Consider the following 71,333-nt stretch of genomic DNA (forward strand, 5'->3'; position numbering starts at 1 on the left):
GTTTGTCATTTTGACTTAATACCAATAATACTCAAGCAGATGGTTATAAGTTAATGCTGCTTCCCTAGGATTTAACATATAAACTTGGGCGTTAGGAAAGATGCAGGCTTATTCCTCATTTTATATAAGGGAAGCAATCACTGTAAAAATCCATCTCAGTGAATGTTTTTTCCACACAGGAAGCAAAAAACCTATGCATCAACTTAACTGAAATAATCCAACTTGTCAGTTGAGCTATAATGAATAATGTATCTAGCAGCGTTTTTCCCAGAGTATTAGCCTCTATCCAGCTCCCTGGGTCCATGCTTTTGAAGAACTGCTTCCATCTTAGCTGAGAACAAACTCTAATTTAAGTCATCTTAAGGGAGGTACAATTATTATTTTGAATATCCCTGCCCCATAACAAATCAACTAGTGCAACATTTAAGCTCTATTACAGTTAACTACTTTTTTTTTTTTTTCCTTATTCCCTCCTCAGGGACTTTCTCCTTTCTTTGGCTAGAAGGTTCATATTATGCGTATCTTCAAGGATTTCCCTCTCACTTCCTTCATACACTACCCCAATGACATCTTTACAGTGTGTCCTTCCCTAGCCACCCAATATAAAATTGTCCAGCTTTCTGCCTTGAGAGAGTTGCAAGCTGTAACTCAAGGAGGAAGAATCCAGACTCTCTGAGTTAAAGAGATGGAATGGGGAGGAAAAAAAGAAGGAAAATATCATCTCTAATGAAGCGATAAATCAACCAGTCGAAACTGACCCAGACCTGACACAGATGTTAGAATTAACAAACTAGGACATGAAAACAGTTATTATTATAATTGTCTTCTATATGTATGTTCAAAAGTTAACTAGAGAAATGGAAAATATAAAATATAAAAATGTCCCTAAAGATGAAAACTACAATGTCTGAGATTAAAAAAAAAATACTCTGGATGGTAGTATTAGATCAGAAAAGACTGGTGAATTTGAAGAAAAAACAATAGAAACTCAAAAATGAAACATACAGAAAAAAATGGAATTTTATATATATAAGTTTTTTCTTATTATTTAAATCTTATTATTTAAATGTAGTATGGGATGTATAGTATATGCAAAAGTAAAGCAAATGAAAACATCACAAAGATCATGAGTGAAGAAAAAAACCTATAATATTATGTGGTTCTTATGCTATATGCAGCATATCTATCACTTGAAGGTAGATTGTGATCAGTTAAAGATGTGTATAATAATTCCTAAGGCAACCACTAAAATAACAAAACAAAGAGTTGTAGCTAATAAGCCAACAAAGGAAATAAGATGGTATCATAATAGTAAAATGGGAAGGAGGAGCAAAGACTAGATGGTGTCTTCGTCAGAGTTCTCCAGAGAAACAGAACCAATAGGGTGTGTGTGTGTGTGTGTGTGTGTGGAGAGAGAGAGAGATTTATTAGAAGAAACTGACTCATATGACTATGGAGGTTAATAATTCCAGCAATTTCACTTCTGGGTATTTTTCCAAAGAAAACAAAAATACTAATTTGAAAAGATATATGCACCCCTATGTTCATTGCAGCATTATTTACAATAGGCAAGATATGGAAGTAACCTCAGTGTCCATCGATAGATGAATGGGTCAAGAAGATGTGATATAGATAGATAGATAGATAGATAGTTATAAAATGTTATTCAGCCATAAAAAAAGAATGAAATCTTGCCACTTGAAACAATGTGGATGAACCTAGAGGATATTATGCTAAGTGAAATAAGTCAGATAGAGAAAGACAAATACTGTATGATTTCATTTATATGTGGAATCTAAAAATGCAACAAACTAACAAAATGTAACCAGAGTCACAGATACGGAGAACAAACGGGTAGTTGTCAGAGGGGAGGGAGTGGGAGATGAATGAAACAGATGAAGGAGAATAAGAGGTACAAACTTCCAGTTACAAAATAAATGAGTCATGGGATGAAATGTACAGTGTGGGGAACATAGTCAATAACTATGTAACATCTTAGTATGGTGATAGATGACAGCCAGACTTATGGTGATAAATATATAGAAATATATAGAAATATCCAATCACTATGAAATATATAGAAATATCAAATCACTATGCTAGAAATATCAATATATAGAAATATCAAATCACTATGTGTGTAACAGGAATTCACATAGTGTTGTAGGTCAATTACACTTCAAAAACAAGCAAACAAACAAACTTATAGAAAAAGAGATCAGATTTGAAGTTACCAGAGGCAGGGGGTTGGGGAAGAGGGAATTGGATGAAGGTAGTTAACAGGTACAAACATCCAGTTATAAGATAAATAAGAACTAGGGATGCAACATACAACATGATTAATATAATTAATACTGCTGTATGTTAAACATAAAAGTTGTTAAGAAAGTAAATCCTAAGAGTTCTCATCACAAAGAAAAAAAATTTTTTTCCTTTTATTTTGTATCTATATGATGATGGATGTTCACTAAACTTAGTGTGGTCATAATTTCATGATGTATGTAAGTCAGATCATTACGCTGTACACCTTACACTTATACAGTGATGTATGCCAATTATAACTCAATAAAACTGGAAGAAGAAAAGAAGTTCTAAGATCTGCAGTAGACAAGCTAGAAACCCAGAGGATTAGATGGTATAATTCCAGTGTGAGTCTGAATGCCTAAGAGCTGGGAACTCTATTGATGTAAGTTCCAGTCCAAGCCCAAAGGCAGGAGAAGGCCAGTCTCAAATCAATGACCTAAGATTCCATCTTAAAAACCAAGAATGAAAAGAGAGCAAATGTAAACAGAAGAAAGGAAATAATAAAGATAAAAATGAGAACCAATGAAATCGAAAACAGAAAAACAATAGAGAATGACTTAATAGAACAGTTGATGGCCATTAAAATATTTCCTGAAAGAACAGTCCATGTTTTTGCCTCAGTGAATGATTGAGCAATGGGAGTATATTTATAATTCTGTGGGTTTAGATCAATGATTTGAAATTTTAACTGGACATTAGGATTACTTATCGAGCTTGTTAAAATGCACGTGTCTGGGTCTCACTGGAGATTCTGGTTCAGGTCTTGTTATGCATATTTAAAACCCCGCTGGTGACTCTGATGGACATACCTCCACGCTTAAGAGCTCTTGACTTGTGACATATGATATGAGACTCTGTTTGTCCTTGATTTATTTTCATATTGATATGAAGAGGTGACGACACAGAGTTCTCCTAAAGTAAAGCATTCCTCAGAAGTGAATGTGTGTGTGCGGTGACAAAACATCAGGAGAATGGGAAATGGGAAAAGCCCTAGATCATTCCCTTCCACATCACAACATACCCCCAACCATAGTGCAAGATGCCATCCATGACAGCTCAACATGGCAGCCTGATGTCCTCCAGGTAATTGCTCCAAACAAGATCGAATATAAAACACAACTAAACATGAAAGCAGCTACCTGCATTATAAAACATCAGCAAGGGTCTATAGGTTCTAAAATAATGAGAAAAGGACAAATTTGTCATCAAGAGAAAGATTATCATCAAGAGAAATATTAAACATTACTCCATGGGGAAATTTATTTCTACCTAAAGGAAATTTTGTTCACCTGATGACTAAGATGATAGTTAAAAAATAATGGTGATGACGGTAATAATAATAATTCCTACCATTTATTGAGTGGCTTCTATATGCCAACCTATACTTATTTGTGTGTGTGACTGTGTGTGTGTGTGTGTGTGTGTGTGTGTGTGTAGAAGGAGGGAAAGACTGAATTTGCCTAAGAGTGGTGATTACCTTGTAAGTCTGTGTAAGTAAACAGTCCCAAAAGCTAAGTTTACAAGAATTTTTGATCCTAGACCAACAAATCAATCATGCCAATCACAACAATATTTTAGGTTATTAAAAGTTATTATCCCCTGTTTGAACCCCTTAAAATTTCGTGAACTATCCTGGCTTGTCAGTTGAAGACCCAAATGTGGGGAGTGGTGTTTACATCTTCTGTCCAGCAATCCCAAAGAGGAGCTTCCAAAAGCACTCAAAGAAAGTGAAGTTAAAGTTGCTGGCACTTAAGTAAGCTGCCGGTCTTCACTCTGCAAATCTTCTTGCCCAGATGAGGCAGTGAGGAAGACAGAGAGCCAAACCAGCTGATGTTTTCCTGGGCACACTCCTAAGTGCTAATGCAAGTCCCTGGTAAGTGAGTAAATGCTGAATGTTGTGATTAAATGAAGCATGAAGCATGTTGAAAAGGAGCTGTGTGGGTGTATGTTTGGAAGGGAATTTATAAAAGTTCTCATCAAATTGGCTCTCTGAAGATTTACAGGGAGCAAAGTGGAGAAATACTTTATTCCCTTCACAGAGTTTCAAAGAAGAAAAAAAGTATAAGAGACAGAGGAAATGATCTTTTAAGACATAGTTATTTTAGCACCAACTGAAATTTCCATGTAGACATAATTTGAGAACCCCTCAGGTGACACTTTCATGCAATGAAAAAATACTATGATAGAATTTTTAAAATTTATTAACCCTCAAAGTTTATTTTAACAGCAAACAAAATTCTCCCAATCTCTCTCATGTCAATCAGAGGCATAAATAGGACAGCTTGTCAGCTAGTAGCGATGGGTGTCAAGAACCTCTACATAATGATATCTGAACAATAGATTTCATTTACAAATTTTATATAAACTGTTATTGCTGTTCATTACACATTTTCAATCCCATGCAGTTTATGCAAACATTTTTTCCTTATTCCTGTTTCCTAGTTATATCCTTTATATTGACTGCAATCATGTAATAATGTATATCATGAATAATAAAAATAGAAAACAGGAATAATCAAGAAAAGTCTCTAAGCACATACATATAGATGTGGGTGTGTACATCACAGAATTTATTTGATCAGATTCACATATCTATTTACTCTTACTTTAGACACAATTCTAACAAGCCTAGTGACTTGGCTTCCCTGACTACAGGGTGTTGAAAAGAAGAGATTAAAAGTACAGAGGTAGTGCGAGTTTCCTGGCAGTCCAGTGGTTAGGACTTGGCACTTTCACTGCCGTGGCCCAGGTTGGGGAACTAAGATCCCCGCAAGCCACATGGTGTGGCCAAAAAAACCCCAAAAAACCCCCCAAAACAGATATCAACCACAGCAGGTTTCCTGTGTACATAGTTTTAAAAAAAAAAATACAGAAGTAGCATAATTTCCTCAAAGTTCATCCATGTTGTAAAATAAGACAGAATTTCCTTCTTTTTTAAGGTTGAATAATATCCCCCTGTAGGTATATACCACGTTCTTTTTATTCATTCATCCACTAATGGGCATTTAGGTTGCTTCCACCTCTTGCTTGTTGTGAATAATGCTGCAATAAACATGGGAGTGCAAATACCTCTTTGAGATCCTACTGTAAATTCTTTTGGATAAATACTCAAAAGTGGGATTGCTGGATAATATAGTTTTAAGAACAAATACAGCATGATCACTTATATGAGGATCTAAAGTAGTCAAACTCAAAAAAGCAGAAAGTACAATGGTGGTTGCCAGGGGCTGGGGGAGGGGAAAGTGAGTGCTGTTCAATGGATATAGACTGTCAATCATGCGCGATGAAAAGCTCTAGAGATTTTCTGTACAACAATGCACATAGTTAACAATACTGCGCTGTACACTGAAAATATTGTTAAGAGGGTAATTTCATGTTATGTGTTTTTTACCACAATAAAAAAAGTACGGAAGAAAACTAGAGATACCAGGGATAAAAGCAAGAAGTGATTGCAAGAGCCACTTGGGAAGACAACTTGGCAGTTTCTTACAAAACTAAAGATAGTCTTACCATACGATCCAGCATTCACGCTTTTTGGTATTTACCCAAATGAGTTAAAACTTATGTCCACACAAAAGCCTGCACACGGATGTTTATAGCAGCTTTATTCACAAATGCTGAAACTTAGAAGCAGCCAAGATATTCCTCAGTAGGTGAATGGATACATCCAGATAATGGAATATTACTCAGCGCTAAAAAGAAATGAGCTATCGAGCCATGAAAAGACATGGAGGACATTTAAATGCATATTACAGAGTGAAATAAGCCCTTCTTAAAGAAAAATACATACTGAATGATTCCAAATATATGGCATTCTGGAAAAGGCAAAGCTATGGAGACAGGAAAAAGATTAGCAGTGGTCAGGGGCTAGAGGGGAAGGAGGGGTGAGTAGGCAGAGCACAGATGATTAAAACTATTCTGTACAATACTCAAATGGTGGATAGGTGTCATTATACATTTGTCAAAACCCATAGAATGTACAACAGCAAGAGTGAACCCTAATGTAAACTATGGGCTTTAGCTGATACTGATGTGTTAAGGTAGGTTCATCGATTTTAACAAATGGACCTCTCTGGTGAGGGATGTGAATAGTGCTGGAGGTTGGGCACATGTGGGGACAGAAGGTATATAAGAACTAACTCTGTGATTTCTGCTCAATTTTGCTGTGAACCTAAAACTTCTCTAAAAAATAAAGTTTATGAATTAAAAAAAGAGGTGATTGCAGGCCACCAGCCAGCAAGGGAAAGGGAAAGTCAAATATATATATATATATATATATATATATATATATATATATATATATGTAAATATAAATATGTATATATGAAAATAAAGAATTCATTAAAAAATTAAAATCTAGAGGGTCAAGATAACCAGCTCTGCATATGGTGACAGCACTGGGGGGCATCAGTGTTTTCTATCACAATGTAATAATGAATAATCAATATTCATAATTATCATCTTAGTCAATACACAAATATTTATTAAGCTTTTTCCAGGTGACAAATATTGAAGGGAAAGGAGACGTGGTTTATGATGATGTTGGTCATAGATGCTTACGTAACTCTGGGCTTTTCTTCTGGTAGGAGTAGAAAAATTAAGATGTGCAGTGAAGTCATGCACAAAAAGGTAGAAAATTTCAGTGCCATAAGTTAGGTGTATATGGAGCTTGGGAGCTCAGCCTGAGACAGAGACAGTCTGTCTCAAGTGTGGGAAGTTGAAAGGTAATTAAGATTGAAATTAAGTGTACTATAGTAATTATGAGCATAGCTTCTGGAGTTCTACTTCCTGGGTTCAAATCCCAGCTCCACTACTTACTAGTTGTATGCCTTTGGGCAAGTTATTAAAGATTAAATGAGTGAAAACAGGCAAAGTGTTGAGAACAGTGCAAGAAAGGTTTGCTGTCAGAACTTAAATAGGAGGGGAATGAGGGGTAATGAGTCCAAAAGATGTGTACAAAATGAGCAATGTGATCCACGTGGTCAGGCAATAATAAACAACTGCAGTGTATATGTGCATGTCAGTAAGCTAAAAATAAGTCTAACAGTACAGGGGAAAGCTCACAAACTGAATGGTTAGAAACCAAATAGCAGTTGAGAGAATGTTCTTACAGACAAACACATGGGTTCAAACACCAGGTGTGGCCGAGCCATCTTAAGACACTGAAACTCTCTAAATCTCATTTTCCCAGAAGCAAAATGGAGATACAAATATAATGCCTATGTTAAAGAATTGTTGTGAAAAATAAATGAGATATGGCCTGTAACACACACTGCTTGACAAAATTATTAAGAATTTTCTGGCTAACTAAAGGAAGAAAACTTCTTTGATTGCAACCACTTTATCAAAAAGACTTTTGAACTATATTTATCTGCTTTCAAGTCTTCATAGACTTGTAACCCTCATGGCTTGTTGTCTAGCTAGAAGATGACTTTTGTCAAAGAGATGGTCTTTCTCTGCCTCTTCATATGCTGCCCTGCTTTCTGGAACACTTATCCTCTGTCCTCCAAGATCAGCTAAATATCACCTGTATGTATCATTCCATTCTCACCATCACACTCCAATACAGAGAACCACTAATTCCTCAGTCACTTCAGTTCCCATAGTTCCTTATACTGACCACTATTATACTGACTATTATAGCACACATCTCTTCGTACCTTAGTTAATCTCTTGTGCCCTTGCCGATCCCCTCTGTGTAATTCTTAAATACAGAGACTGTGCTTTGCTCATCATCTTTGTACACCTCACACCTTCACCTAGCCTGCCTCATTGTAAACATTCCAAAATGTTTACTACACCCTCAACATGTTGTTTTGGAATGTTTACACAGAGGGGATCGACAAAATAGACATTTCTCCAAAGAAGGCATACAGATGGTCAAGAGGCACATGAAAAGATGCTCAACATCACTAATTATTAGAGAAATACAAATCAAAACTACAGTGAGGTATCAGCTCACACCAGTCAGAATGGCCATCATGAAAAAACCTACAAACAATAAATGCTGGCGAGGGTGTGGAGAAAAGGGAACCCTCTCGCACTGTTGGAGGGAATGTAAATTGATACAGCCACTGTGGAGAACAGTATGGAGGTTCCTTAAAAAACTAAAAATAGAACTACCATATGACCCAGCAATCCCACTACTGGGCATGTACCCTGAGAAAACGATAATTCAAAAAGACACATGCACCCCAATATTCACTGCAGCACTATTTATAATAGCCAGGACATGGAAGCAATCTGAATGTCCATTGACAGATGAATGGATAAAGAAGATGTGGTACAGACATACAGTGGAATATTACTCAGCCATAAAAAGGAACAAAACTGGGTCATTTGTAGAGACATGGATGGACCTAGAGACTGTCATACAGAGTGAAGTAAGTCAAAAAGAGAAAAACAAATATCGTATATTAACGCCTATATGTGGAATCTAGAAAAATGGTACAGATGAACCTATTTGCAAAGCAGAAATAGAGACATAGAACGTAGAGAACAAATGTATAGACACCAAGGGGGGAAAGGAAGGGTGGGATGAATTGGGAGATTGGGATTGACATATATACATTACTATGTATAAAATAGATAACTAATGAGAACCTCCTGTACAGCACAGGGAACTCTACTCAGTGCTCTGTGGTGACCTAAATGGGAAGGAAATCCAAAAAAAGGGGGATATATGTATACATATAGCTGATTCACTTTGCTGTACAGCAGAAACTAACACAACATTGTAAAGCAACTATACCCCAATTTAAAAAAAAACCATAGTAACAGTAATTGGAACTGAACGTTTAATGCCAGTGTCTTTATTTCTACTTCACCCAATCTGTGAACCTTCATCACTGACATCTACATATTGTATGTATATTAGAAATACATGGTCAGAATAAAAACTTCAAGGCCTGGATTGGTTAAGTTTCATTTAAAGGGTTTTACTCTGATTCATTTTTCTGATTCATCAAATGCGCAAAACTGGAAGTTAGCATTTGTTGTCCAACAGCGTCTTTAATTTAGAATGCTTAGACCCCTGAGTTAACTATTAGCATGATGTCATGGAGGAAACATTTCTGGAAAGTAATATTACTCATTCTCATCACCGATCTGCATTTAAGGGTTGAAATCTGAAGCTCGTTATTATGTATGTGGGCAATCACCTTGGGAAGTATTGACTTTGCACTGTCCTCATTCATTCTCAAATAATTCTTTTTTCCTAAAGAAACTTATCAGGGTTTAGAGGGACCTTTACATTAAAAACCTAAGATCACATTAGTGACAAATTCCAGTGTGCATGCGCATGCCTGTGGGGTGTGTATGTGTGTGTGTGTGTGTAGGGGGAGGACTTTCCCCTCAACACCAGCAACAATTCTCCAGACACCAACAGGGTGTCCTGCAATTCAACTCAATTCTGACACTATCTATCTGGAGACAGCATCAGATTGCACAGGTCAAGGACAAGACTGTTTATCCTCCACCCACCACTTCAAACACCAGCCAGCTGCAAGCCCAGGTTGTTACCTGTACTTCTAACCAACTGCCTATAAATTGAGGTTCCAATGACCCCCTTTTCAGGTTGGATTAATTTGCTAGGGCAGCACTCAGAGCTCAGAGGAACATTTTACTTACTAAATCACGGGTTTATTATAAAAGGATGTAGCTCAGGAACAGCCAAATGGAAGAGATGCATAGGGCAAGCTTGCCACTCTCCCCAAATCTCCACGTGGTCACCAAACCGAAGCTCTCCAAACCCTGTCCTTTTGGGGGATTTTTATGGAGCCTTCATTACACAGTCATGATTGATTGAATGATTGGCAACTGGCAAGGGATTCAACCTCTAGCCCATCTCCCCTACCCAGAGGTTGAGGGGTGGGACTGAAAGGACCAACCATCTAATCACAGCTTGGCTCCACTGGCAACCAGCCCCCATCCTTAGGTGTTTTCCCAAAGTCACTCATTAACGTAACAAAAGGCACCTTTATTGCTCTTACCACTTAGGAAATTCCAAGGGTTTTAGGAGTACTGTACCAGAAATGGGGAAAAAGACCAAATACATATTTCTTAGTATAAATGACAATATCACAGGTCACAACTATCATTTTAATGAGAGTCCAGTTAAATTAAGTGCCTAAGTCTTTTTTAACGTCAGCTCTCCTGGTATCTTACTGGCATTTTTTATTCTTTTGAAACTAAAATATAACTTATTAAAAAGACTATAATATATCCTTACTAAATTTTCTTTGTTTCTAGTTGTTATTCTAAACTATAAAGATCTTTTTTAAATCATTGTTTTGCAAGCTCAGTACCCTACCAAAAAAAGGGGTAACATAAATCCAACAGGAGGTGAATTATTTGTTAAACAATGGTACACCAACATCATGGAAATGCAATACTTCTCTTTAGCTTTAGATGAGTTGTACGGTATAACAGACTCTGCCCAATTAATATTTTGGGTATGTATTGTCTCAAAAGAGTTACCAATTACCAAAAAAATATTGGAAATTCACAGCCTAAAAATTTGAACTGATGGCATAGATATTCTCAAATCTTTTATATCTGTCAAAGAAAAATTTCTACCAGATATGAAAAAATTAGTTTTTTGCCACAGCAAATGGTGCTCTGGTTGCTTTAGATCAAAATCTATATTTATTGGAATTTAAACAAGATACTCATGCTTTCCTCATTACTTCATTCCAATGTGTGATACATATTGAAAATATTTTTGCTCACCTTTCAGAAAGAGTCTCTATGAAAAGTGTCATGCATACAGTTATTAAAATTGTTATATGTATAAAATATATATATTGCATATATATATGTGCAAATGCTAGAATTCATGACCAATTCATGGACTTCCTGAAAGAAATAATAAACAGTGAGTTTAATTATCTTGTGTTCTTTGCCAATGTTCATTGGCTGAATTGTGGAAGATTCTTACAAGTATTTATTGTATTGTTAACTCCAATTCAAGACTTTATTGAAACAAAAGAAATGCCTTTCAAATATCCAATAATCAAAGAAAAAACTGAGGAGTTTGATTTATGTTTCCTCACTGGTATCACACTGCATATGAACGAGCTAAATTTTCAAATTCCAAGGAAAGAAAAAGCTTATTGTAACCTAGCTAGACAGGTAAGATAACTTATGTTAACATCAAAACTTATAAGTTTTGTAACACTTATTTTTACACATTTTTCTAACATGAATCAACATAAAAAAGATTTTAATTGTAATTGACAATATTATATAAATTGGCTGCAAACACTACAGGAAAATTTGAACGATGCTTTCTTAACGTCGATAAATTTAAAATTGCTTTTCAACTTCAACAGTATGCCTTTGAAATTGATGTTAATAATACTGAGTTGGCACAAAAGTTAGTCAATTTATTAAACTTGAAAGACATATTTTTGAAAATTATATGTTTTTGCTTCAGAAGTTAGATCAAGTATTCTAAAACAGATAAAACAATTTTGTCAATGTGAATATAAATATTAAAGGAAAATGATTTTTTGGCACTTGATCTAAGTATTGAAAACTTTCAAATTTAGTTGGAACAATCTGGATATGTGAGTCTGTGTTTACTTTTTCAGTAGTAAATTTTATGAAATTTAAGTAGGGATCAAATAGAGCACTTGCGTTGAGATGTGCTGTAAGTATAAAACATACATCATATGTTAAAGGCTAAATTTAAAAAACTCATTAATAATTTTATGCTAATTACACATTGAAATAATACATGACTAAAATAAATATCACCTGCTCTTTTACTTTGTAATGAGGCTGCTAGAAAACTTAAGGTGAGAATTACATATGTGGATAGCATTATATTTCTGTTGGGCTATGCTGATATTGAAGATAACTTGAACAGCAAGAATGATCAACATTCTAATTAACATGTATAGAATGCTGCATTTAACAACTGTGGAACACACATATTTTCATGTGCACATGGAATATTTACCAAAATTGATCACATGCTGGGCCCTAAAGCTAGTATCAATAATTTTCAAAGAATTTAAATTATCAAAAGTATGTTCTAAAGCTTATGAGTACATTTGCCATACATTTATAATAATGAAAACAGACAGGAGAAATACAAATATCCAATGTTAATATAATACTCAAAGAAACAAAAATATCCCAGATGTACATATTATGCAGTCATTAAAATGGAAAGTATGAAGAACAAAAGCTACATGTGAGAAATAAATGTTGCATAAAAACGTAGAACTCAAAACAATATACATACCCACACACATGTAAAAGGTATGTATTTTAAAAATAAACATATACAAAAGGAACTTAGAGGGTATTTTAGACACTATTTTCAGTAAAATTGTTAAAGACTATATTTTAACATTTTTTAAACATGTTTTTTATTATCTTGGAAGAGTGAGATCTTACCTAATGGTATTTCTGAAGTAAAAAAAAAAAAAAAGTAAAGAATTGAAAGACACTATACCATGATGAATAGCACTATAATTTGAACTTTACAATTAGATTTTTTTAAGGCTCAACATAATTGCTAATTTACACAGGTGAGATTTCTGAAATAATCATTCAGTATTTACTCACAAAAAACCAGAATTTTTAACACTGGAATCTAATAATGGGATTTGCTTTATAAGAAATCCATTAATAAAGTAACTGTTATGATTCATAAATTGATAAAATATATTTTCTTTAATTTCTGGGCCAATTGGTGGAGAGTTGAAAGGGATTTTCTCTTTTTCTTCTTTTTTTATTTCTTTATTTCTTTTTTAGAAAATAAAATAGGAGCTACTTTTAGAAAAAAAGAAAATGAACCATTCCGGTTCATTTGGGTTCATTACATGCAGAAATAGGATAGGAAACAAGCCATTTTAGAAACTGACACTTTCCTTTATATTTGCACGTTCAGTACTTGTTTCACAAAGACCAAGAATGTGTGAATATTGTCCACCAGTTGGCTGATTTAGAAGAGCTGTACTCTACAAAGTCCCTAGTAGCCTAGACTTTTAATTGGACGCTAAAAAAATAACGCTTGCAGTAATCAGGAAGTTCAATATTATAAGTAAAAAGGATAATAAGCAAGGAGCCATCAAAAAGCTATATTTATTTAAAGAGCAAAGATTAAATTGGCTTACTACGGAGAGTAGAGTGAATTACAGTAAACTTCCGCAGATCACCCGGCTCCCATTGATGCATTGGAAGAGACTTTGAAGCAACAACCAAAGAACACTTTTCTTTTCTCCCTCTAACTTCAGAATGATGAAAATTACAGATTGCTCTATCTTCTAAATTTCCCTCTGTCTGACCTTGCTTTTTTATCAATATTTTTCCTAGCCTTATTTTTTAATTTATATTTTTATTTTGTTGTCTTCTTCCTTTAAGCTACCTCAAAACCTTTGTGAAATAGCATGATCAGTAGTGAAGAAAAAATTCAAAATAAATAGGTCAAATTATTAAATATGCCTACTTGATTGTCAAGATCCTGTAACATAACTTATTAATGCTGCTTCTCACTAAACTATTCTTCATTTTCTCTCTTCTTAACTTGTAATTTACAGTACAAGTTAATGAATATGGTGATCTTCACCATAATGGTTGACGCCTCCTCTTGAATTCATTCATTCATTTTTATTCACAAATGTAGGAGGCTTAGTCGAAAGCCATAAAGAGTACCGTCCTGGCCACTGGCCTCCTGTACTGGGAGGGTACCAACGCTATGACCTCTGGGCTCTATGTATCCCTTATTCATTCTTCACTGCTCTTGGGGTCTGAGCATTAGGTGAGGAGGGGAGAGTCAGGCTGGACCTCACTGAATAAGCAGTCATCACATGTAGACTGGTGGGATTGGACACCTTATACAGCAGAGTTAACAAAGAGGAGAACGAAGGTATGCTTACAGCACATCACAGGATCAACTGAACCAGATTTCCAGTGAAATAACAGAAAAAAAAATCAAAGTGGAGACAAGACTCGTTGTTGACTTTGAATCAGAAGATAATGCCTGGAAATTAGTATTCTAATAAAGAATAGGGGAATGTCATATGAGTGCCTGAATAATTTTTAGATATCCCTGACTTGCACAACACCATCAAGAAAGTGATAAATAATAATAGTGTTTCTATTTATAAGATGGCAAGATTCGTGCTGCCTGGCATGATAAAAAGGTCTAAAGGGCAATTCTGAACATCTCTCTGCTAGTGACACGTACACAGTTTCACTAATTACTGTCGATTCTGCAGCCAAGACGTTTGTAGACTTCTCTTCTCATGATTCCAGGCAGAGTATAGAAGCAAGGACATCTTTTTGCAGTGTGCTGTGCCTTTCTTTGTGGCCTCAAAATTGACTAAGATTCAAAAGCCAACTTTTAACCTCTCTTCAAAGGCATTTGTGAGTCTACAGTTAGAACAGTAATCTTGCATTCCTGAATCAGCAGATACCAGATCCACTTTATCATAGTGTCAATACTCTCATCCTTGCCTTCTTGGATTTCCATAAAACTTGCTATGAAGGCAAACAAATCAAAGTGGACTGCTCCCTAAAGAAGGCCAAGCACATAAAAGTATTGATAACAGTGTCAAGTAAATTGACAAGATGCTCCAACATACGCTCATTCATTGAAAGGCACCAACACTTCTCTTAAATCTTTGGTTATCATCTTCATAGTTAGTAACCTGGCTAAAAACTATCATACTTGGGAGGAGATCAGAAGTTGCCTTTTGGTGCTCCAGACATATATACTGAACACTAGCTGGATTTTTTTCTAAAGTGTAATATAAATCCTTACACAAAGTAAAATACCAAAATTAATATAAATAGTATGAATTAATATTAGCAAGAACAGCTTAATGCAAAGATGCATAATTATACCAAATCACAGACCCAGAAGACATAAAACAATAATTTCATCTGGTCCAAAATGCTAAAGATATTTATTCATGTTTTTTTTTTCTCTGAAACATGCTTACTAAAGTCATGGCCAACTATTAATTTTTGTCTTTAATACTTTGAAGGAAAAAAATACTTTGAAGGGATAGGAGTGGATTGATTGTCCTTATAAGGCCTCTATAAGGTTTTCCAAAGGATGCTCCCTGGTTGATATTCTTAGATGGACTTACACCTTCCCAGAAGTAGCTAAAGCCATGGAAAGGATTTATAAAACACTCTCTTGTTGCTGACACACACACACACACACACACACACACATGAAGTCCACTAAAATCTGCTTTCCTCTAACTGACACATATTTCTTCTTGAAGTTTAAATGTATAAAAATCCTGAAAGATATATGATTTCTAAAGATAAATGGGCCAAAATATATATCAACTCTGGCAGCCACCGATGGTGCCACTGACACCCTTCTACAGAGAAGCAGCATGCCTGGACACCCTCCCACAATTGTTTCTGTACTGTGCCAATATTGCTGACATGAAAATAGGCCACTTTTATAACAGTAATGATATTATAGAATTGGCAACTAACTTTTTAAAGCCAGAAACTTGCTATACACTTTGGTATGGATACTGTTAGGTTTTTTTTCACCTTTATTGAGATACAACTATATATAACATTGTGTAAGTTTAAGATGTACAACATGATGATTTGATACACACATCTTTAGTTTTTTTAACTGAAGATAATATAACCAAAAAGAAATAAACAACCAAACACAGGTTGGAGATGTTTCATGACCTCACTGAATCTCAGTTTCCTCATTAGGGACTTAAATACATTCCTTTATGTTTTATTTCTTCAACCATGCAAAAATCCTGATGAAAAGTTTTCTGAACTATCAGGACATGAAGTCCAGTACACTAATTAGCAGTTTTGCAAACTGCATGTTGGAATAGTAAGTCAAATTATGTTTTATCTTTTGTGTTAGAATGAATAATGGCTTCCCAAAGATGCCCATGTCCTAATGCCAAGAATCTGTGAATATATTACTGTACATGGCAAAAGACATTTTGTAGATGTCATTAAGTTAAGGATCTTGAGCTGGAAAGAGTATCCTGGATTATCCAGGAAAAACCAATGTAATCACAAGGCTTCTTATAGAGGGAGGCAGGAGGATCATAGACAGAGAAGATATGCTGATAGAAGCAGAGATCAAAGAGAAGAAAATGTGAAGATTCTTCACTCCTGGCTTTGAAGATGGAGGAAAGGACCACCAGCTAAGGAATGCAGGCAGCCTCTAGATGCTGGAAAAGGCAAGGAAACAATCCTCCTGTAGAGCATCCAGAAGGAATGCATCCCTGCTAAGACCTTGATTTTAGGACTTCTGCCATCCAAACTATAAGATAATACATTTGTGTTCTTCTAAACCACTAAGTTTGTGGCATTGTTACAGCAGCAATATATCTTTCAACACTAATTCCACTCAAATAATCTCACATTGGGTGATGCAGCATTCTACACAGCTGGTAGTTAAATTCTTTGGAAAGCAATTGGCAATATATGTCAACAGACTGCAAATGTTCCCATAATTTGATCCAGTGGTACCTCTTCTAAGACTCTATTCCAAAGAAATAACCACAAATTTAGACAACGTTCATCCTGGTATTATTCATAATTACAAAAACAAAATTTGAAATAGCATAAATGTCCAATGATAAGGGTGTGGTTACATAAATTATGTAGCATGTGAATTATCTATGAAACATTACACAGCAATTTAAAATATATTCGAAGAAATGTTAATGACATAGGAAAATCATTATGGAATAATAATAATAATAATAATAATAATAATACACAACTTACATGTGCAGTACATCCTCACTGCATTGTTTTAAAAATGTCTCTATTGGAGTAAAATGACAATCAACAGAAAATAAAATAAAACTTAGAGAATGATTATTCTCTAGATGAGTAATTTAACTTTTCAAACTCATGTCTTTGTATGTTTCCCAAATTTTCCATAATGAGCGTGTATTACCTTTACAATTAGTAAAAGAAAAAAAAATAAATAAATTACACTATGTTGTTAACTCACACCACAATTCAATACGGAAACAGATTACTAATGAGAAAGGGACCCTCTAACATATAAGAGGAAACAGTCACTCTAAAAGGAATCAAAGGGGTTCACTCCAACAGTAAAACCAGGTCCCCAACACCTCTCTGGAAGGAGGGTACACATGCTTGATACCCCAGCTTCTGCAGCTGCTGCCTGATGGATAGGTCTCGCCTCCGACTGCCTGGCTCTGATAGCCAATGGGGCTGGTATTCACAAGTCCCACAGGACTGAAACATAGTAAGCAAACATAGTAAGTAAACATAGAAGCAGTTCTTAATTGGTGCACGTACAAGCGCTTGCAGAGGCTATGCCCCTGGGGCTCAGCATAATGGGAACAGGCAAAAGCACAGATCTCTCAGTTTTTCCCTGAAAGGGGCTTGATTGCACACTTTGCATGCTGCTGACTGAGAGTCCGATTTCTAATTAGCATACATCGAAGGGCTGGCTGTGATCCTCCCTGGAGCCCAGGGGGGTGCCAATGGGCACTTCCATCACCTTCTCCCTCCTGCTCGCTCCAACAATAAACCCAAGTTGCCAGTACCTCCCTAGAAGGAGCTTGTCTACGCATCTAGCGCCCCAACTTTTATGCTGCTGCCCCAGGACAGATCATCAAATCACCCAGCTCTAACAGCCAATAAGGCTTCCATTCATGAGTCCCACAAGACTATAACAAACAAAGAAGCAGTTTTTAAACAGGAGCAGAAGCACCCCCTGTGGCTATACACCTGGGTCCAGCAAGCAAGGAGCAAGCAGAAATGCCCATCTCCCAGTTACTCCCTGGAAGGAACTCCCAGAAGCACAAGGAATACCAAATAAAATTAATATGAAGACCGAGACACATTATAATTAATTTGTCAAAAGTTAAAGACAAAGAGAGATCTTAAAAACAGCAAGAGAAAACCAGTTTGTTACAAGAGAACCTCTGTAAGACTATCATCAGATTTTTCAGCAGAAATTTTGCAGACCAGAAGGGAGTGGGGTGATATATTACAAGTGCTAAAAAGGAAAAAACTGCCAACCAAGAATAATCTACCTGGCCAAAGATGTCCTTCAGAATTGAAGGAGAGAAAAAGAATTTTCCAGAAAAACAAAAGCTGAATGAGTTTATTACCATTAGACATGCCATACAAGAAATGTTAAAGGGACTTCTTCAAACTGAAACAAGAGGATGCTTATTAATAACATGAAAACCTGTGAAAGTATAAAACTCACTAGTAGAGACAAATATATAGTTAAATTTAGAACATTTAATATTGCAATGGTGGTACATTATACTTATAACTCTAGTATAAAAGTTAAAGGAGAGAAGTACTAAAATTAACTATAGCTACACTAATTTGTTAATGGCAATGCAATATTAAAAGATTTAAATTGTGACATCAAAAACAAAATGTGGGAGGGAGAGTATAAGAGCATAGATCATTTGTGTGCATTCAGTGTTAAGTTGTTATCAGCTTAAAATAAACTATTATAATTATAAGGTGTTTTATGTAAGTCTCATGGTGACCACAAAGCAAAACCTGTAGTAAGTACGTAAAAGAGAAAGAGAAAGGAATCTAAGCACATAACTACAGAAAATCATCAAATCACAAAGGAAGAGAGCAAGAGAGGAGCAAAGGAACAAAGGAATTATTCAATATAAAACAGCCAGAAAACAATTGACAAAATGGCAATAGTGAATTCATATCTATCAATAATTACTTTAAAGGCAAATGGACAAAATTTCCCAATCAAAAGATAGAATGACTACAAGGATAATATACAAGACCCAATTACATGCTACAAAAGACTTGCTTCAGTTTTAAGGACACATGTGGGCTCAAAGTGAAGGGATGCAAATGGAAACCAAAACAAAGCAGAGGTAGCTATATTTATATCAGACAAAATAGACTTTACGCCAAAAACTGTAACAGGAGACAAAGGAGATCATTATATAATGATAAGGGGTCAATTCATCAACAGGATATAACAATTGTAAAACTTTATGCACCCAACATTGGAGCACCTCAATATATAAAGCAAACATTAACAGATCTGAAGGGAGAAATAGACAGCAATACAATAATAGTAGAGGACTTTAGCACCCACTTACAACAATGGTTAGACCATCGAGACAGAAAAATTAGTTAAAAAAAAAATTGGACTTACACTGCATGTTAGATCAGATTGCTTTAATAGATATACACAGAACATTCCATCAACTGCAGCAGAATATACATTCTTCTCAAGCACATGCGGAGCATTCTCCAGGACAGGTCAAATATTAGTCTACAAAACAAGTATTAGTAAGTTTAAGAAGATTGGAATCATATGAAGCATCTTTTCTGATCACAATGGTACAAAGCTAAAGAAGTCAATCACAAGAAGAAAACTGGAAAATTCCCAAATATGTGGAGATTAAATAACATGCTCCTGAACAACCAATGGGCCAAAGAATAAATCAAAAGAGAAATCAAAAAATATCTTGAGACAAATGAAAATGGAAACAGAACATACCAAAACTTATGCAATACAGCAAAAGTAGTTCTAAGAGAAAAGTTTAAAGTGACAAATGCCTACATTAAGAAAAAAGATCTCAAAAAAAGAAAAGGAAGATCTCAAATAAACAACCTAACTTTACTAATAAAATAAAATGAAATAAAAGGAATCAAGGAATAATCATCTGCACATTAGGAATTACAACATATTTTCAAAATATAGTGATACCTAATCAGTCAGGGGAAATGATATGTTTCACATATGTAATGTTTCTGAGTAATTGAAGCCATTCATTTTATATCCTCGCTATTTCAGAGATCTTCATTTTTTATGGTGGAAATTTGTGGATCATGTATTATATAGTTCTACCCATCATTCGATTAGAAGTCAATATGCATGATTTGTAGGATAATTTGACATTAGGCACATCACTGGAGCTTTTTGTATTTCTGACCCTTACCTGTAAACTGGAGATAAAGATTTATACTCTGTCTGCACACAAGGTATTTGTGAGGGTCAAATGAGATAATATATGTTAAAACATCTTCAAAACTGGAAAGTACTGTACAAAAATAAGAAATGTTAGCTACTATATTCTAGGTGATTCAGGGCTATTGTTGTAAACATCAATATTTGTTGGATGCTGGAATAAGTGATATCTTGTGAATCGTCTGACTCCTCAGTGCTACTTATTCCTCACTTTGTAGGGCGATATGCCATGCTTTTGTGAGTTCTGGAGTCTTCTTTTTAGAATCTAGGCTGTGATTATTAAATAAATATAAAAGGAGCAAAATATACACACACACATAGATATATGTATATATACACACACATACACCCTCTTTTTTTGTTTATTATCAACGTTTTAATTATATTAAAAAGGCAGCAATTCTCCTTTTAAAGAATCAGTACTCTATTTTTTTTTTTTTTTAATTTTACTTATTTATTTATGGCTGTGTTGGGCCTTCGTTTCTGTGCGAGGGCTTTCTCTAATTGCGGCAAGTGGGGGCCACTCTTCATCGCAGTGCGCGGGCCTCTCACTATCGCGGCCTCTCTTGCTGAGGAGCACAGGCTCCAGATGAGCAGGCTCAGCAATTGTGGCTCACGGGCCCAGTTGCTCCGCGGCATGTGGGATCCTCCCAGACCAGCGCTCGAACCCGTGTCCCCTGCATTGGCAGGCAGACTCTCAACCACTGCGCCACCAGGGAAGCCCCTATTTTTTGTATACTTAAAACTTTGATCATAAATTGTAAAACTGCCTACCCTGTATCCTCTTGTCAGGGAAAAAATGTAGGTTCCAATTTATTGTCCTGTGAGACTTTTCTTCTTCCCCTGGCCACCCAAATTCAATTCTCTAGTACTTGTGTTTCTTCTGTACACATGGACTCAGTTCTGAGAAGAGAAGGTATGAGAGAAATAAAATGAATATTTTATTTGCACTTTCTGAGTCATTTTGATTCATACAGGTAAGAGTCAGGGTTTAAATTAGGCAATTTCTGGCTGGACAAGTTATGCTGTTTCTAAAATGAAACATGGAGAATGGAGGTGTGACAATAGTGTAAAATGACCGATCATCAGCCACAATTAGACTTTCTCAATCGCCTGCCAAGTGCTTGACAGGCCTGGGCACAGGGCTGCACAGCCCCTGATAAAGACTTCCTTGACTTCTGGTAATCTTCCTCAGTTACTGAAAACTATTGATCCTGTTTCCACACATCTCAATGTTAATTGGCTTCTCCTCAAGCATCCCCATGGACACCACAGACCAACCCGACCTGTTAAATAAGCAGAGTTGATTCCTATTAATATTTTCTCTCATCTAAGTTAAAGAGTCAAGACACCACCAACTGAGGCAACTTTTAATTTGTTCTTAAAATAGGACAAACGTTTCCAGATGACCCACTCATATGAGTCCCTATTTTTGAGAGTGATTCAGCAGTATAATTGGAATCCAGAGAGATGGTGGTACAGGGCAAGACCTAGATGAAAAAAGAAAAAAATCATAGAAGAAACCAAATAGGCCATATGGGTTTTGAAATCAATTAATATAAATCCCTAATCTTTCACTTTTTAGCTATTTGTGATTATCTATAAAAATGGAAATATAAAATACAGACACTAAATTCTCAATATCTTAACCTTAAGAATGCAGGAAAGAACTTCCATTATTGGCCATTGGCATTTCTGACTGCCATGTATATATAATCTGCATAAAAACAGTAATAATAAATTTAAAAATCCAAAATGCCTATAGGAAAACAATACAAGGCAACAGAAATCAATCTCTGTTTTTGGCTTTTGATTTGCTGATACTTTATGAAAGTCAAACTCAAGAAGAATAACAGAAGACAAATTTCAACAATCTCCATCAAAGCCTATATCCCTCAGGACAGCGCTGGCTTTATGTATAATGATATTTTCCACGGTTTTCTCATTGAGTCAGCTTCAAGGGTAGACTGTGTTTCATTCCTTTGTTGCATGTCCTGTAGCTCCTGAACAGAGCTAGGCCGTAATAAACACCCAATGTCTACTGAGAAGAAAGAACTCGGGATTCTATTGTTCTCAGTGCCACTGAATGCTTCCCTATGACAGTAATGTAAACTTTAGTACTTTGGCAAATACAATCAGTTAGGTTTGCCCTCTGCTTTTTGAACTTCATGCTTTACTGTTGTAGAAACAAGGGGATGTCTTCAGCCCTCATCATTATGGGTGAAGAGAGGTGCAATTGACATCACACCTGCTTCTCCAGAAATCTTCCAGGACATCAGGAAGGGGTCCAGATGGAACCCACACCCTTGGGGTAATGCCTAGCTCCCAGTGCAGTAAGGAAGAACTGACATACTTGGTTTAAGAACATACCTCCCTTAGCCTTCTACCTACCTATTCCCATCTTCGGAGGCAAAGAGAAGAGTGCTTAAGAATGCGGGCATCTTGAGGAAGCTAGAAAAGGTAAGGAAATGTATTCTTCCCTAGGCTTCCAAAAAGGGACCCCGTCTTGCTGACATTTGACTTTAGCTCCGTGGCATTCATTTGAGACCTCTGACCTCCAGAACTGCAATATATAAAATTCTGCTGTTTTTAACATTTATTTATTTATTTATTTATTTATTTATTTATTTATTTTTGGCTGTGTTGGGTCTTCGTTTCTGCGCGAGGGCTTTCTCTAGTTGTGGCAAGCGGGGGCCACTCTTCATCGCGGTGCGCGGGCCTCTCACTGTCGCGGCCTCTTGTTGCGGAGCACAGGCTCCAGACGCGCAGGCTCAGTAGTTGTGGCTCACGGGCCCAGTTGCTCCGCGGCATGTGGGATCTTCCCAGACTAGGGCTCGAACCTGTGTCTCCTGCATTGGCAGGCAGATTCTCCACCACTGTGCCACCAGGGAAGCCCAGAATTCTGTTGTTTTAAGCCACTAAATTTGTGGCAACTTGTTATAGTAGCCACAGATAACTGACATCCATGCCTATCAAGTCCAGCCCATCTTTCATCCCTACCCTGCCCTGCTGCTATCAGTGAGCATATTTCCTACTTTCTGCTTCTTGTGTATATATGTTTTTAGCAAATACATATATGTCTAATTTTTCTTTCTTGTTTATGCAAGAGACTCCTTACTATATACAATCTCTACCCTTGGCTTTTTTTTTTTTACTTAACAGCTTACACTCTTGTTCCTTGTTACCCCTGCACAGGACTCCACGGTGAGGATGTTCCAGAACTCATTCAACCAGTTCTTAAATGGTCAACATTTGCGTGGATTCCAAACTTTGCTAATAAGAATAGAGCTTCAATGAGTAACTTTACGAATATGGCATCTAATATTTAGGGAGGTGCTTTATCACACTAGATTCCTAGAAATATTTCCCTACAGGGAAAATAGTAAAAGCATGTGTCCTTTTGTTAAATAGTGCCAAATCCCCTCCATAGAGGTCACACTACTTTTCACTGAAACCAGCAATATACACTAGTACCTATTTCTTCACAGCCTCTCCAAAAACGTGTGTTGTCAAACATTTGTATTTTTGCCAATCTAATAGTTGGGAAATGGTTTCTTACTGTGGTTTTTAATTTTCATTTCCCTTACTATGAGTGACAGTAAGCCTATTTTTCATATGTTTAAGGACTATAAGTGTTTTTATCTGTGAACATTTTTATATCTTTCGCCCATATTTTTATATAGTTTTAAAATTTTTTTCTTAATTTTTAAAAATTCTTTGCATGTAAGGGAGCCTTGAACAGAGCTATCTTCTACTGCTTCAGTGAAGTGCCATTTTAAAAATAAACCACGCCCTTTTTATCTTCTGATTCTGTTATGCTCGCTTGTTTCAGTAGGGACTTTTGTTCAACTGATTCCTTTTTTCCTTTACTTTCAGGCCTCCAAGAGACTCTTCCCCCTCTACAGATCTCTCTCTCCCCAGAACCAGGGCTTTCCCAAGACCGTCGCCTCTGCTCCAGCACACCTCATAGGCCCTTCCCTTGACTGATACCCAAAGGACCAGTTCTCTGTTTCACTGGGCTTCAGGCTGATCCCCTTCCTTTTGGGGTTAAGTCCTAGTTGACGTGATCTGTGCCCTTCGGCTACTGGGATCCCACTGCCCTCCTCTGTCTTCTGTGCAAATCCCTCCTCACTGCTCACCCTAAGGCCGGCTCTGGAGGACACTTTGATAGTCTTGAATGAATGTTTCCTTACTGATAGGTAAACTGAGGTTTGCAGTACTGTCTCTAAATATAATTGTGAGCTAGGGGTGATTGCATTTGGTCTCCTTGTTGATCTGTATGATTTGGGAGAGAATGTATGAAGACATTCATATTTACATCAGCACTTACAAGATCCTGGTATGTATTAAGCTCTAAGTAAATGTTAGCAGTTATCATTAATTTTATTAACTAGAGGGTACATGGACATTGAAGAATAAGTATTGGAAAAATTAGATTGCTATGGGCAAAAACTCATAAAACTGGATGCCTGCCTAATATCACAGTGTCCAAGAATGGGTTATAGATCAGGGTTTCTCAACCTTAGTACTCTTGACATTTGGGGCCAGATTATTCTTTGTTCTGGGGGCTGTCCTGTACCTCTACTCACTAGATGCCAGAAGAAACCCATTCCTGCAAGTCGTGACAATCAAAATGTCTCTAAGTCATTGCAAATGTCCCTCAGAGGCAAAGTTACTCCCCAGTTGAGAATCATTTCTACAAATTGAATAAATACCTGCATGTAAGGGAATATCTTTGTGACCAGCGGTACAAAAGAATTTCTTTAAACAAAACTTCAAAAACAAAAACATAAAGCAAAACATTGATGAATTTCATTACATTCGTTACTCAGGTTACTTTGTTGACAATTGGACTGAAATGGGACAAGAACCAAATCAGAAGAACCGATTAGGTAGTCCTTTAACTAGTGCCCAAGGTCACACAGCAGGGGACCAGAATTCAGATCTGTGTTGTCTTATTTTATACCCGTGTTCTTTACCTCTACTTGCTATGTTTCTGGAGAGTTAACGTAAGAAAGGTTGTAGGCTGGTGAAAGGCCTAAGAGAATTAAGTTAGCTCAGGCCCCTGTCAAGTTCCCTTGAAATAGGTAATGAGATTAAGTTGAGCCTCTAGACTCAGGTATTTTTTTTTTAATTTTTATTTATTCATTTATTTATGTATTCATTCATTTATGGCTGTGTTGGGTCTTCGTTTCTGTGCGAGGGCTTTCTCTAGTTGTGGCAAGTGGGGGCCACTCTTCATCACGGTGCACGGGCCTCTCACTGTAGCGGCCTCTCTTGTTGCGGAGCACAGGCTCCAGACGTGCAGGCTCAGTAGTTGTGGCTCACGGGCCCATTTGCTCCGCGGCATGTGGGATCTTCCCAGACCAGGGCTCGAACCCGTGTCCCCTGCATTGGAAGGCAGATTCTCAACCACTGCGCCACCAGGGAAGCCCTCAGGTATTTAAAAGTTACAAATAATATGGATGGAAATATGGGTGGAAAAATCTGAGCACAATGTGGTCACATTTTTATGCCAAGAGGAAGAGACCCGTGGCTGATGAGAGAATTGGACTTCCTCAATGACCAGCAGAGAATCAGGTTAGAGGATGAGAAGGTTGAAGCTGTGCTTTTGTAGATGAGTCATATAACAACAGCAAGAGGGAGGCAGCTCTTGGGACCATCTGAACGGGGCCCACTATCTGAGATGCGGCCCCTGTTCAAATGCCATAGCAACCAGCCTGCCCCTCCAGTGTCCAGGGACTTTTGTGGAGCCTCAGCCAGAGACCTACATGAACTGTGGCGGGTGGACTTGCCATCCTTTTTTCTATACTGTGCATGCTGCATTATCTTGCCAATTTTTTTTATTGTAGTAAAACCCACATAGCGTAAAATGTATCATCTTAACATTTCAAAGTATACAGTTCAGTAAGGTTAAGTATATGTACAGTGTTGTGAAACGACAATGTTTTCATCTTGCAACTGAACCTCTATGCCCATTAAATAACAACTCTCCTTTCCCCTCCCCCAGCCCCTGAGAGCCATCTCTCTACTTTCTATTTCTATGAATTTTACTACTTTAAATACCTCATATAAGTGGAATCATACAATGTTCGATTTTTGCAACGGGTTAACTTCATTTAGCATAATGTCCTCAAGATCCATCCATGTTTTCACATGTGACAGGATTTCCTTCCATCTCAAGGCTGTATAGTATTCCTTTGTGTGTATGTATCACATTTTGCTTACCCATTTATCCATCAATGGATATCTGGGCTGCTTCCATCTCTTGGCTACTGTGAATACTGCTGTTATAAACATGGGTGTATGAATATCTCTTTGAGATCCTGTTTTCAATTCTTTAGGATATATACCCAGAAGAGGGATTGCTGTTCATATGGAACTTTTATTTTTAATTTTTGATGAACCTCCATACTGTTTTCCATAGCCATTGCACCATTTTACAATTCCAGCAACGGTGCACAGGGTTCCAGCTTCTCCACATGCCCAGCAACATTTGTTACATTCTGTTTTTCTTGATAGCAGCCATCCTAATGGGTGTGAGGTACCTTGCACTTTTGACTAGATCATGTCTGTCCAGACAGGTTCAGATTTTCTCTGTAGAAGAGGTCTAGCAGTGCTATCTGGTTAAAGCAATGCTACTATACTTAATATGAGGTTGGGAAAGGTTAATTGTCCATAGCTAACATCGGGAGAGTAGAGGTCTGATAAATTTGACGGGGTAAGGCTTGAACGGAGTGAAGGTTCCCCCAGCTACCTGTTGCACCACCCCTGGCTAATGATTCCTAGGCAGGTCTTACTGGTTACCTGTTTTCTATCATAGGTCCTTGTGATAAAATGCTGTATTCCTGAATGTTTATTCATGGAGTTCTTTTTCCACTGTATTATTTGGTAACCTCTATGAACAATTTCAACCTTTGTTTAATCGTTTGATCACAATTAGCCTCATGCCATGATGTCATTTCAAGTCATTCGCTGTAAGATTTCAGCCACCAGGTGGCACTGAAGTATTTAACTTATACAAATCAATCATTTTCGCTGTTGGTTTGCCAAGTTTTAAACTAATTTGCCTGTGAATTATTTATGATTATGTAGCTACAGCTACTCTATTAGCTTCCTATCACTGCTGTAACAAATTACTATAAATTCATTGGCTTAAAACAATACAATGTATTATCTCACAGTTCTGCCTGTCAGAGGTCCAAAGTGGGTCTCACTACATTCAAATCAAAGCATCAGCAGGGCTACATTCCTTCTGGAAGCTCTAAGGGAGAATTCGTTTCCTTGTCTTTTCCAGCTTTATAGAGCCTGCCTGTATCTTTTTAAATTTATTTATTTATTTATTTATTTGTTTATTTTTGGCTGCATTGGGTCTTTGTTGCTGCGCGTAGGCTTTCTCTAGTTACGGCGAGCGTGGGCTACTCTTTGTTGCGGTGCACGGGCTTCTCATTGCGGTGGCTTCTCTTGTTGCAGAGCATGGGCTCTAGGCACGCGGGCTTCAGTAGTTGTGGCTCACGGGCTTAGCTGCTCCGCGGCATGTGGGATCTTCCCGGACCAGGGCTCGAACCCGTGTCCCCTGCATTGGCAGGCGGATTCTTAACCACTATGCCACCAGGGAAGTCCTGCCTGTATCTTTTTAATAGTAATATCAGTATAGGAATGTCTCTCCCCATAGAACCCTTTGTACAATCTTATTACTTTCAGCATACAGACGGCCCTAACCACTAATCCTCCATGAAGCTTAGGTTGGATCGTGGAATTAAGTGACTAAAGTAGTTCAAGAACAGAATTTATCTTCTCCGTAATTCATTACTGTGAAAATTCTTGTTATCCAGATAGAGTTCTTTGCTCTCTTGCACCAGTTTCCAGATCCAGTTTTAACTTTCATTCCTGAAGCAGATCCCTTGCTCTGAAACCCTGTCCCTTTTCCTATCTTGGGACAAGGCCAAACCCCTAGAAAGACGTTGGAAGGCCTCCTCTAACTCTTGCTCTTGTCTAGTGAAAGCCCTAGGTCCTTGGTTCCACTTTTCCAGTCCACACCACCACCCCGCTTGCTGCAGATTCAAAAGCACCTCCACAGGAAAAGCAATGCACTCACATCCCATCACCAGACAGATGGAGGGATGGGGAAGGGAACGAACATTTCTCAGATGTCTACCATGTGTTAGACACGGGGGCAGGGCCTTTCATAGACATCCTCTTCTTTGCCCTCCACAATACCATAAGACATGTTTCATAGAACCATTTTATGGATGAGAAAAGTAAGAGACTCCTAGAGACTAAATGGCTTCCCCTCGTCACCCATTAGGATGTGGAAAGGTAGAACTGAAACACACATGTCTCCAAATCCTGTCTTCTTTCCACTGGCCCACGTGGCTTATGTATAAAGGGTATCAGAGCCTCAATCCACGCTTCCCCTACTCCAAATTCCCCAGGCCCAGAGCCTGAGATGTTCATGTCTTCTCTCCCTGAGTTTCACCATCCATTCATGTGTCTAAACAAAGGTTCTATCTACTGTCCTAAAATGTCCTCTGTATACACTTGATCGTTCCCTGTTAAATGAGTTTCAACATTCTTCATTTGTTTTATCAGCTAAGAGCTTTTCTTTGCTGGCTCATCGTATCCTGTATTGAGGACTCCTAAATCTTAGCAGAAGATTTAAGAGGAAGTTGTGGGAACGGGACAGGATATGAGTTCCATTATCTGTTGCCTCTTTTAGTGATGCCACTTCTTGACTGACTGTTTCCCAAAGATCCTGTAACTCTTTGGAAACCAATTCCCCACTCCCGAGCAGATGTTACCTCTTGAAGAATTGGGGTGGGAAACCAAATACCAAGTAAAACCCACCCTTTCTGTTTGCAATGCAAACTTTTAGCCACACCTCTTCAAGGAATGAATGGGATGAGGGAAGGTGGAAAAAAATAATAAAGTCACCTGACCACCTAATGAAGGTGAAAAATGGATTTCTCAATGGAGTCACTGAGTTGTGTCCAAAGATGAGAATTACCAGGAGGGAAAAAATTCCTAGGAGAAAATTTGTCTTCAAGCTGAGTTGCTCAGATCTAAGATATTTCTGCTTAAGGTTCATGCCTGGATGCTGGTGTCAGAAAATAAAATATTTTCATTTTTATTTCTAAAATAACAACCGGAATTGTTTACATATATAGTGGTTTAAACAGACACACACATATACATGCATATACAAATAATAATAGCTACAAGAATATTTTTTTTTCTGTTTCACAAGCAAGGAAAGTAAGGTCCTAGGAGCTAAATTATTTTACTCAAGGTCTAAAATAGAGTAAAATTACAAGCACATTGAAAAGTCTTCTTGGGACTTCCCTGGCCGCCCAGTGGTTAGGACTCCGCACTTTCACTGCTGAGGGCCCGGGTTCGATCTCCGGTTGGGAAAGTAAGATCCCACAGGTCATGCAGCGTGGCCCAAAAAACTCCTCTTAGTTTTCTTCTGTTCCCTAGGAAACCTACCATGACTTAACTGTCTCCAAAGTAGATTCAGTATGTCCCCTGCCACCCCACCTCCCATGCCTCCCCCCAACCTACCCCTGAACCTAGATCCATCCCCTTGCCCCCGAAGGGCCTGGGACCCATGCAGAGAGATGGGTGGCTAAGCCAAGGAGCCACAGAGCAGGCCCTTGGGGGTGAAAGGGGACTGAGTCTTACTCTTGCCAACTTTGACCAAGAAGCCAGGCTTTTGCAGGTCATGAGTAGATCAAAGAGTCCATAGATCTACCTCCTTCAAGCCCAGTCACCAAATGTTCTCCTCAATTTTTCCTCAGCAAACCTTCTCACACTGAGAGTTTAGGTGTCACTCCTGGCAAGAAGAGAAAGTCTTCCAAAGAAGCATGACTCTCCCTCCACATTCCAGCCTGCCTTCCAGCCTCCTTTTCCAGGAGCTCAGCTCTCCGGCCAGGACACAGGATGTCCACAAGAAATGGGGCAGCATAGGCAAAATGGATGAAGCACTGGTTAACAGTCAGAATAATAGCTGGCATGTACCGATAACTTAATTTGAACCAGGCACTAGTCTATGAGTTTTGAATGTGTTGGCTCATTGAATCCTGAGACCACCCTGGGAGGTATGTACTATTATTAGCCCCATTTTACAGATGAGGAAATGGAGGCACAGAGGCATTGAGCAATTTCTTCAAGGTCACACAGCATGAAGGCTATTCCCCCAGCTTTATTTTTCTGTGCACTTTGCCTTCTCCATGCTGCTCCCTGAAGCCTAAACTTGCAATGCCCTCTCTCCCCCTCCTCTAAGCTTGGTCTCTAGAATGACTCAGCCGCTCTGAATTTGCAACTTTACTAGGAAAACCGTGTTGCTTCTCTCCGGGTATCTATTCTATCTGTCCCATTTCTCATTGTGGAACGAGGAGTTCTTTTAAGTGAGTTTTAGGCATGAACAAATAAGTGGAAGAGATTTCAGAGGAATGGAGGAGCTGTGCTGGTGACCCTGAAATCACACTGGGTAACACAAGCTCTGCTGGGTCATATTAAAGGCCCGCTCTTCATATGAACAGCAGAGGGCGCTGTGCAGCCGTGGCTTCGTATTAAGAATGCTGTTCCCCTCCCTCCCCTGCTTCCCAGGATGGGAACCCCCAGTTAGGATCTATACATGGAGAAAACTGCTCAGTTTTCACACCTCTGCTGTCCTTCCATGGTTCCGGGACCTCCCTGTACACCTGTCCCGACCTTGTTCCTAAGAAGAATCTGACCTGAGGTCACTGGAACATGTGGAGTTTCCAACCACAAGGGCCCCAAATCTGGGCAAGTCCAATTCTGGCCTCCTGCCCCCTTTCTGGCTCTTGGAATTCGGCCTGCCTCCCCAGACCCCATCAGTCTAAGATTCTGTGTTCTGGTTGAAGGTCTGAAATACTGCCTGTGCTCTGTGGTTGACCCCCAGCCTGGGCCGTGACCCGGCCTTGTGCTTCCCAGACACTTGTGTCCTTGAGCTGTAATTCTGCTCTCAACCGTGTGGTTGGAGCCCTGCTTTCTGCTGAAAGACCTTCCCGGTGCCGCCAGCTCTCCATTCTGGACTTGGGAGGATCACTGATCATGAATTTCCAGTCCTGTCCTCTGAGCTTGTTGCACTCCCAACATGGTGCCAGCTGCTGCTTCTGAGACCTTCTGATTCCTCCTGGGTACAGATGTAAAAAGCGGAGGACACCAATTACTGAGAAAATTCAACAGGGCCGGGGCCACCCGCGGAGGATAGGCTGAAAGAACGCAATCCTCATCCGTCCCCCACCTCACAGTTTCAAAAGTAGAAGTTGAAAGTTGAAGAAATAGGTGGTGAGGATTTCTTTGGAGAGAGTTGTTAGTGGGTTTCCACCTCCTTCCTCTACTTCCTCCTGATACTGGTCGAACTTTGAGCACCTCCCTGATTCTAGTAAGTGGTGTAGTCCCTGATCTTGGCTTCTACTGGCTGTCGCCAACTTTTCGTACAGCCAACCAGGTATGCCCAGCTAGCTAGAGAGAAGACTTCAGCCACGCCTCTCTTCTCTAGAATGGTTAGACAGTATCCCCAGGATGCAGGGCCTCCTCCACCCGGCTTAGTCTAGTAAGCTTCCCAAAACAGGTCAAATGAGAACCTTAATGGAAAGATCAGCTTTACTAAATCATCTGAACTACCTCTCCTTAGTGACTATTCAAGAAATGCTATAGTGATTCTCCACCATGGAAGATCCCTGTGGAGGAGGAAATGGGCAGAAGTTGGGAGGGTTAATTTTTTAAAGTTCTACTATTTCCTCCGCTTTAATGTTCTAATATAAAAATCCAAATGTGAAGGTGATTAATTAAGAATAATATGCCAGTGTTTTCTTCTCTGTTTTCCCAGCACCCCATACATGCTGGTCAATGTATAGGACAGAGCCCCCCCCTCCCTCCCCTCCCTCTTCCTGGGACCATGAGCCAGTGTCCACAGCACCGCAACATCAGGTTTGTATAATCTGTAACCCAGGAGGTCCCTCAAAGGTTCTTCAAACTCAGAGCATCTTTGATTCCATGAGATTGTTTCAACCCTTTGCTTTGCCCCATTGCTCAGTATATGGGCCATGACTCAGAAACGAAAGGAATGTAAAAGAGGATATGCCTGTTGCCAGGTGGTGTTTAAACATAAAATCTGAGGCTCATCTATATCCATGCAGAAAGGCCACAAAAGCTCTCCAAGACAAAAGCATACCAAGATTGATTGCCCTGCCCACATGCCCCTGCTACCTCTCAGGCTTCTGGCTGCCACTTTGTGACTTATTCTCCCCTTCACGGCTGCCTAATATTTGTTTTCCCCTGATTTCACCTGTGTAGAAGTATGTCTCAGAGGTTGGCTGTGAGTAGACAGCTAATTTACCACAACTCCACCCATACCCCCTTAAGAACGATTCTGAACCCCAACTTCATTAGGGAGAGATGGACTTGTTGCTTTGTGATTCCAATCAATTGTCTTCCTTCTCAACAGTGGGGTTCTCCTAAGTGTCAACACTCACTGGCAAGATGGAATTAAGGTGTGTGTAAACAGCAAGATGTATCCTGTATCAGAGCAGGTATGATGACAGCATCCTCTCACTGAGGACAGAAAAAGAAGTATTCTTAAGATTTGGTCATGTAAACTGAGATGACGTAAGTTTTAAAGATGTGCGTATTTTCGTCTATGTGCTGGGCAATAAAGACGTTTCCATTCTCTGAAAGATATCCCCCTGTTTCCTTCCCACCTCCCTCCAGCATCACATAGTAGGCAATAGTGTGCTACCAGGGGGCATTGAGGGGTTTGTCACAGCTTACAAGTCAGGCTTCTCCTTGAGTTTTTAATACTCACATCTTATCCTCAGCAATTCATTAATTTAGATCCATACGTTGGGCTTAACAATGCATTCTAAATGGGGAAAAAATAACAGTAACGTCGATGAGGAATGGCATTGACCAAAATGCACATAGATTTATATTTATGTCTGTGCCTGACTAGAGATAAACGTGTAAAAATGAAAACATGAAGTACCCAAGTTGACACAGCTACACAGAATTAAATTATCATATTTCACTGAATCTAACATTGTAAGCAACATCTTATTTTTACATCCACTAAGGAAGAAAAGGAAAAAATAACTTGCCAATTAAATCATGACTTGTCACTGACTGTACAAAACATTTCAATTTCAGAAATGTTTAGAGGTGAATAAAAAATGTCTATCTTAGAACGGATGAACTGTGGTGCTAAAAGTCACACTCAGTACTAGCTGACCATAAATTCTGACTCTCAATGTGTCCAGAAAGCTTTTTATTTGTTTACTTTAAAAGTAGCTCTTATTGAGAAACTGTTGGTTGAATAAATGACTTCTTTCTAATTAATATAACAATGATGACAATTTCAGATGGTGCATGAAAAGACAGATAGCTAGGTCAAAAGTCATCTTCAAGATCTATAAATACACAAACACTTCCATTCAAGGCAGTGTGGCTCACTGAAAAAGCCCAAAGCAAGGAGAATGCTAATTCTCACCATTAGTTGGGTGGCTTTGGGCAAATCTCACAAGTACTCTGGGCCTTACTTTCCTTACCTATGGAATGACTAGGTTGGACTAAAATCTCATTTCTAACTCTTGTCTTATTTCCCAGCTTTAGCATTTTTTAGAATTTAAGGTTCTGGGTTCATGTTGTCTCATCTCAATTGTCTAAATGTATTTAGTTGAAATACAACCGGTATGGAAACTTTTCTTTCTTTCTCTCTCTTTTTTTTTTTTTATGGCTGCTCTGAGGGGCTTGCAGGATCTTAGTTCCCTGACCAGGGATCGAACCCAGGACCCGGGACTGAAAGCACCAAATCCTAACCACTGGACTGCCAGGGAATTCCCTGGAAACTTTTCTTGAGGTCTGTATTCCATTGACCTTAAGCTCTAGCAGGATAGTCCAAATTTGTCGAATGAAGAAATGAATGAAGGAAAGTATGTCCTCATGATTCTGTTTGCTAACAAATCCTGAACACTAAGCTATAATATTTGTCTCATCATGACTCTGCTGAGGACGTTGATCCTCCAATATTGAGACTGAAAAGGAGAGGCTTACCTCTGCTGCCTTTGACCACCCCTTCGGTGAAGACATCCTCATCCTCAAAGCATCTCTAATCTAAGGAAGCAATGACAGTGAAGAAATGACAACATCCCCAGGGCCCAGACCTGTGTCGTGAAACTCTGAGGCCAACAACCCTGGTAGAAGCGGCATCAACTGGTTTAGCACGGTGCTTGGAAAATAATGAGACTTGGATAAAAGTTGAGGTTTAGTTACAACTAAATTTAGGATTAAGATTAAAATTCTGGTCATGGTTTCTATTCTTTTTCACCAGCTATGTTCAAACATAGCCTCCAGTTGACCTGATAAAGAACAGGACATGAAAGAGTATAGTTCGTTCCTTTCCCCCTCAAAGCTGATGCCTTGAACCACCCCACAAACTCAACTCTTCCGGACTGTGCTCTCTGATCAAGGCTGCTTCAACCTCCTGCTCCCGTCAACTACATGGAGATCATTTACAATGAGTGAAACAAATTCAAATTACCTTGTGATCAATAATGGTTCCAAACAGCAAGATGAAGAACCCCTGTGGCAAAATTCAACAAAGTATGAGGGACAGTTTTGCAGACTGTATCCCAGCTGTTATTTTAATACCACTCTTCTAGATTCCTTCGAAGATACTTATCAGACATTAGAAACTTTAATTTCCACTGATTCCCATAAAAATGCATTGATGAGAATTTTCTTTGAGTGTATCTCAAAGAGAGAGGACCACCTTCATGTTTGTGCATGAGAGTTATTGAAATTTACTGAATGGCTTCAGATGTAGGATAGAGTTTGCAACCTTATTAAATCTCTTTACTTTCTTCCCAAATATTAAGATAGCTGTTCTTACTCATGATGACAGTAACATGTGACATAAAATCTTGTCATTCAAAGTCACAATCAGGGAAGGTGTCTTGAGAAAAAGAAACGTATTCTAGTCTACTTTCAGTGGAAGAAATAGGCAGCTAGAGCCTCTGAGGTGGTGGAAGAAGTTTCTGCATGAAAGAAAGAGAAGGTTACAGAGACCTGTGAGGCCAGGGTCTCTTCAAGTTTAAATTATCTGGTCACCTATAAAGTCACAATAATTGACAGTCAACCCTTTTATGTGGTGGGAGTTGAGGTCCAAGAAAAATCTGGATCCTGCCATGAGAGTGAAGGGAAGCCTGGTTTCTGAGGATGGTTTCATGAAGAAGAAACACTGATCAGAAGACTGAAATTTTTAAATGTGAGTCACAGGAAAAGCTTGCTTAGAAAAATGGAGTGTGTGTAACTAAAGGGGGTTTAGAATTTTTCTTTCCATCAAGAAAATAGAAAGAGAAATGATCTGAAAAAGAAATGCAGAACAAAATTTCCTGGGGTTTAATTAAGTTGCAAAGTAAAAATAGGATGGGATCATTAGTAACCAGAGTAACTTCAAGAGTTGGGGAGATATATGTGAGTCCAAGAGCTTTTGATTTCCTGCCCCCCGCCCCAAGAAATCCTTAAGTAAAAGGTTTCTCTTTAAAGCAATGCAAAGGAAAAAGTGAAATAAATATTCTCCATAGTTACTAAAGAATTATGAGTAAGATATATAATTGAACTGAGTTGACATTTCTTTAAAGTTGGCTTTGTTATTTTGTATCGGGTTTTGAAATAGAGTAACAGGGACATGGAATACTTTGTGGCTTTATTTAAACAGTTATATTTATTTTATTTAAAGCACTGGTCAAAATTTTTTTTTGAAAATATTTTTCTGCAAAGAAGCAGATAATAAATATTTTAGGCTTTACAAGCTCTACAGCCTCTGTAGCAACTAACTCATCTTTGCCATTGTGACACAAAAGCAGCCGTAGGCAAAATGTAAACCAATGAGTAAGGCTGTATTTCAGTAAAACTATTTACAAAAACAGGCAGCAGGCCATAGTTTGCCAGCCCCTGATTTAAAACATTTTAAAAATATGAATTTGTCAAATTTTCTATTACTCATGGATATGGAAAGCAGCCTGACTAATGACAGCTTCCTGAAAATGGCTTAGTAGCCAAGATGAAGTGAAACAACTTTTAGATGGATAATCTTGTCAAACCAAGCATGTTAAGCAAGAAAAGAAAATAGAGATCATTTTAGGTCCATCCTTATCTTATAGAGGAGAGTCTGAGGACCAGAGAAAGTGACATTCCTGGGATCAACTAACATGTGTCAAGATCCATTTCTGTGAATAACAACCTACATTTATTTCACAGAGAACAGCAAGGAAGAGGTATGAGAACCCCTGACTGGTTAACACCCAAAGTGAGTGGCAAGGGGCATCCCTTCAGACTGTGAAAAATGACTGTTATTTTATGGAGCACCCAAACTACTTGAGAAAAGATAAAAATTGTGCTTGTTTTGAGGCATAACATATTAAGTATAGCCTCACACATCCCTGACCAAAGACTGGTCCTCCATAAGTGAAGGTCAACTTCTTTTGACGTTGAAACTTTAGGAGGGATACAGGTAAACCAGTGAGGAGAGAAGAAAGGAGATTCCTACCCAACCAGCCTGATCATCTAAATCCAACTGGACAATCAATAGAGTGAGAGATGCCACAGATAAATGTCTCTAAGATATAGAAGGAAATGGAAGGAATATGTGGTGTTCTATATTTTTAAACCATAGCCATGTTTTATTGTAAAGCCAGAAAAACAAATTATAAGATAATAATAATGTTTTATAAATAAAATATTAATTAATAGTATTAATTAATAAAATAAGTCTCCCTTCTGGAACTTACCTGGAAAGCATTGAGCAGGGCAAAGATTATATGAAATATCAAGGAGGTGCCTTCTATGAGGGTAGCTATTCCAAAACCCCAGGTCAGTCCCAGCAATGGGGTGAGGGTGGCGACATTTTTGCTGATCCTTATAATAATGGCCACATCCTGAGACCTGGAACTGCCAATAGAGGGCCTCTGAGTGTTGACAGCAACAACCAAAACCACAACAAGATTCACAGCCACAATAAGCAAGGCTGGGATGGCAAATGCTAAAAGGGCTTTGGTATTGTCCCAGTTAAGCCAACAGGCACCATGTCTCATGTAGCCTTTCCCTGGCACTGTGATAGCAACTGTGGTGACAGCAATGACCAACGGGCACCCATAGCCAATGGCAAAGCCAATGGCCATCATGCAGGACTTCATCATTCTCCGGAAAATGACCAATAGTCCATAGACGATGAGCAGTGCTTGGAAGAGCATCCAGAAAAACAGAGAGAGGTAGAAAAAGTGGCTAAAAAATGTCACCACAACACACCAGTTGTAGTTCTGGGCCTTTTTGTTAAAGTTAGAGCCTAGGATGAACCACACATTAGCGGTCAGGAGCGACACAGCTATGTTCACAATGCATACATGTCGCATGTATGATATCTCCGTCACAACCACTCGGGACCAAACTGTGGCTTCAATGATCAGGCAAACAATCAAGCTAAGGATGGAGACGCTGAGCCCAATGCAGGTGATATAGTCCAGGACCTTGTTGTCTACAGACATGGGGGACATGAGAATGGAAAAAGACATCAACACGTTGGTGTAGTTACACCAGCATTTCACTTTGCTGGCGGTATCCAATGTTGTTTCACAGACATTCTCATCCCACCTCCTTTTCCTGGAGTGCCAGCCAACACACTGGGCCCTGGCATTCCGGGATTTATTGATCTTCTCAAAGGTGAATAAGATTTGCTTCAATCTTTCTGGTAAAATCACCGAAATGACCAGCCCATTTACCCGCCTGGGAAGACTGGCATTTTGCAAGTGGGCTTCTTTCAGAACAGCCCCCAAGGTGGGAAAAGCTATGCCGATGGCTTCGGATGCATTTGGTGGCAGCTTCCACAGCTCTTGCCTGGGAACTTCTATCATTCCTAGGATACCCTCCGTTGTATTGCTCACGTTCATGGAGAAGCTGAAACTTCTCTCTGAGGTATTGTGGTTGATGTGAAGCCCTTTCGTCTGAATGAAGAGTTCATCCGTAATGTGCTCCAGTTCGTGCTGGATGCGGAATCGCCTCGCAAACCAATTCACTGACTGCAACAAATCCGATCCAGCATTTTTGTCAGGAATGAAAGCCCAATTTGGAATGACTGCTTTGTCGAGGATGTGGTTGGCCACTTTGAAGTAGCTCTGCAGTGGAGAAAAGTGGGTATTATACTGGGGATTCACACAGTGTTGTACAAAGTTGATTTCTAAAACCTGAAATATCTAAAGATCAAATGATTTGAAATTATTTGACATATTTCTCTTCAAATGCACTGTTTATTAGAATCTCATACTAGTAGGCCTGCAGAGAGGGGAGAAAAGTAAAAGAATGTTAAAAATAAAATAAGGTAAAATGAAATGAAATAAAATAAGATAAAATGAAATAAGATAAAATGAAATGAAATAAAATAAGATGAAATGAAATAAAATGAAATGAAATAAAATAAGATAAAATGAAATAAGATAAAATGAAATGAAATAAGATGAAATGAAATAAAATAAGATAAAATGAAATAAGATTAAATAAAATAAAATAAATAAAATAAAATAAAACGAATCACAGATCAGAGTTACCTGCTTTATTATATGCCCAGGGCAGCATTTCCACACTGCAGCTTGTATAACCCAAGTTTCCCATGAGATATTAATGACTGTTTGAGAAGGAGATTGGAAGTAGATTCTATGGCAATCCAAGTTTGAGAAGTACAGCATACCATATCCTTATACCCCTCACTCATATAAAGAGTTCCAAGGTTCATTAACACATGAAAAGCTCTAAAAAGTCCTGCCATAAGGAGACCTACTTGGCTTTGTTTAACCCAGAGTTCCTATATCTGCTGTGATACAGATCTCTCTTTTAAAAATGGAAGCTCTGCTAAGATTTCTCAGGACAATTACATTCTACAAGAATAAAATTTGGGAAACACTAGAGTAGGAGCAGTCTTCCCCACAGCCATCACCATGTGATAGTTTCTTGAAAATAGTCAGTCTGTACAAAAACATGTATAAAAAATGTTCTAACTTCTTGAAAATTTCCATTAACTGGGATAAATCAATATGCAAAACTGAACTGAAGTGATTGCTGTGGTTATCGTAGTTTTTACCCTGAAAATACATTTGAAACTATTAAAATGCAAGATTTTGAAAAAAAAAATATTGTCAGTTTTTAAAATGAAATTAACAAAGAATACCTTCATTTTCTCTTGGGTAACATTATCAGACAAGTGTGTAGAAATATTTTTTAGTAACTTCACTATAAATGCAATATTTCCAGACGTGGCTTCTGATGATTTCACAACATCAATTATGCAGGCATAATCAAGTGGGCAGTTCATTTGGATGACTTGAGCTACACTCTCAATTGGCTCTGGGGCTTGGTAGTCAACAATGTGCAGAGGTATAAATGGTGCTGCCACAGAAAAGCGTGATGTGTTATTTAAGTCCTGTTTAAAAAAAAAAAAAAGTTTCATTCAAAAATGATTAAGTACCTAACGTGTCAGACTAAAGGAGTTAAAGGCAAAAATAATCCACATGGGAAAAACAGACAGAGAAGTAAGTGGTCCTGAAAAGTGGTTTAGATGCTGCAAAGTATGGAGAAGGTAAGTGGGCTCACAAATGGACACGAGATTCCATCACAATTCCCACAGGGATCAGGATGCTGACCTTTCTTATTGGAATCTGCTTTCAGGACAGTGATTTTAACTCAAATATTATAACAAGACAGTTTTCTCCAGAGATATGGAGAAATTCTAGAAACAAAATTTGTCTTATTATTTTAATTTTTTTTTTCAAGAGGAGCCACATGGAACTTCAGAGGGGAGTGGTTTTTGGAGATTGGCAGTTAAACACAGAATGCTAAGGCATTGTAATTTTTTAAAGTTTAGAGTTCACTAAATAGAAGAGGTTATTTGCTCATTTCCTCATACTTTTTACCTAGAATTTCCCATAATATGACTTAGGATAGGCCAAAGCAATAGCTTACTTCATTTAACTCACTTTTGAATGCCACTGTCGTTGCAGGGACATCTATGTGATTACCTATGCTAAGTGACACTGCATTGATACTTCCTTTATAGAAACACTGTTGACATTTTAGGAGATGCAGAGATCAATGTGCTTCTACAGGGTTGGAGTGGGGGGTGGGGCAGAAGGAAACAGTCACTAAGTGAAAGGATATAAGATAAAATATTTTAATTGAGAATTGTTGTATTCATTGGATTTCCATTCCTTCTGGGACACACATCTCTCTCTTCTTTTGGTCAAGTGATTGAAAGTATTTGAAAAAGATATCAAACTTATTTTGATTCTAGACACATTTAGTTGCTTAATTGATTAGCATAAGAGGTATGCAAATCCATCTTTATAGCTAAAATTTTAATCTCTAAGTGTTTATCATTGTATAGATAAATTTCAGATCTTTTTTTGAGAAAAGATTTTGAGAGGGAGAAATAGAGTAGGGAGGGAGAGGAGAGAGTAGCTGAGAGTTTGGGTGAGGAAGGAATAGACAAACTTAAATCTGCTCCGTAGAATTTCTCAAGTCCAGATCTGAGACTTATTGTCATGCTGAACAGAAAACATTAAAAACGCCTCTAACCCCTCCTGGGGGATTGGCTCCTGTAGAATATGCAAATAAGATGCAAATATGCAAATGCATCACCATAAAGAGTGTTTCCACAGAAAGGCTTGTACATGTTTCAGTTGATTTTTGCCACTTGTTTCCATTACAGATAAATCCTATTTCTCCACGAAAGTGCTGAACACAAGGCTGGCTGCAGTTGGAAGAAGTGGTGCAAGGTCCATGGCATTTTTCTTAAAAGGAGAAGAGAGAGAGAGAATCCTAATTAGCATTTCCGCACTCTGACTGGGGCATCTAACTCATTCTGGGGCCTTGGGGATTGCTTCCCAGAGGAGGTGACATTGACCTGGGTTCTTAGCAACAAGACGTGACAGTCAGGTTGTGAAGCTGACATCTAGGCAGAGTGAAGAGCATGTGGAAAGGAGGGATCGCAGGTCATTCATAAAGGCTGATTCAGAGTGTCTGAAGGGAGAGTGGCAAGAGATGAGGGTGGGGAGGAAAACATGTCAAGTAGTGAAGGATCTTGGATCCTGTGCTAGTATGGGGGCTACCAGAAAACATGATTGGATTTGTGTTTGAAAGATAATTAACCATAGCATGGAGCAGGAGTCAGTAAACTTTTCTGTAAAGGACCAGGTAAATAGAGTTGCCAGATAAAATACAGGTTAAGTGCCAGTTAAATATTAATTTTATTTTCAGATACAGCCAATTCCCATGATTTGCAGCAGTTAAATTCTATAGTCACTGCCACAAACACTGAATTAGCAAAAACATAACCATCGCTCCTAGGAGAAATACAAGGTTAGGTTCTTGCAAGCTTCTGCTCACAGCATTTTCATCAACCAATCAATATATCAATACATAAGCTTGTTTTGTGTTTCCATTTAACATATGTTGTTGATTCACTGACACTGAATTCACGACCAATAGCACCATAGCCCATGACAGCATATGAGCAAAGCTTATCTCACATGTGTATTCTCTCCACAAGGCACATCATAACCTTCTTAGGAACGCTAAACAGCACTTCAGAACTATATCTGGGGACCATTTTAAGCAGTGAAATCACCAACAAAAAGCACAAAAAGCAAAACATGTGGCACTACATAGGCCACAAAAAGAACACTTGTTTATAGTAGGAGAGCTGAAACAAGAAGGCCAAGGGCCACCTCGTTCAGCTGTGAACAAGCACCTTGGCCCACTCAATTTTTCTGCTATTCTGTGCATGTCTGTGAATGATTCAGAAAGCAGTGTGAGTATTGATTTGGGGGTTGCAAATAAATTTCTATGAGTAGGAGAAGTTGTAGATACAGAATCCATAAATAAAGAAGACTGACTAAAAATGTTCAGTAAAACAATGGATAATTTTTTCGTATACGTATGATCCATGAAAGATTATTCATGGTTTACCTGAAATTTAAATTTCACTGCACTTCCTATGTTTTTATTTGCTAAATATGTCAAGGCTAGCCAGAGAGTAAATATTTTCAGCTTTGTGGGCCATATGGTCTGTCATAACTACTCAGCTCTGCTTTTGTAGCATGAAAGCACTCAAAGACAATACGTAAATAATTGGGCATGGCTGTGTTTCAATAAAACTTTATTTATAAAAACTGGTGGTGGCCTAGTTTGGGCCATGAATAGAGTGCATTGATGTGATGAAGCTGTTGAAGTATTCCCAGGAAGAATTGCCTTCGGATAGTGACAGTGCAATGGAAAGAAGCAGATGATGCTGAGAGCTATTAAGGTATTGAAATAAATACGATGAAGTGCCCTATCGGCTGTGAGTCAGAGGCTGCACTGATATTTATGGTTTGGACAGCTCTGTGGATGACTCCATTTATGGAGAAAGGAAACAAGTGGTTTTGCATCCTTCTTTGACATCTACCCAAGAGTATCAATTTTGCAATTTATTTAAGCTGAGTGCTTCTCAATTTCTTCATTCATAAATATAGTTTGGAGGTAATGCCATAGTCTTGTTACAAACATTGAATGAGGCGGCATCTTGTACAGCACTTAGATCAGTGTTGTCATAAATGCTCAATGAATATCAGCTACCTTTCTCTCCTCTTTCCTTTCTTAACTCCACATCTGTATAGAGATGTATTTGCCACCAGAAATGTACTTGGCCTTGACTGTGCAGAGCCCTGTTATCACTACTATGTGGGTGAGAACCACATGATTTCACTATCTTACTACTCATGATGCCTCTATAGTGTATTTTTCGCTTCTCGAGAGTGACCAGTCTTGCCAACACAATACCTCTTATATCACTTCAATGGACCTCTCGGCCTCAGAGTGTTACATACATTTAAGCATCCTGAAAATATCTTTGAATGAAGGAATGAAAGACTCCTGTCCTCTTCCCTCTTATGCCTCTTGTTAGCTCGTTAGTTCACACAGATTTCCCTTTTGAGTTTTAAAAGGGACCCTTGTCTACTATTCTAGAACAACTGTGAATATTTGCCAACTTGCTTCATTGACTATGCCATGGATAATAGTATAATTATTTTTAAAAAATCTATCAATGCCGGTAAACATTAAGAATTTATTAAAGATTGTTATTCTATGTGAAAGGTTGTGGTCTGGGGACAGGCTTGCAATATCCATGCCCTTCCTTTATTCTGCCCTGTCTTCAAACGGAAGAAAACTATTCTATAGCCACACACCTTGCATCCTTTCAGTCTTGGGTTTTCCTTCAGGACCTTGAAGTTTATCTCCATCCTGTAAAACATAAATCCCCAAACATCTTCTTTACTGTGGGCCTCTCCTCTCTCATCTCAACTTAGAGGCTCTATGTGGACATGAAAAGAAAATGTGTTCAGGACTAGGAAGAAGACTGCAGCTGATATGGCAGGAACTTGCTGAAGGAAACAGGCATGTGAGCACCGACTGAGAACATGCTGCCCCCTGATGAAGGTTAGATACTTGACAGTGGTCACTTGAGCTCTGAAGGTCAGTGGATTGGATACAACTTTTGGAAAGTTTAAGTATCCTTGGAGAACACAGTAATGACAATTATAGCACTAAGCTGTTCTCTGCCTGTATTAACTGAAACTGTGAAATGAAACTAATATGGTCCACCCGATACTGTGTATCCTCAGAGAGGAAGAAGTCAGCAGGTACTAGGAATGAGTGCTAGGTTGCAATAATAGAATCACAAACTCTCTGTAGCTATGAAGGACTACAAAGATTTAAAAGAAAAAAAAAAACTACTCTTCATGTTATAGGTAAGGAAATTAAGGGCTCAGAGAAGTGAAGCAACTTGTGCAACTAACAAGCAAAGTTAAGGTTTGAACCTAAATTGCTCAGCTGCCAGGCTAGCGGTTCCTCCTCTCATCAGCTGCCTGTCTACATACCCCGTGGCTTGCAAGGAGGTTTTTCTGTAATACTGTTGCACCCTGTCACAACAATACTGTACTCTCTTTTCTTTATTCCTCTCTTTAGAAAGCTGCCATCAGTAAGGGGAAAATTGTAGTCATCTGAAAATTTCTTTTAAATGACACGTTATTTATCATAACTCTAGTCATCTCAAAGAACTGACTGATTTCTAATGGGACCACCTAAGAATGGATCAAACTTACTTTTATGTGGGTCTTGGACCTAGGATGAGAACATTCTGTGGCCAGAAATAACATTAAACAGTAAATCGTGATTGCCTGGGACTTCATTTTCACACATGAGGCTCTTCACCTGCAACATACAACAAAGTTGGATCCAGCTGAAGGTGACGACAGCACATAACCCTACAATACTTAGCCAACCAACCAACCACTTAGTCCTCAGCAAACATAAATTTCCTTATGCTCTAATGGAGACGAACTCACTCTGATCCCCTTAGGCTCAAGGGGCAAACTGTGACCAGGAAGCAGACAAAACTCACTGATCTTGGCTCAAAGCCTTCCTGGTTGGAGTCAAGACTAAGAGGGACTTTCACAGCTCCACTGAGTCTTCTGCTGAGATGACAATCCACGGGCACTTACAAGAAGGCTTCCAAATTGTCTCTGAGTTTAAAATTGTCTTTGAGTTCCTAAGTATGGAGGTTCCTTAAAAAACTAAAAATAGAACTACCATATGACCCAGCAATCTCACTACTGGGCATATACCCTGAGAAAACCATAATTCAAAAAGAGTCATGTACCACAATGTTCATTGCAGCTCTATTTACAGTAGCCAGGACATGGAAGCAACCTAAGTGTCCATTGACAGATGGATGGATAAAGAAGATGTGGGACATATATACAATGGAATATTACTCAGCCATAAAAAGAAAGGAAATTGAGTTATTTGTAGTGAGGTGGATGGACCTAGAGTCTGTCATAGTGCAGTAAGTCAGAAAGAGAAAAATACCGTATGCTAACACATATATATGGAATCTAAAAAAAAAAAAAAGGTCATGAAGAACCTAGGGGCAAGATGGAAATAAAGACGCAGACCTACGAGAGAATGGACTTGAGGACATGGGGAGGGGGAAGGGTAAGCTGGGACAAAGTGAGAGAGTGGCATGGACATATATACACTACCAAACGTAAAATAGATAGCTAGTGGGAAGCAATCGCATAGCACAGGGAGATCAGCTCAGTGCTTTGTGACCAGCTAAAAAGGGTGGGATAGGGAGGGTGGGACGGAGGGAGATGCAAGAGGGAAGAGATATGGGGATATATGTACATGTATAACTGATTCACTTTGTTATAAAGCAGAAACTAACACACCATTGTAAAGCAATTATACTCCAATAAAAATGTTAAGAAAAAAATAAATTAATAAATAAACAAAGCACCCATGAAGAAAAAGTTAAAAAAAAAAAATTGTCTTTGAGTTCCTAACCAATAAACAGGAGGAAAGTATTTTGACTTACACCATCATCTTGTAAACCAAATCTGATCAGGGGAAAGGGAACATGGTAGAATGACAGGCAAAGTGTGGTAATGGATTTGCATAGGTGTTGAGATATACGTGCGGAATTCACGATCTGACAGTGTGGGTAGAAAGAAGTTCTCACATATGCAACCACATGGTGGATGGGCACACTAGGAAATTTGCAATATTACTATTGTTTAGGATATATATTTACATATATTTATTTATGTATTTATTTGGCTGCTCCAGGTCTAAGTTGCAGCACGCAGGATCTAGTTTCCTGGCCAGGGATCGAACCTGGGCCCCCTGCATTGGGAGCTCAGAGTCTTAACCACTGGACCACCAAGTAAGTTCCCTAGGATATATTTTTAACTGATCCTTATAAAGGGAAATAACAGAAGAACCAGTGTGAGCTGTCTTAAAAGTATCCTTATGTTTCACATATACATGCAGCTTTCAATAATTTTTGACCCTAACACAGTAAGAAACAGATCTTACATTGTGACTCAGTGTGTACAGACAAAAATATGTATGTATATAACGATCCATGTATAAAACTAAAAAAACATATAATTTTTATATTTTAAAAACTTATATGTTAAAATACTATTCTTCCTACCTGCAAGCAAGACACTCTGATAAATCCATGATTTTTATCTTGTATTCCACTTTATTCTATCTGACATTCTCTCAAAAATTGGTTGCCACCCACTAAACTGAATTCGCAACCCTCTAATGGATGGTAACCTGCAATTTGAAAAACAGAAATATAGAGTATGATTCATTATCATTGTCAAGTTGAAAATTATTCACTTCTTCTGCGAAATTGGTCATATTGATCCTTTCTCTCTGCTATTCTTCACAATTCTATTGCAGTCCCCTTCCCCAGGTACATGTATCAGGGAGAAAAGATGCCTACATTCAGGACCAAATAATAGGACTGATGGGTAAGTGCAATTCTCCTCCACCTGGAGAACATCACATTTATAAATAATAACGCCTGCTATCTAAGGCTTCAGGAGAAGGGCCACTCTTATTCTCCATTGTTTTCATTATAGGAACTTTGCTTAAAGCTAATCTTGCTGGAAGAAAGTCAAGTGTTTGGCATAGTGATGTGATGTGATGTGATTTATGGAGTCCAAAAATGTTCTGCAACCAATTCTAGGGCCTCTAAGTCCACAGTCCCTAAAAATGTTCAGAGAGTATTTAATCCAATAGCCATGGCATTTTCTGTAGATCATTATGTTCTTTGTGGAACATTACGAAATAATGACACATTTCATGTATTCATATAAACTAAGAAAAATTTTACTAGCAGAAATATATATATATGCAATATGAAATCATAAGCATGAGCATAAGAAACACAAACGTTGAACTGAACACAACTGGCTAGTTTGGGGTTAATTTGCTACTTGATCATTCACGTTATTATAGTCTGGTGTATGTAACCCACATACCACTTGGCATGACAATTATATGGTAAATTTCCTTCAGTTACTACAAATGCTGGGGAGAGACTATTTAATGATATAACCCAAGAGGAGTCATAGCATTCTTATTTTTGCCCAGTTTGACTGGTGGGGGTTAGTCAGATGGACAGATGTTTTCAAGTTAGCCTCAGTTGGGTTGTTTTTCTTCTCACCAGAAAGAGTTGAATGGGATCCCTCCCATCCTAGAGTTCAGATGTTGGCTGAGGCCAAAAGCCAGAGTGCTCTTCAGAGCAGAGAATGAGGAAAGCTTAAGAGCATGGAGAATGAGGAATTTAAAAAATAAAAAGAAGCATTGCCAGCATAATCCTTAATCAGAAGTTGATATTATGTAGAACAGAATGGAGGAAGCACACTTTCTTAGATTAACGATTGATAAAGACAATAGAGTGAACTTTGAGTTTTGCATAATTCCAAACAGAAAAATTTCTGCAAGTACAGATAAAATGCCTCTTCAAGACGTAGCACAATGTCTACATACAGTAAGATTCTCCTTGAGTTTTTAATACTCACATCTTATCCTCAACGATTCATCAATTTAGATCCATTGGCTGGGCTTAACGATGCATTCTAAATGGGGAAAAAAATAACAGTGAAGTCAATGAGGAATGACATCGACCAAAATGCACATAGATTTATATTCATGTCTATGCCTGACTAGAGATAAATGTGTAAAAATGAAAACATGAAGGAAAGTACCCAAATTGACACCATTACACAGAATTAAATTACCGTATTTCACTGAACCCAACATTGTAAGCAACATTATTATTTTTATGTCCACTAAGAAAGAAAAAGAAAAGAACTTGCCAATGAAACCATGACATGCCACTAACTGTACAATACATTCCAATTTCAAAAATGTTCAGAGGTGAATAAAAAATGCCTATCATAGAGCTAATGAACTGTGGCACTAAAAGTCACACTCAGTACTAGCTGACCATAAATTCTGACTCTCAATGTGTCCAGAAAGCTTTTTGTTTATTTTAAAAGTAGCTCTTATTGAGAAACTGTTGGTTGAATAAATGACTTCCTTCTAATTAATATAACAATGATGGCAATTTCAGTTGGTGCTTGAAAAGACAGATAGCTAGGCCAAAATTCATCTTCAAGATCTATAAATACACAGATACTTGAATTCAAGGGAGTGTGGTTCACTGAAAAACGTCCAAAGCAAGGAGAATGTTAATTCTCACCATTAGTTGGGTGGCTTTGGGCAAATCTCACATGTACTCTGGGTCTCCTTACTTATGAAAATGACTAGGTTGGACTAAAATCTCATTTCTAATGCATGTCTTATTTCCCAGTTCTGGCATTTTATGAATCTATTGTTCTGGGTTCATACTGTTTCATCTCAATGGTCCAAATGTCAAGTTGAAATACAACCAATATGGAAAATTCTTTCAAGCGTTATATTTATATAATTTAATCCCTGAAAATATAGCAGTCAGCTCTCTTGAGCCAGTACAAGCCAGCTCCAGCACAGCACGGCCTCATGCCTGCCCCAGGGTCTCGCCTTCACCCAGACCCTGCTCTCAGCTTCTCACTGTCCCATCGGCACTGGCATTTAGATGGCAGTACCGATGAACGAGGAAAAGAAACCTAGGTTTTGAATGAGGAAAAGAGAAGAACAAAGACACAAAATCTAAACATAAACTAAATTGTCTAGAAGAGCATCAACAACACACAGGCAGTGCTGAAAGGAAAAGCTTTCAGATGTGAACGTAACCAAAGCCAGCTCACCTGGACACTCACCTGGACGAGGGGTTTACTAGTTCCTCGCGAAGAGTGGCCGGAGTCCATGCCAGGTCCTATCCTACATGGAGAATCCAGAGTTATTCTCTGTCCAGGACACTTAAATTACCTTTATACCATGTACTGACTTCTGGGTCTGCAGAGTGTTCAGTTTATCAATGAAATCGTGTGTCTTTATAAAATCCCTAGTTCTGCAAAACCCCTGGAGATGGTGGCAGAAAAACACTTTGTTGGGAAGAACTGTCACTGGCTATTTAAATCAAGATCCTAATACCCAGCTGGGGGGAAATGAAAAGAGTAAGCAGTGATCCTGACAGAGTAACGCTGCAAAAATGCATATTTATCCTGGGATATGCACATTATCCACCACCTATTTGGCAACAATTTGTCCCAGGCACCAAAAGGTAAAGAAAAAAAGGGTGGAAGAAAAACAACACTGAAGACATTTGTATAAAATGTTCTATGAATTCAGGAAATCTGCCTGCTTTACTCTTAGTGGGCAAACAATTTGGTGTCTATTGGATTTGGCCAAGGCATCATGTCCTGACGTGGTTTTCTGTGGATCACTGGTCTCATAAAAGACTAAGGGGTTCCATGGTCCGATCAGTTTGGGAAACATTGTGTACCAGTACCACCAACACCCCCGCCCCCCCCCACACATACATACATTTGCATAGCAAAGTTCTGAGGGTTCTTGAAGTGACAAGACTGTCACACAGGTTTTACCAAATTTACTTGATCATCAAAAGTGCTTTGGGAGAGTTGAAGGCTGCTATCCAAAGACAGTATGCTATTTTGGAACATATTAATCTCTCCAGATTCAGGCTTCACATGCCTTTGTTGGACCCTACCCCATGCCAGTCTTGTGCTAACACCTTCCTGGGAGCTCCTTTCATTCACTCACATCGTGATCCAAAGTAGCCCAGCAGAGAGTAATAGTCCTGGCCTTAGTGCATCCTGAAAGAAGGCGGCAGTGGGCAGGCAGTCTTTAATCCGTGAAACACGTAAGAATTATCCTGAAACTTGACATGACGCTCAGAGTAGAGCTGGAGGGAGGACAGGCACCTATGCATGGCAGTCAGAAGTATAGGATGACCACAAGGGAGGGCAAGACAGACTCAGAAATGGAGAATAAAAAAGAGGAAAAGAAACAAGATGCGAAAGAACTCTCACCTGAGGCTCTCTATGGTAATTAGGTAAATAAATAGCTGTCTGACATTTACAAAGAAACTCCCTCCAACTTGTACACTAGTCATCCAATAAAGGCACGCCGCATCTTATGCCCAAAGTATCTGAAAGAAGACTTATTTCAGAGATAAAAGCAACAAGCAATCTGGAATGGCAGCTTCTCAGGAACTGAAGAAGTTCCAATCACTCCTTATTTCCACAACCCGCCTCTCTTTGTGCATCCTCACAAAGGTGTGAATTACCTCCTACCGTACACTTCTGTTTTTCATTTAATAATAAGCAGCCATTCTAGGTAGCTGAATGGAAGCCAGTCTCCCTGCTCTAACATGGTGATTATGTCAAAGAGAGAGAGAGAAAATAGTGTTTGCTGGCTTCAGAGGCTTAAAGGAAAATATAGCTACACCCAAAAGTCCCAGAGGGGCTGCGTCTCAGGATTTAGCTCTGTGGAGAATTCACAGCAATGAGTACCTTCCATACCACTGCCTGTGCTCTGAGACCTAATGACAAGGGGTCAGCAGAGCACTGGGCTTAGGGCTTTTAGTCCCAGAGCCCCAGAGAAAGTAGGCTGCACTTAGTGGAAAAATCATTTTATCATTAACTAGGAGGTGGACACAGAAGGACATTTCTCTGTCTCCAGCATCCAGCAGAGCATAAGATGTATAATAGACACTCAGTAAACATTTGTTGGATACATGAATAAAGGTGTGAATGATGCCAGCTTCTGAAGTTTTTGTTTTAAAATCACAAGGCAACTTTCCTATTTTAGGAGAGCAGATGAGCATATTTGCAACGCTAGATCATTTTGGAACCTGGAAAATTAAGTAGAAATGCACCCAGCCTAATGGACCTCCTCTTTGTTATACTACATCCTTATGTAAAAAAGGATTGTGAGGTCTCATCTAGATTCAGCAGGAAACAGCATCCTGCCAGATTAGTGATGTCTGCCACAGGCATGACAGTGCAAGTGTCTTTCCACGCTGTCTCCCCAAAGTCGGAAATCACAAAACATTGCTTCCCTGGACAGAGCCAGAAGATGCTGGCTGTTCTTAAACACCGTCTTCTATTTGTCCCATCTTTGTACCTGGAGCTGAGTTTCTGAGTTGGAATTCAAAAATACAGTTAGGCTTCCTGGGTCCTGGAACATATTTCTGATACTAGATGCTAGGTGGAGTTGGGGCAGATGACTCACGCAGACTGAGGCCCTCCCCACCTGTCTGAGCACTCTGAGTAAGGGCTCGTATCAGGACTCTCAAAGAAAATAATAGGAAATACAGCCTGGGAACCGTAACCACAGTCAAGCAGAAAGGAATGTATGGAAAAGTATGACCTCTCAAACCTCTTCATGCAAAACCCTCTGAGGTGAGCTGGATGGGAATGCTTGTAAACAAAGTGGATACTTCCCCAAAGTGTTCTGCTCCATTGAACTTCACCCCAAGGTGAGAGGGAGGACCTATTCTCACTCGTTTGCTAATCTGTTAGACAGCACCTCATGTCATTCTCCTTGGCCAATCCCACTGCTGGGAAGGACCAATCCAGAAAGGTTAACTGGAGGGTGAGGAACTTAAGAGTTAGGTGACCCACATTTTGGAGGAGGGGTGTGTGTGTGTCTTTTGCTCCCCTCAGCCTAATTTCCTGTCTACCCCACTAGTGTAATTAGGACAGATTATACAGCCAGATGGCCCAACAAGTTGCTTGTGTGTTTCTGGCCTCGATAATAGAATGTATTCAGTCTCTCTTACGGGTTCTCCCTTGCCATGCGTGAGCTGTTTCATAAAGAGCCTTGGGGGAAAAGAAAGATACGAAAGATCTTCTGTAATCAGAAACATCTCGTCCTCGGTTATTTTAGATGGCGTCCAGCCAGTGTCTTTGTAGCTCAATATCTACTCTGAGAATTGCAGTCTGGATTCAAATTCTGATAAGTTTGAATAATCACATCATTTCAGAGTTGGAAAGCTTCCAGCATCTCACCAACTATCTTGATACTTATATGATGTTAAAGAAATTGATATGACAGGCAATTGCCCTGCTCCATGAAGAAAGCTCTCTGGAGGGCTGACACTAAAAAAAAAAAAATAGCATCTTAAGATGCACACTTTAGAGCTCCCACAATTGTCCTCAGAGTTTAAGTAATATAGACCATCAAATGGCATAATATTGGCCACTCAAAATGAGGGGAGATAGGTTTCAGCAGTAAGTGGAGGAAATGTTTCCCTTTAAGTTGATATAAGGACAGCTTTGTCAACCCCACTAAAAGAAGAAACTATTAAAGCATGCTTCATAAAACAAAATCTAGATTTACACTCAGCCTGAAGGAAGGGATTGAAAACTAGTTTGCTCATGCAATTTATCAAGTAAGGGGGACTATTGGAGAACAGAGAATCTAATTGCCTAACAAAGGGCTTTGCATTTTCACCCCTAGAAGTGAGCAATTTAGAGCCTGACAAACGACTTTTTAAAGAAAAACAAGTGTAAAAGAGACTGAGGAAATACTCCAAACTGGAGTTAGCCAACCTCTAAATAATGGTAGGGAAGGTTCCTGCAGAAGCAAGCATTCCAGAAAATAGCATCATAAATCACACATTTCCCCCATTCTGGAATATGTCTAACCACAATCCTGCCTTCAGTAGGAAAAGGTGTTGTCATGGCGTGTGTACTCACAGCATCCAGGAGACCCTGCAGCCCAGCAGGAGGGTCGACGCTGGGCTCCCCACCACTATGCCCCACCATCACCGTGCTGGCTCCGGAACCTCCCAAGGTCCCCGTCAGTGGCTGGGATCTGTCTTCTCCATATTTGAAAGGAAGTCCAGGAGGCCCCGGTGTAAACCAGCCGCCATGGTGAGAAGCCGATGGGAGAACTGTAAATCTGCCCTGAGTTTCAAGGCTTGTGTAAGTCTGTGATTCACTGCCCAGTGGGTCCGTCAAACACGTCTAAGAGAAATTACAGGTTTCTTTTGTCTGAAGCAAATCCATTAAAATGAGTCACTTGTTTGTCTTTTCATTCCTCCTCTCTATCTCAGATGATCACATGAGACTCTGCTGTCCCTACTGCACTGGGGTAATTAGAACGCAGGGGGTAAAATGCCAGGTTGTGTCACTGTTGTTGATTTTAAAAGGCGACCACATTTTTGCCTGTGCTGACGTTGAACGTGGAAAACACTGACTAGGACACTGCTTAGTACATCGTGATCCAATCCCTACCTTAACACCAAAGATATTTTTGTTTTATTTTTTAATGACTGGCCCAAGGAGTTCTTACTGAGCCTCTACCTTGGTGCACAGTCCCCCCACCCTTCCCCGCTGGTAGCCATAAGTTTGTTCTCTAAGTCTGTGAGTCTATTCTGTTTTGTAAATAAGTTCACTTGCATCATTTGTTTAAGATTCCGCATATAAGCGATATCATACGATATTTGTCTTTTCCTGTCTGACTTACTAAAAGTGATGTGATTTAATCTGGACTTCAGGAAAATCATTTTTCTTCCAGATCTGTTGACATTTAGCGATAGTCATGAGCTCTTTCTCTAGTTTAGTGAAAGCAGAAAGTTTAGAAGAAGCAAAAGAGTCAGCGGCAGCACAGTAACATGAATCCAATCTTTTTTTTTTTAATTTTTATTTTTTAGCACCTTTAATTATTATTTATTTATTTATTTATTTATTTATTTATTTATTTATTTTTTGGGCTGTGTTGGGTCTTCATTTCTGTGCGAGGGCTTCCTCTAGCTGCGGCAAGCGGGGGCCACTCTTCATCGCGGTGCGCGGGCCTCTCACTATCGCGGCCTCTCTTGCTGCGGAGCACAGGCTCCAGACGCGCAGGCTCAGTAGTTGTGGCTCACGGGCCCAGTTGCTCCGCGACATGTGGGATCTTCCCAGACCAGGGCTCGAACCCGTGTCCCCTGCATTGGCAGGCAGATTCTCAACCACTGCGCCACCAGGGAAGCCCCAGGAATCCAATCTTTGACCACCCACTCCCCCCAGCTGGCCTCCTTCCCGATTTTCTTTTGAGAAGGTCTCTAATGGTCCAGACCTCCTTCCCCAGGTCAGCCCCACCCCGTTCTGAAACGCAGGGAAGGCTGGAGTGGAACTCTTCCCTCTCAGACAGATGCTTGAAAATGTTGTTTCCGTGTAGCCCAAACCAAAAAAAAAATCACTACAGACATTTATTTCAGAAAAGGCTTATCTCTCAAGAACGTACAACCTGAAAAGAAACAGTCACTTCATGTGATTCTCACCAAAAACAAACAAACAAAAAACTCATGAAGCAATCACCTCAGCACGGAAATTTCACACAATAAAACGTGCCAAATACAAAGTGTTGGCATGTTTTTTATTAAGAAACTGTTTCCCTCTACCTTATTAAAAAAAAAAGTCAACAGAACAGAAACAAAAACAAAACTCAGCACAGTGTATGATTACAAAGCTAAATCTGCAGAGATAACATTTCCAAACTTCTAACCTAAAATATTTTCTCATTCTCTGTTGACTGCTTTCCAAATCTGAAAAAGGTGCTTAAAATGTTAATTTATGTCTTTTTTCAACAGACGTAAAATAAACTTCTCATTTCTAAGCAATGTCCTAACAAAAATTAAACAACGATGTCCTAAATAGAAATTAAACAGTGCCAGCAAGGATGACTTCTTTCCGTGTGCCCTCGGCATCTAGGGAAGTCATGATCTAATGGCCTTCTGAAGCACCACCCTGGGGGGTGGGAACTTGGCTAGGGTTTGCTCCCTAGAGACATCCGGACACTCAGAGTGAAAGCTAGACAAACAGACATGACAGGAAGTGTCCCCAAGTTCCAGATTCCACAAAATGATTCCCATCTTTGTTAGCAATTTAATTTTGAAATATCTCTTCCTATCTCTATGTCGAATTCCTCCACCCCAAAGCCAAATGGTTGCCTGGCAAAGACAAAACAGGCAGAAAGAAAACACGTGAGCTGCATGCTGAGACGTGTTCTGAGTATGGCCTCATTGGAAACAAACATTTGCTTAATTTAAACACACTTGCACACACAAGTGATAGAGACCAGAGCAATTGTATAGGGTGATTTTGGGAAGAACAAAACTCTACAACTTTAACCCTTAAATCTTGATTAGGAAAAAAGAAAGTATTGGAATAGCAATCACGGCAATCACAAACAAGAGTCAACAAAACTCCAGACAGAACTTGACCAGACACCCAGGAGTATTTCAATCACCAGCTTCATCAGCTGACAGTCTGCGGCTCCTGCTTGCATAATTAGGTTTTGTGGTGAATTGCTGAGGCTTCCAGTGAGATCCACAAAACACTATGGAAGTTCCCAGACTGTGGGAATACACTTCAGATGATCCCAGAAGATTCCATTGCATCTGTCATGTAGACATCCCGCTGTCTCACCTCTAGTCAATGACCAATCCCATCCTCCTGCCTGAATGCAGACATTATGGAAGGCAAGAGGAGGGTAAAACAAATAGATACTGTCTATTTACTCTGTGTCCAGCACTATATCTACATTGGCTCTTTTAATACCATCGGGTAGTTCTGAGTGACTGAAGTGACCTCCACAATTTTCCAAAATTAAGGGGCTAAAAGTTGACCCTGGCTAACCTCACAGGTACTAAGTGGCATAGGTGGGATTTGAACCCAGGTCTGTGATTTTTTTCAGTATGTCGTGTAGCTTTTTTACTATAAGAGAGCTTATCTTTGTATGGGGTTAATTCTTTCAGAACATTTCACATATAACTTTCATTTTGACATCATAAAATTTTATGTGGTAGGCAGAGAAGTTATCATTTTCCTTTTTTTTATCAAAGAGGAAATTGTCCAGATAGGAAGCGGCTTTTCAAAGATCACACCCCAAGTTCTTGGAAGAACCAGACTCTTTTGACTCCTGATCCAGGGCACTTTTAATTACATCACTCTGTCCCTGTCTTCCTTCCTGTCCTCATTGGAGATGTAAAAAGGCTGATCACCATCTCCATCCCCCACTAAATTTAGAGATAGAGATAGAAATAGAGATAGATAGAGATAGAGATAGAGATAGATGGATATAGTGATGACAGAGATATAGATAGGTAGATAGAGAGATAGATAGATAGATAGATAGATGTAGATAGATGATAGAGAGATAGAGGTAGATCTAGGTTTAAATAACCTTTAAGAATGTACAAACTGAGTAGAATTGCCTTCAGAACTCCTCCAGTCTTCACCCTGACTCATCTCCATGCTGCACCCTGATGCTCAGGGTCTCACTTTTGGCTCCAGTCTAGAATGTCCCTCCTTGGGCAGAGCTCCTTTTACTCTGAGGCAACTTTTCCCACATCAAGGACCTCTTTTCTTGGGTCTTAGCCTTTTGGAATTCCTCTGACTGCCAAGAAGGAACAGTTAACTAATCAGATAAGCTGACTACCAGTCATGTGAAAATGGATACTAATGGTTTGTGATTTAGCCATCCCAGGTAAGTGTACATTCTAACATCCAAGAGGTAACCTCTCCAACAGTAGGAAGTAAAGGCACTGACCCAGGTCAGTGGGCCAAATTCTTGGGAGCAAGAATGGCTCACCACGATCCCAGCCCCACCCACAGAGCTACCCACCCATATGTTTAGATAAGTCCTCTGTTTTCTCCAGATGCTCAGTTTTTTTGTTTTGTTTTGTTTTTGTTATTCTGGTATCCAGTCTTCATGCTTTATTTATGGAATCTAATTTTCCATTTATCCTTTATTTTTTTTCAGTTGTATATTTATTTATTTATTTATTTTTACGTCTTTATTGGAGTATAAAATGCTCAGCTTTTTAAACTTTAAATCATTTTCATTGGTTCCCCTGAGCCTTGGCCAGCTTCGCTAGCCAACCTCTTATGAATTGGATGTTTTCCTCTTCATGCATGCAGATTTCAAGCAGTGCTGAGTAATGGATGATTACTCACACCTGAAAGGTGAATAGGAAACTGGGAGGAACATAGGCAGGTGGCATCTATGTCAAGCACTTGGTAAAGGTGTACCCTGAGAACCGCCTACCCCGTGAGTCACCACAAAACCAAAGAGGGAATTTAATCTGACAGGGGCAGCCAAGATAAATTCAAGGGATTACAAACATACAAAATTTGGAAAGGAAGGTTAAGTAACTAGGTAAACCTAAATTATTGTGGCATTGCAGCACTTCTCGGACTCTATCTTATAGAAATAACTTCAAGTACAGAAAAAAGCATGATATGCAACTTTGCTGAGGGCACTTGGATATATACTAGCAAAAAAAAGACTATGAAAACAGTATAAATGTCAAATAATAATAAAGTGCACAGTAAATCTGATAAATCTATATAAAGGAATATTACACAAACATTAAAAACATTTCTTGAGAGCTTTGATAATATAATAGTATGAGGGAGCAATATTATATATATATAATATTACAATTTTATTATAGTCATGGGAACATCATTCAGTAAGATGCAATAGTTTCATGATATTTTGGTGAACTTTAGCACCATCTTATTCGACATTTGGTATTCTCCCATTTATATCATATATATATGAAGATAACTGTTCATAACTCATACATATGGAAGAGTCATGAATAATTATTTTCTAATATAAATAGAAAGAGGAAAATGTCTCCAAATTGACCTTCAGGAACTAAAAAAATCAATATGGAAACAGGGAGCCATCTAACTCTTAAACCTGAAAGAATATGTCCATCCCCTTCAGTTCTGAGTTCTGGAAAAAAGACACCTTTCCTCCTGTGGTCCCTATTGTTTCACATTCTTTCTTGTACTACATGCCTTTTCTCTATATTCACTTTACTTCTTGCTGGAATGTATCTTCTCAAACTTCTTTAATGAAGATCTCAGAGTGGTAAACTCTCTTAATCTTTGAATGTCTGAAAATACTGTTATTTTCCTCTCATTCTGGGTGATGAAATGAGGGAGTAAATAGTCAAAGCATCGATGTTTCTATTCAAAGGGTAATTTGTTTACAAATTGGTCCTTGGGCAGGAAGAGACTTTGGTACCAAATAAGTTTCAAGATGGCTTTTGTGGGATGAGATCCTAGACAGAGGAAGCAACCAAGGAGAACTAAGGCACAGAGGGCTCAGGTGAATGAGTTAGAGCATCTCAGAGGCACAACCAGCATTTTGGAAGGAAGCAAGGCCCTCTGGATGAATCAATGGAGGAAGAATCGGTACTTAAAGTCTACCTTTAGGACGAGTCCACAGACACCATGATCCTCTATGTAGAGGTACACAGCTAGCAGTCATCAAACTAGGCAGGAAAAGATGGAACTGTTTTTTGCACTCTAGCTGAATTTAATTAGCACCAGTGATGGAAAATTTGCCCCCACGAGGTAAACTCATTGACTTTCAGTCTAAGCTAGGTCTCTTTCAATCAATTCGTCACTTGCTCCTTCTTCTCCTCTTCCTTCTGCCTCAGGGATGATATCCTGGCATCAGGAGAGAGGCATGCAAGGATGTGACACCAGCCACGCCAGAGACACACAACCACGTCTTTGGACGTCTGTGCTCAGCCCCGCTTGGCCCACACTGAAACATCTGTGTCCCACTCTCGTCTCCAGTAGCCAGGTCCACAGAGATCACACTGACTCTTTTCTCAAGGGCCAAAGACTGTCCAGATCATGCCCCATGCCTGCAACTTCCCAGGGGCATGGCAAACTGCCCCTCCTTCTCCACGTGTTCTTCCTCCTCTCTCTTCCTGCTCTGATTCCTTCAGGAATCACAGAGTCTTCCTCTGTCTTAAGGTCCCGTTCTTGCTCGGGGAAGCCCAGCTCTCTTCTTGGAACCAGTGGGAACATGTCATCATTCAACTGTTTTACATCAGCATCACGCATCCCTGCTTCCCCTCACCAATACCGTCCCCCCCGGAGCACAGACTGTCTGGTCATTGGTGACCCAATGCCCGTAGAGGGGACAGGACCTCCTGTGGGTGACTCAGGGTGCAAGGAAGGCTGAAATAGGAGGTCCACAGCATGAGGGACCATCACAAAAAGTGACCATGCCCGAGCTGGCACAGCAGTGACAGTGTCACTCTCTTCCAGCTATAAGACAATTTGTGACTGCGTAAGACTCTCAGAATTCTTGCCAGATCCTTGGCAAGAAGCAATCCCTTCAAACAGAAGACTGAGATAGAATTTCCTACAAAACAATTGTGCGCGGAGGTATGACTCAGAGCCTACTTGCTGATTTAGAGAATTTCTTTATGGAAATGTGAAATTTTAAAGACCAGATGTGTATGATGGTGGAAAATGTATACCTGCTACAACCAGAACATTATGTCTAGACGTGACCATCATGAATGGTATTTATTCCTATACATGATTTAATGCATAGCAACTTGTAAGGGCTATTTCAATATGGACAAAGTTTTGGGTTTTGTTATCAAATATATTTAATTTGTATTTTGCTATACAAAACCTTCACACTAACAAAGAATAATACTCCATCATTCCATTCTTTGAAAACAATGACATAATCTGAAAAATAGCTAAAACAGGAAATAATGGCTTTGGCTTATCAACAGTCAGATATTCTCAAATGTAGCGGTTAAGGACTCAATTTGCATTTCTATTGGAGGAATACACTGGACACCTATTACTACTACTACTATTGCTATTACTATCACTAATCATTTTGCCTAGCTGACCCCTTAACCCGCCCACGCTGGGTTTTCTCTGGAAACTGCCTACATCTTCTAGGTTTACCATGCATGCAGCGATGTTGAACGATGGGCCTGGCCAGAGCAGACTGGGTTAGGGGGAGGCAGCTGACCCAAGCTGGGTTGACCAGTCCTCACCCCAGGAATTTTCAGGAAAGAAATGGGACTCACTCTCTTCTAGAGAAGCTGAAAAAGACAGCAGCCCACAGCAGTAATTTCCAACTTTACACATTGGGATTCCCAGAGGAGCTTTTTTTTTTTTAATTACCAATGTCTGGTTGCCAATGTCCAGAGCCACTGAATCAGAATTTCTGGCAGTAAGGCTCAGACACTAATATTTTTCCCAAACTTTTAATTTTGAATAATTTCATTACTACTGAAAAGTTGAAAGAATAGTACAGTGAACCCTACATACCCTTCACCTAGATTGCACTATTTGTTAACATTTGGGGATAAGTGGGTTTTTTTTTTTTAAACTCCCAAGTGATATTACTATAATGGAATTGAGAACAACCCAATTACAGAAGGAAAAATAGTGCAAAATGAAGTAGATACACCAAGAAAAACAAAGATTATAAAGACCATCCTGGTGACACTCTTTATAATCCTGTGTTTATAAGATCCTGTATTTCATGCCCTGGGTTCTATGAGATACCCCAGTATCATCATCATAAAATCACCTTCGGGGCTTAAAGTAGTGTGACTTAGGAGTTTGTTTACTACAGTCAAAAGATTCAGGAGTAATATGCAGAGGTGATAAAATTCTATAACCTCATCCCTAAATTAAAAACAACAATAAAGTGTTTATTGACTTGAGAGATGAAGATTACATTAAGAGGAATATATTTTTAAAAAAACAGAAGCCGTGCATTCCCAAGAGAGTGGGATTCAAGAAATTAGACCATATGTTAAACTGTGGCTTTGTGGAAGTAGCCACTGTGTTCTAACGTAGATTGTTTTGCCACTGGTGAATTAAGTCAAATCTTGCACAAAGCAGGTGCCATACCAAGGGATTGGGGTGGGGAGGGATGGGAGTGGTTTGCCCCAGTGGGGAGAAGTATTTTATTACTCATGTGGTTTAGAATCACCAGAACCTGCTGACAATAGAAGTAGACTGACTGGGCTTCCCTGGTGGCGCAGTGGTTGAGAATCTGCCTGCCAATGCAGGGGACACGGGTTCGAGCCCTGGTCTGGGAAGATCCCACATGCCGCGGAGCAACTGGGCCCGTGAGCCACAACTACTGAGCCTGCGCGTCTGGAGCTTGTGCTCCGCAACAAGAGAGGCCACGACAGTGAGAGGCCCGTGCACCACGATGAAGAGTGGCCCCCGCTCGCCGCAACTAGAGAAAGCCCTCGCACAGAAATGAAGACCCAACACAGCCAAAAATAAATAAATTAATTAATTAATTAATTTTAAAAAAAAAGAAATAGAATTCTTAAAAAAAAGGTAGACTGACTATAAGTTATTTCTATTTTTTTAGACATATTTGGAAATATGATTGTCTATAGACACTACTCCCCGTTATTGGTTATTGCCTGGACCCAGGCAAAACACTTCCACTCCCAACCCCTGTGCCTCTGCTCCATGTCCAATTCTAGAAACACCAGGCAGTCACCAGGCTTAGAGCTGTCACCTGATCTCATCATATTTGAAAAAGAGTCTTGGTTTCTGTTTACAAAATTTCATTTATTGGGTAAAAAGACAATGATGCCGTAACTCTATATCATGCAAATACTTTTGGAAAGGGATTTGGGTCTGTATGATCTTAGGGTACAATCCCTAAAGACAGAAAATAGTTTTTGCTGTCTTTTAAGTTTTGCAATTTTTAAGGCTAAACATTTGCCCAGAAACGTACCTGAAATCATTTCTGTGAGCTACAAATAAGCTGATTTTTCCAAACTGTAAGAATATGCATGAACTTTGTAGGGAAAATTTAATAAACCCAAATAAGGTGAGGTCCATTCAAGCCTCACTCTTTAATCTGCAAGTTTACTTTAGAGGGGAAAAACTCAAAATTCAAAGGATAAAAGTTTCTAAGCAGAACTAAACTTTCAAAATTCACACTCAACAAATACGGACAAAGAATCCTTCAGAAAAAGGAAGGAATCGAGATAAGCATCAATTCCAACAATATTTTAAGGAAGGACATGAAAGGAAATGGACAGGGAGACGTCTATGTGTCCTCCCCCACCCTCCCCGTGCAAAGAACAACGCAAGGCAGACAAGCTTATGAGCCAAGAAAAATCTCTCCAAAGTTTATATTCCTCCTGAGAAAGTCTGATCTGAGGAAAATAATGTCCAAGATCAGGAATTCTTAATGCCATAGGTTAGTATTGGAAGTGCAGGATTTGTGTGTGTGTGTGTGTGTGTGTGTGTGTATCTGTGCATGCGAAGGTGTAAAAATATTCCTCTGTATTCAAGGAGACTTTAAAGCTGGTGATGACTTGATAATAAGTCAAAATTATAGATAAAACATTACAAAGTGTGATGAGGGAAAATAATGGTTAGAAAAGTGAATTAGCTTCTGTAGCTGTACTTAATCACTTTCAGGTCATGAGAAGAAGAAAATAATTCCTTTAAAGATTCCAGTTTCCTGGACTCTGATATTTGCATGGGATCAGAGAAGCAGAGAGTAATCAGTAAAAGCAAAAATATTTTCATACCAGACTAGTGCTCTTATTGAATTATGTCAAGTGCCCCCAGGTTACCAAATTCCTTTTGAATACTTATTCCCTGTCTATGTTATTAACGAAAGCCCAAATTACAAAGCCTCGAAAGTGTAGAATCATAATTGGCTGCTCAACTCTGAAATTGTCCCAAGGAAGTCCTTGGAGGGAGAGGAGCATGGGACTACTCACTGTGGCTAGCCAACGACAAAGTCACAGGCAAATTCGCCCCACTCCCTGGCAGCTGGAGACGCAGGTGTCAGTGGCTTTCCTTTGCCATACCTTGCAGCAAATTAGCAGGCTGAACTCCTGTGTCTCTGAGCTGTCAGTTTAGCCCTGAATGGTGGCTCCCCAGGCTGAGGCATTCAGGCTGGCCCTGCTCCGGCACAGGCAGCCAGCCCCATATGCAGGGGACCTGCAGCCTGACAGGCAAATCCTGCTTGGGAGTAGCTCCTGAGGTGGGAGGGGCAGAGTACTGGAGAATGGATGAGTCACACACTGGGTGACACACGCAGACTCTCACAAATAGCCAAGGCTTCCCTTTCTGGCAAGGGATCCAGGACTATAGAGGTGGCACAAGATCTGTGGTACTTGGCCATAACTACTAACGTCCTCATGCATCTGCCTAAGCCTGAAAATGGGATATAGAAAACTCAAGTGTCTGTGCTTGGAGCTCTGTCTTTGGCTGGCTTTCTGGTACCTAGGATTATGGTAGCATGGTTCTCTAATTGTTTCTGGATGTCCCTAGTTCAGGTACCAGGTGGTATTGCCATTCCTAACCTCCTTGTGGTTGGAGGGGTCAGGCAAGTTGTTCTGCTGTGGTGACCAGCAATTCAAAATGGTAGCCACTCCATCCTGGGTTCCTGAGGAATAAGCATGGGCCCTGCTGACCTGTGATGGGCATGAGCAAAATGTGACCCTTGATTGTTTCTAGTTGTTGAAATTTGGGGGCTATTTGTTACTTCAGCATAACCTAGCCTCTACTGACAGACACAAGGACCGAGGCTCTTGGAAGACAACATGCAGAGTGATGTGTCTTTCTAACTTTGAAACACTCACAGATCCTTTCCAAATTTTTTTAGCATTCGTGGACTTTCTAGCTCTCTGAAGGCCATGTTTCAAAAACCACACTCACATTTAACTAAAGCGTGGTAATTTTCAAAACCCACATTAAGGAATTCTTGTAACACAGTGAGAGGCGCTCCTCATTTTCAATTGTTGAGCTCCCTCATCCTCATTTTGCTTCCTGGATTGCTCTGGATCGTCTAGGGAACAACCAGAGATTTGAGAATCCCCTTTGGGGTTGAAATCCACTCAAGTCCATTCATCAGATGGGAAAATTCAAAATTTTCGTTGTGTATATACCATATACCCAGTGTCCCATATGTTTGTGGATATATTGATTTATGTAAATATCACTCCTGACTTCTCAGAGCTCACAGTCTAGTTGGGAAGAAAAGAAACATAAATGTGGGGAATGTACAAGGCCTTCTCAGCTAAGAGTGGAAACAGTAAGTCCAAAGCAGGGAAGGGTTGATGGAGGCTGGCCCAGGGCCATATCATGGAGCCTGCAGGGCCAGGTCAGGCCTGGAAGGACACGTCCAATTTACACTGATGGGCAGAGTTTTGCCAACAGGAAAGACTGAGGTTTGTTCATAGTTCATTTGCTCTGTAAACTTTTCTTGAGCATCTACTAGAGACCCGGAATATAAATGATGGAGGGGTTCTTGGAGATCATCCAAGCCCAACTTCACACTGCACAAAGGAGAAAACCAGCTCATTTATTTTTACCAGGGACTCTCAACTTTTGAAAAGACAAGTACTGGCCCAAATTAAATAAAGCAGAGCTCCCCAGCGTGGCTCCAATCTCATCACCAGTCGCTCCCTGACTCACACATTACACACTGGTAATGCCTTGTTGAAGCTTTTTCATCGTGTTGTTTCAAGTCTCTGAAACTTCAAATCAACTGTCTCTTTCTTGAGGAAGTCTCCTCCACAGCCTGAAGTGAAGCTGAGTATCCTCCTTTTGCATACCGTTACCTTATCACTACTTTTGTAATGTTGGGATCAGAATGTTCCCATCTGAAATCATCTTCACCAGGGTTGCAACCTAACCCGTCTTGTTCGTCTTTCTCTCGCTTACAAATTGGGTCACATTCCTTCTCCTTTCCATTAGCCTCTCCAGCAGCCTGAAAGGCCTCCGCCCATCTCCACCCAGAGCTTCACCTGGTGACTCATTCTTGTCCTAAGGTGTCTCCTCTGCTGTCGAAACATCCATGACCAACTAGCCTGGCCCAGGTCCTGCCTCCACACCACCATGGTACGTGGTACACAAAACTGACACCACCTCATCATTGAGGTTTCGGTTCAAATGTCATCTCCTCAGAGAAGCATCCCCTGATTTGGTAGTCATTATTTACTTACCCAAGGTCATTCTGTCTTCTTTCTTGCCAAAAATCTAGATTTGATAACTCATCATTATTTTGAACCAACTGTGGCAATACAGGTCCTCTTTGCTGGTTACTGTAGGCAGATGACCATTTGTGTTCAATGAGCCTTAGGGGAAGTCTATTGGGAGAAAATAGAGCTTCTAGGAAGGATTTTTCCTGATAAAATAAGGGAGCTACACTAGGAAAAAAATAGTTATCTTGTCCCTCTTCACCTACCCCTTTCTCCCTTCTGGCTTTGGAAACTGTCGGAGGATGTAAGCTATGGCAGCTACTGCAGCTATGGCAGTTATCTTGCAGCCATGAGGCAACAAGCCTGAGGAAAATGTCAATATGTTGAGGATGGGGGAATAGAAGGATGGAAAAAGCCTTGGTCCTTAATGACACCACTAAATTACTGAACCCACTCTGGGATCAATAACCTCTGGACTTTTTAGATAAATAATTAATGCTCCTAGGACTGCTGTGACCATTAGGTTTTCTATTACTTGTAGCCAAACTGATACTCTGATTGTAGCACCCCAGTCATTCTCTATCATATTCCAATATTTTCTTCATACATATCACTAGTGCAAATGATCATGCTTATTGGAATATTTTTGTTAGTTGTCTTCCTCCACTAGAAGGTAAAGACCATGGGGGGCAGGAACCTGGTGAATTTTATCACTGCTGTATTTCCACACCTAGAACTGTGCCTGGTGCTTTGTAGGAGCTCAGTAAATACGTGTTGCACAAGTGATTGGATGAATGAACACCTCTGGTGACAATTCTTTGTTTGCTAGCTGTCTCTTATAGCAGATTATAAACTCCTTTAGATCAGAGACCTAGATTTTTATTTATTTTTATTTCCTCCCAAAGTAACAGACTGCTTGGCATACAGTAGGTAATTAATAAATATTTGAGAATGGAGACGTGATTTTGGACCCTTTCTTCAATAACCACACCTCCATGCAGGACACAGCTCCTGATCATCCAATATAGGACACCTTGGTGAAGGGATTTTGAACTGTCATCTCATGGCAGTTAAGTTTACAAGAGAATCTGATGAGAGTCTTAACCTGGCAAAAGATTTTAGAGATTGGCCTCATAGACCAAACTTCCGATGAAACACTTCCAGTAATGAAGAGCTGATCTCCTCAGAAGTCAGTGCTCACAATCACATTGCAATTATATTATTCCTCGAGTGGACTCAAATAGGTCTCTTTGTGACTGACAGCTATTGTCTTGTCTTTGAAACCCTGAAAGAAAGGCCTTCTCCGCGTCTGCACACTAGCAGCTGAACCTGGCAGGAATAAAATTACCGTATTTCACTGCCTCTAAGATGCCATTGATTAAAAGATGCCCAATGCTTTGTGGACCTCTCAGAAACAACAATGCAGGTAATTAAACTCTGAATCAATGCTAGGAAACCATGGAACAATACCAGAGTGTATCTCAATTTCAGAGGTGCGACTTACAATTGATAAAATAGAAAATATATTTATATTTATATAAAATAATGAATGCAGAATTCCACAGCCCCTTCATGGGTTGGTCAGTCTTGCTGTGATTCTCTGGCAGGCTCATTCTGCCATGATCCTGGATGACTGATGAGATACATTCGCTCTCTTCAAACCGCTGATGTTAACTTCCCCCCAGTCCTCACACTATCAATCTCATCTCACGTTTTACAAAGAAAATAGAAACGAGGTGAGAACTCTATCCACTTCTCACCTCCAAACCCGCAAACCCACCTTCACGCAGCCCCACCTTCTCCTCCTTCCCTCCTGTCATGTTAGAAGAAGCATCTGTCTTCCTGTCAACACTTGTCTCTTCCCGGGAGCTCTGTCCCCATCTCCTCAGATCTTCTCTAGGGTGACATTCCATTAGATTTCCTATTTCCTGCCTCATCAGTCTCTCCCTCTACAATGGATCACCCCATTAACCTTCACATATACTCAGGTCTCTTCTTTCCTAAAAAACCAAAAGACTAGCTCCCTCTCCTCCTACTCACTCTGCCCCATGACTTCCTTCTTAGCTAACCTTCTCCTGAGAACTGTCCACACGGGCTGTGTCCACTTCCTAACCTTCAGTTCTCTCTTAATTTTGCTTCCTCTTTCACGCCACTGCAGCCATCTGTACAAAGGTCACTGGCGTTTGTTCTCCATCTTAGTGAACCTATGTATTAACTCTGTGTTCTCTTCTTGCTTGCTCTCTTGGCAGCTCTCAACTCAGTTGACCACTTCTCCCTTTATAGAAACACCATTCTTTTTGTTTCGTTTTGTAGCTGACCCTTTTTAAAAAAATTTTTTTAAATTAAAGTGTAGTTGATTTGCAATGTTGTGTTAATTTCTTCTGTACAGAAAAGTAATTCAGTTAGACACATACATATTCTTTTTCATATTCTTTTCCATTATGGTTTATTACAGGATATTGAATATAGTTCCCTGTGCTATACAATAGGACCTTTTTGTTTATCCATTCTATATATAATAGTTTGCACCTGCTAATCCCAAACTCCCACTCCATCCCTCCCCAACTCCCCTCCCTCTTGGCAACCACAAGTTTGTTCTCTATGTCTGTGAGGCTGTTTATAGAAACACCATTCTTTTTTAAAATTGCTTTTCTTTAATTTCAATAAAGAAATATATAACATAAAATTTACCATTGTAACCATTTAAAAAAATTGGTAGTGTTAAGTATATTCACATTTTTATTCAATAGATCTCTAGAACTTTTTCACCCTGCAAAACCAAAACTCTATACCCATTGAACAATTACACCCCATTATTTGCACCCCCTCCCCTGGTAACCAACCTTCTACTTTCTGTTTCTATGAGTTTGACCTCTTTAGATATCTCGTATACGTGGAATCATACAATATTTGTCTTTGTGTGACTGGCTTATTTCACTTAGCATAATGTCCTCACGGTTCATCCATGTTGTCGCTGAATAATATTCCACTGTGTGTATATTACCACATGTCTGTCCATTCATCTGTCAACGGACAGTGGGCTGTGTGTCCTCACCTTCTGATTTCCTCTCTGGTCTCTTCTCTAGCAACTTCTGAGTGTGGAGTTTCCCAAGCCAGCTCCTCGTCTCTCTGCTTCACTTCCTCTCCTCCCTCCCTTCCTCTTTCTCTTTCCCTAGAGGAGCTCATCCAGTTCCACAGCTTAGATCTCCAGCCACGTTTCTTTTCTAAGCTCCACATTCACATGTCAGCAAGTCCTATGACTTCTTCCTCAAAAGAGATCCCAACTCTGTCCATTTCTTTCTACCTCCATCTGGTCCAGGTCATCTTCTCTTGCCTTCAGGAATACGAACACTTTCTTAATGTCTCCCTGATTTCACCCTCGCTCCCTTCCAATCAGTTTTGCAGAAATCTGCTCAAACGTATGTTCATTCGTATCATTTCCCAGATTCAAACCTATTTTCATTGCACTGAGAATGAGGGCTATGTACCTCAAGGGACCTACAAGGCCCAGCTCAGCTGGGACCTGCCTGCCTCTCCAGCCTCACCTTGGGTCTCTCCTACCTCTGTCCACTCTGATCCAGATGTAAGGGCATCCTTTCAGCTCCAGGATCAGACCAACCTCTTTTCCACCTCTGGGCCACTGTGTATCCTGTTTCTTCTGCCTAGGCTCACTCTTCTGTGACTCTTTCTCCCCAGCCCCTCACCCCACTGACTTCTTCAACACACACACACACACACACACACACACACACCGGTCCCTGTGAGACTGGCTATTTCTCCTCCTCTAAGGTGAGGAAAGAGAGGCACCTGGGAGCAAATCTTAAGGAGGCCCTGGATCTCAGGGCCATGAAAGTGTCGAACCTACACTTACATAAACCTGAGAGGGAGGGTCTCCTTAAATTTTGTGTCCTAGACCACTCTTCTGCTTCACCTTTGTCCAGCCTTGTCCTCTCTGAGGTCTTAGCTCCAGTAAACCTTTCAAGGAGGGCTTCCTTGACCATCCTCTCTAAATAGGTCCCTTCATCCTTCTACCTACCAACCCCATCATCTTAAATTATTGCCCCTTGTTTGTAGCTCTCAGTTCATTTTTTCCAATTTATAATTATCTACATATTCATTGATTTGGAGGTTGTCTGTTCCTCCTCCTCCAGGAAAACAAGCGCTGTGCTTGTTTTCAACAACAATACGCAGTAAATGTTTGGTTTTGAATGCATTTAATAGCCGTAGGTACTTCAACCATCCTTGAAGGTGCATGGCCTCAAATTCAAATTGGTCCCTGGTCACCTTCTTCCGCCTTCTGGGAGTGGGAGGAGCGGGAAGAAGGAAGGAGGGTAAGAGTTGCCACAGGACTGATATGAGAAATAAAGCTTCTGAGCTTTTTGAATTTTCAAGGGTGAAAAGAATTCAAGTATTACTAGATCCAAAATTCTTGGAAGGATCCAAAGAAATCTTGACAATTAACACAAGATTCAAAATGTAAAGGCAGGACTTCCCCGGTGGCGCAGTGGTTGAGAATCTGCCTGCCAATGCAGGGGACACGGGTTCGAGCCCTGGTCTGGGAAGATCCCACATGCCGCGGAGCAACTAGGCCCGTGAGCCACAATTACTGAGCCTGCGCATCTGGAGCCTGTGCTCCGCAACAAGAGAGGCCTCAATAGTGAGAGGCCCGCGCACCGCGATGAAGAGTGGCCCCCACTTGCCACAACTAGAGAAAGCCCTCGAACAGAAACGAAGACCCAACACAGCCATAAATAAATAAATTTAAAAAAAAAATTAAAAAAAAATGTAAAGGCAATTTGGTATGATATAGTGAACTCATTTCTGACAAGTTACAATAAAACTTTTGTTTCATAGCTTAGAGCAACATTTCACTTTTGACAACTGCTCAGAAGACCACCAGAAAACTCCATTGATCAAGCAGCGCTAAGACAATTACACCCATTATACATAGTAAGAGAACACCACTTTGATGATGGCCTTCATAGGTGTCAAAAGAAGGAAGTCAGGGGAGGACATTTATAGGGTTGTTAGGTCTTTAAAAAATTTAGGAACTGGTTGAGAGTGGGCGGAGTTTGTAGTCTAATGGCTTGGCTAGGTGGACAAGACCAAAGTCTTCAGCAAGTCTTGAAGAGCAAGAGGTTACTCTTGATAATAAGCAGTTTTACATGGTTCAGGGCTTATCTTCCAGGAATAAATATTTCCTGGAGAGCAAGGTCTTTATTTTTGTGTATTTTCTGAGTTATTTCACATCAGGACAGGAAAGAATGCTCAGTTCCAGTATTGTTTAACATGGGCAAGTACCTTGCTTTGAATTCTCAGCCCTCTGGGAATTCCCTGGTGGTCCAGTGGTTAGGATTCCACGTTTTCATTGCAGTGGACCAGGTTCAATCCCCGGTCGGGGAACTAAAGTCCCACAAGCCGCACAGTGTGGCCAAAACCAAAAACAACAACAAAAAACTTACTCGTAAAGTTCTAAAACTCACCCTCCCAGTTTTCACTTACATCCCCTCTTCTTTGCCCACCCCTCACCTTTGCTCAATTCCATCATTTAAGTAGTCAACAACTTCGTTTCCCATCTTAATCACTAAAGAGGCTTTTAGGCTCAAATTTGATCTGCAGGCGATCTTGTTATCTTTCTCTTCCAGTGTTATTCTCCATCCCAGAATAAGCCAGCTGGCTAACTCTAAGAGTCTGATTGCTGGAACAGACTGTGATGGTGAATTACTCCCAGGAGCAAAGTATTTCCTTTTCATTGTATTCATCAATTTACCTCAAGCCACTTCCTGCTTTCTTTTTTAAAGGACTAGTCCTTTCAGCTCAGTTCCTGTGGTTGACGGGAAATAATCAATAAACAATCTCTAATAGGAATAGAAAAGAATTTTATTCAAGCCAAACTGAGGACTATCGCCCAGGAGACACAGATTCAAGAAGCACTTGAATTGTGTTCCGCTGAACTACAAAACAGGGGAGGCGTATATAAGCAAAAACCATGAAGTTACATAAATTGTTTGTCAAGAATTAGGACTGGAACCGGCAAGATGTTCGTTAAGTAAGGATTGGTTGGGGTCCAAAATGGTTGCGTAGTTACAAGGGGAGACCTTGAGACCATAAGGTTGTAGCTGGCAGCTGCTAGCAGACATTGTTTCCAGAATGGTTGGTGGTGTCCTTGATTCTGAAACAGTTCAGAAAATTCAGGTTCTCAGTGATGCAAGAATGTGTCTGAAATCACATCCACAAAGGCCATCCGGCTCCATTTTGAATGCCTGAACCATAGTTAGTCCATTTTGATATTTCAATGTATTCTCTTCTTGAATGGTGAAAGCAGATGTGCAATGCATATGGTTTAACAGGCCATAAGACAGGCTGTTCTAATTTGCATAAAATTCAAGTCAAATCTTGTGTAAGCCAGAATGACTTCTCCATATC

General features: G+C 39.6%; 1 protein-coding gene across 1 annotated transcript; it reads right to left on the reverse strand.

The window, feature by feature from the left end:
• Positions 1-31,256: 31,256 nt before the first annotated feature.
• ADGRF4 (adhesion G protein-coupled receptor F4) lies at positions 31,257-52,919 on the reverse strand. Its single transcript, XM_059937438.1, has 12 exons — positions 52,855-52,919; positions 49,009-49,069; positions 47,767-47,823; positions 44,488-44,596; positions 43,573-43,627; positions 40,985-41,136; positions 39,519-39,770; positions 37,093-38,472; positions 34,842-34,883; positions 34,355-34,414; positions 33,111-33,167; positions 31,257-31,436 (listed from the first exon to the last, which is right to left on the reverse strand). Exons 4-11 carry the CDS (start codon positions 44,572-44,574, stop codon positions 33,120-33,122), a joined length of 2,076 nt encoding a protein of 691 aa, XP_059793421.1. The 5' UTR covers positions 44,575-44,596; positions 47,767-47,823; positions 49,009-49,069; positions 52,855-52,919; the 3' UTR covers positions 31,257-31,436; positions 33,111-33,119.
• Between the last annotated feature and the right edge of the window lie 18,414 nt (positions 52,920-71,333).

Source organism: Balaenoptera ricei, chromosome 11 (assembly GCF_028023285.1).
Source record: "Balaenoptera ricei isolate mBalRic1 chromosome 11, mBalRic1.hap2, whole genome shotgun sequence".
In the NCBI taxonomy this organism is placed as follows: Eukaryota; Metazoa; Chordata; class Mammalia; order Artiodactyla; family Balaenopteridae; genus Balaenoptera; species Balaenoptera ricei.

Bases quoted from the DNA above. Each gene is read 5' to 3' on its own strand.
- ADGRF4 (XM_059937438.1), bottom strand. From the start codon at position 44,574: ATGAAGTCCCAGGCAATCACGATTTACTGTTTAATGTTATTTCTGGCC. The intron at 43,628-44,487 runs GTAAGTTTGATC...TATGTTTTACAG, and splicing joins GGTCCAAGACCCACATAAAA to GATGGAGATAAACTTCAAGG. The intron at 34,415-34,841 runs GTAATTTGAATT...TTGCTTCCTTAG, and splicing joins GAACCATTATTGATCACAAG to ATTAGAGATGCTTTGAGGAT.